The following is a 72,089-nucleotide window of genomic DNA, read 5'->3' on the forward strand; positions in this document are numbered from 1 at the left end:
GGACTCAGGGCTGTTGGCTGAGCAACCAGGGCCAACAGCTGCAGGACTACTGGAAGAAAAGTTTATTCATCGCAAATATATGAAGACTGAAAACAAAGAAATAATGCTCTGCTATTACAAATCAAGTCCAACAAGGAGAGGGTATCTGCCTTCTCCTCAGAAAGAACAAAGAAAGCAAAAATAGTACCAATAGTTATAGGCATCTTAGGTCCAATCCCAAAACATTTGGAGCACCACTTGAACACCACTAGCATCAGTCAATTGCAAAAGGCAGCTTTACTTGGAACAGCTTACATTCTGCAACCATCTCCTACCTCCTATCGCAGGTCCTTGAGAAGGACTCCATAGGTAGAGAAAAATGCCAAATTCAGTCTAAACATCTGGCTGAGTGTATGACCAGCAACAACAATAATAATGGTTATCTGATGTTAGCTTCACAACACCCTTATAAAGTGGTTTCAATCAATCAATCAATCAATATTTTATTATGGTCACAGACCAGACTTTATAAAGTGGCTTAGGCAGGTCATACAGAGAAAATCACAGATGGTCAAAGACTGCAATAACGTTCAGCAAAACAAACCAAGCCAAAGTCACAGCCAAACTGAAATTTGGACTCCGGATCCTTACCCAAGTAAAGTTTTCTATACAGAAGCAAAACAAAACAAAACTGTGTTGTAGTTCAAATGGTAAAAATGATATTATTCTCAAATGGTCGGTAATCTTCCAGGAACAGGATAAGAACTGCCCTTCTAGGAAATGTGAAGCAGCTTTTCAAAATCTTGTTGTGCTGGTTTTCTGAATATACAGAAACATATAGTAAATATGGAAAATGAACTTGATGAGCAAATAGCAAATTGGTCTTTAAAGTGCTGTTTGAATCTGCAGTATCAATCTGTTTTCACAGAATTCCAGAAGTTTGCCATTTAATGTCACACTTAATACAGGTAGTCCTTGACTTATGACAGCAATAAAGACTGGAATTTCCTTCATTAAGCAATGTGATTGTAAAATGCAACCATATCACTTCGTGACAGCAATCCTTGCAGTCCCAGTTGTTGTCATTAACTGAATCCCATGGTCATTAGGCAAGGCAACTTCCTACCAGCTCCCCATGATTGTCAGTGGGGAAGCCAGGGAGAAGTTGCAAATCCCAGGCTGGCAGGCAGGTAGGTGGCTGCTGTCAGGTGGGGCAGGGAGCGAGGGAGGGAGGGAGTGCAGGGGAAGGTCAAGGAGGATATGTGAGGGTGCAAGGGGGGGTCAGGGAGTTTGTGAGGGGTGCATGGAAAGCCAGTGTGGTGCAAGCACAGAGGGGCTGGGGGAGGGTGTACAGGGTGGGGGAGACTTACCCCAGTGACTTGCGACCTTCCCTGCTGTCTTCCCCATTGGCAGGGAAGGTTGCAAATAGTGATCATGTGATTACAGGACACTGCAACCAGTTGTAAACGTGAACCAATTGCCAAGCACCCAGATCATGATCACGTGACTGTGGGGTGCTGGGACAGCTGGAACTCTAGGACCAGTCATAACCACCATTCATTCAGCACCATCGTAACTTTGAATGGTCACTGAATAAATGGTTGTAGGCCAAGGACTGCTTGTAAACACATACTTTATGCATATGAATGAGTCACTGTGTGCAGTGTTAAAGGAAAATATGTAATTTGGTTATTGATGATTAAACAAATGCATTCTTCTTTGTCCACTGGATTGTCTAGGAATGATTCTCATCCAGAAATGTATGTGGAATTTCAAAATCACGTGATTTCACCCCCAAGATCTCTGAGCAAGAGCGTGAAGAATGGAAGCCACATTTTTTCCTAGTTTGGGAACACTGGTTCACACCCTTCAGTGCATATTTAGCTTTATAATGTATCCCTGGATAACAAATAATTGTGGAAAAATTATGCCACGGTAGTACGGTAATGAACTTATTAGAGATCCTTAGGCTGATGATTCAGTCTGAATCCCCTGTCTGCAAGCTGGAGGTAATAATGCTTCCTGATTCTGTAAAAGCATGTGAGCTAATTTTATTTCTCTCTGTAAACCTTAACAGACAAATATATCCTACACACAAGAAATGCTGCTTTCACTGATTTGCCCCACTCAAAAAAATGGTACCAGTGCAATCATTTTAAAAGGGATTTGTAACACTTTCTCAGGCTGCTTGAAGAAGATAGTATATTAGATATAGAATAAGGAAAATGTTGATACCACTGAGAATTTGTACTATGCATCATGTAGTTCTAGAAACATTACATACACATGTGAACATACACATACACACACATGTAGACACATATCTATCTTGAAATGCATAAGGATGCTGAAGAATAGTATTTAGAAACAAGATTCCCAGTAAACTACTGCTCGTGCACAGTTTGATGTAGCTTTAACACATTTTAATTATAATTTGTTCCTGTATTTGTTTTAGAATAACCCCTCTTAAGATACATTTTCCTTTTAATAATCCATACATATACATACATACATACATACATACATACATACATATCCATCCATCCATCCATCCAAATGGAAATTTCTGTTTTCTGTAAAGTTCTTACAAAGACTGAGGAAAGACTGCCATCTTCTGTTAGAGCACCATTTCACTGTGATAGTTGTTCTGAGGAGGCTTGGATGTGTCTTAAAGGGTAATGTGACCCTTTTCAAAAAAGCATGTGTGAATTGAAAAGAACTCCATCCATCCACATTCCCACAACATCTGGACAGAGTTTCAGTCAGTTCGCTCTCAACCAATCACTACTGACCCCAGTCTGACATTTACAGAGAAGGCTACTGAGCTTGATCTTGAAGGAATGGAAGGTATAATGGTATTATCGCCAATGTTTCCCAAATGCCCAGGTAATATCACCCAATAGGTTCATGAGGAGTTAAAGTCTAATGGGAAATAAAACTGTATGGAATACCATAGAAATGTTTCACATCAGGAAGATCACCAGGACATCATTTCGTTCTAACTGGCTGATTTAGACAAAAGCTTCTTTCTTGTACAGTAGTCTAATCCAGTAAGTTGAGTTATTCCATTTGCCCTGCAAAGCAGCTTGAAAGTTCTCATTAAGCCATGATTTTATATATCTGGACCACGATGCCCACATGCTAGAATCTTAAGGTACATGAACAGCTTTGCCAAGATGAGGCCTCATCAAGAGACACTGTCCTTGGTAAACTCAGAGGATCTCCAGGGATTCATAAATATGTCTTGAATAAAACTGATGACTAAGAATCAGCTGTGGGTCACATACCAGTCTTATGTAGGAGGAGAGCTGTGGTAGTCTATTCTGGGAAAAAATCAGAAGGATGCTGGCAGCACCTTTTCCAACTTATGCCTCTTAATAAATGTGTTAGTTGGTGCTACTAGATTCCTTCTGATTTTATACCAGCCTCATGTAATTCAGGAAACTTTTCGTAGAGATTTGTGTTAAAATTAATATTTTAAAGTGGGGTTTATAATTAATCAAATAACCCTTTTTTTTACTTACAGATCTAATTTGCTGTTAAAATCCTCTACTCATTTGTGTAATTTAACCCTATGAATAGCCAGCTCCCAGAATGTAGATATTTACTTTCAGCAATAGCCTTTAAATTAGCTGTTTGTTTCAAACATTCAGTCTTTTTCCTCCTGATTTTTTACAGTCCCAGTAGAACATGATAAACAGTTGAGCTTACTAATGCAATCACAAATACTATAGGTATATTTCCTACCATGCCATCATTCTTTAAATTTTCTTTTTCCTTTTCATAATTTTAAGATTGATAATCAAGGGACTAATAATATGGAAAAATGCCTCCCCCCATATTTTAGGTTTATATCAAATTTATTGCTGAAAGCCTTCTTGATTTCTTTTTTCCTCTTGTTTTTAAATATCAGTTTTGCTTATTTCCCTCTTTCTAAAATTTCCAAATTTCTGTCAGGAAAATACACTTCAACATCCATTTAGTAGCAACCGGCATTTAAAAGAAAAATCCAAAATATTGCCAATGTACCATTGTTCCAGATCATTACTAGGGCAAAATGGCAGAACCTGACCGAATGATGTGACATCTCTAGTATCCCCCTGTGAAAACACTGAACAAGTCATTAGATGGAAAATAGCCAAATGAACTCAAAAACCATGTCCACATAGAGTAGTAAACCAGACTGCGGGTTGGCCTGTCAAATCATCCAAACCTGAACTCACGCTCAGATTGAGAGAAGGCAAAAGGGAAGAGAATAACTTTCTTACTGAACTTAAGCACCAGCTCTTATTTTTCTCTGAAGGAGTTCCTCTTTAAGAGAACTTTAGTGGAAATATTAGATGGGGTGGAGTGGAGACCTGGGTAGTGCTTATGGATAGGGATAATAATCATTATGGGATAATTCCCATAATAAGCCAGGAATTGATGACAGCAGTAGATTAAAAGTTCAGAGTCTAAGCAGCTGGCAAAAAGGTCAGAAGACAGGACTGGTGGTGTTCAAAAAAGCCATTGAATACCCCACATTGCGGGAGACAGCAGAGCAAGCATTTGGTAGATGCTGGATTGAAGGATACAAATTAATTATGACACTAAAGGAAGCTAAAATAAATTGTACGTGTCTGATGCTCCTTAACTAAGATTATCTATTAGAAAAACAACCCATTTCATGTACAGTTGCCAGCTTTTTAACTGGGTCATATCGCTTCATGTTTAAACAACAGCTAACCATACAGGTATGAACAGGTGATCATTCTTTGTTGCCATGCTGTGACAAGCTTCATATGCCAGTTTCTGTACACTTCTAGGGGTTCTATCTTCTTTTCCCGGTGACTTAGCAATGCTAATTCTTGGCCTTTTGATTGACATAATTAAATGCTGTATTTTTTCACTAGATGGATTTACATTAGGGCGACCAGATCTGACTTGCAAAAATCTGAATGATCACTAGATGGTATTCTCTCTCCCTTTGGTCTGATTCACATGACACAACATACTGAAGTATAATGTTTGGTTTGGTTTTATGTAGGCATGTTGTGTGAACCTACCCAGTTAATAAATCCTGGTTTATTAGCCTAGCCAGTTAATAAATAAATCCTTTTTCCTTCCTCTGGATAAGAACTTGGTAATTGTTAGGTTCAAATAAGACATGACATTTTAATGTCAGTTGGTCTTCTGTGCTTGGATATTTTAAAAAATAGACTGAAAGTGTTGCGGAGGGGACGGGGGGAGCCAAGCCAGGACTGTAGCGCATAGGCTGTGTTCTTTAGTCCTCAATCATCTTGCTTGCATAGATTTATGGGGAAGAGGAAGGAGGACTACACTCCTCCTATATGGACCTTCACAGCACACAGTCACATGAACACACACAATGCTTGCAGGGAGAATCAGAAAATAATGTTTTTGCAATTACAGTCCACAGCTGCTGCAGTTCCAGGATGCCTGCTATACACAGGTGCAGCCATTATGACAATGAATAGTAGACATTAAAGGTGCCATCATCTATAGCAGTAATAATAATACTAGGGTTGAAAAGGTATTTTCGTTCACAGCCGAATGTTAAGAGAGCAAGGGAAAAACAGCGTAAAATAAAAGAAGCAATTCACAGCCATCTCTGATGACTCAGATGCTGCTTAGAAACATTCAGATTTGAAAGAAATTTCAGGCACTAGGATATTAGCCCAGCGGGTGGAAACCAAAAGCAATGAATGGTTTTAGGTGAATCCTTTTTAACATCCAGGAGAAGATAACATAATAGTTCCTGCCAAAGAAGTGCCATATTGCAGAAGAGCTGGGCAAAAACCATACAATTCCTGCCCCCACCCAAAGGAAAATTAATGGAGAATGTGCAAGCTTGCTAAGATTCTACAAACTTTAAAAGCAAGGACTGAAATTATTATTTATGTACTCCATTTCTACTCTGCCAAGAAGAACTCAAAGCAGCTAACAAAACTTTGAATAGCATTAAACACATTAAAATGAATACTAAAATTAACCGTCAAAAGCCTGGCAAAGAGGTTGTTGAGCCCCTAACAGCATTTTACAGCCAAGAAAGTTAGATTGTCAGAGTCTCGTTAGTCAGGTTCCTTGCAAGGAAAAAAGGGTTAAGTTACAGATTATTGGAAACTGGATATGTGTAGTTTAAGTCTCATTTGTCAGCAAGTACATTAAAGCGGGGCCTCCATGATGCCCTTGATCCTCTTTCTAACTGTCTCTTGACTTAGGGGAAAGGTGAAGGAAATACAGAAAGAATGTCCATCTGTTCTTACTGAAGAATGTGGAGATAAGAAGAAGATACCCAGGAACAGGTCAGGGAAAATAAAAGGCAAGTCAGTCTTGGGAAAAGAGAAAGTGTGAGAAAGAAATTCAAAGTAACCCTGCCTTTGTCTATTTGGTATAAGACAGGGCAAGTTTTCAAGATTCTATTGTAATCCCCTACAACAGTAAAATAGCAAGCAATCACTGCGTTGTTTCTGAGCTGGCCTATCTCCCAGGGCTAACAGTTTTTTCTGAGGACTAGATGCAACTTTTGAGAGTAAGTGTGCTATTGCTTGGAGCAAAACAGTCCTTAAGTGCACACCTTCCCTCACCCAGCAGCAGCCACCCCCTGTCCTACTGCAGTCATGCCGCAGTAGCCACTAACCCCTCCTCTTCCAGGCAGCTTGCAAGCTGCCTGGGACTTGTGACTTCCTGCCAGCTTCCCCATTGACTTTGCTTGTTGGAAGCTGGCAGGAAGTTGTGAGGAGTTCCTTGCTTAATGACCTGCAATCCTCACTTAACAACAGCAATGGGGACTACCGGGATTGCCATCACTAAGCGATGTGGTCACATGATGTCACACTTTGTGACCGCATTGCTTAATGATCGAAATTTTGGTCCCAATTACTGTTGTTAAGCAAGGACTACCTGTATTTCAGAATAGGTATCATGTTACGATCCCTGTATCTTACACTGGTGGTCAGACTAGATGCTGCATTTTGTACCAGTTGCAAGCTTTAGACTCCATGCAGAGTAAATTTCAGCCAACTGAGGGCGCTCTTGGAAGCAACTAGGTCAAATGCTGGATTGTGTCCTGATTCTAGTAGTCCATGAAGCATTTAGTGGACTGCCTGCCAGATAGCTAGGAATCCATCAGACGTGGGTCTGCTCACTCTGCCATGGTTACAGGCAGCAACAAATTTCATCTCATATTATTAACCCTTTGAGGTAAGCAAGGTCAGGAAACAGGAGTCATTAGGCATCTTGGAATGTACTTTAATGTGGTTAGGGTATTGTAATAGAAAATGAAAAAGAAAATAGAAAAGCCTGTCAAAGCCCCTCTGTACTTCAACTTATACCTAACACAATCAAAGAAGAACTGTTTTGCGTTTATTTCTCATGCTTTCTATTTTCCCAGGTTTCAGATACCTTTTCTGTAATGACTTGACATCACCATCCCCCTTCTGTGAGTCAAACCCATATTTTATTACATGTATTGGGTTTACAATAGAGAAATATGGATTGTAACAGAAGGAAGGAAACCTATAGCAAGTTCTTTATTTTCTTTCTGTGGAGGTAAAAGGAGTAGGACAGTTTCTAATTTTTTTCTTCCAATTTTATTGTTTTTTATAGCAAGATTACAAAAATTAACAAAGATACAAAAATAAATGAAGCAAAGAAATACTAAAGACAATTAATAAACCATACACACACCAAAACAAACAGAATCAAGAAAAAAGAAAGAGAGAAAGAGAGAGCTGATAACCTGGAAGTATTCCTATCTTAAGATGCAAAGAAAATGTTTAGTAGGAGGTCTTGCTGACTCTTGGAATTTTCCAGTTTTCTCCCTTCCCCCCAAATTCAGATGAACATCAAATAAACTAGAATTCTCTTTTTTGTAAGCCACTTGTAAGTTATCTCAGAAAGCCAGAACCTCTGCCTGAGTTTATCACACACATACACACATTCATTCCTTTCTTTTGGGGGAAAATATATATGACACGTGTTGGTAACAAACATTATCTATCTATCTATCTATCTATCTATCTATCTATCTATCTATCTATCTATCTATCTATCTATCTATCTCTGTAACCAACATATAATATATATTTTTCCCCAAAAGAAAGGAATGAATGAATGTTGGTCCTGTGACCAACATATTTTCTATCTTTTTTCCCCTCTGCATATACATCGTTATCTTCTGAATGCAATATTTCTCCTCTCCAATAATTACATCATGACAGTAGATTAATTGGATTTACATTCCAAATGACTACAAAACCAGAGATATGAGTCACTAGTCCATCCTAATGGGATAGTTTATTAAGAATGTTTCTCTGATTGACATATTGAACAGGGTTATACATATTTATATTTAATTAATTGAATGTTGCCCTTTGTCTATAATGCTGCCCTGAAACATTAAGGTATTGGGAAATAAAAGTTAGGTAGGTAGGACGTTTTTTCATTCATTAGAAACAGGATGATTCTCCACCTCACCCCACTCCCTCTGCAGAATGCCTGAAACAGAAACCTTATTGTCAATTGGCACATAGTTTCCACAGAGGATGAATAAATGATTAAAATAATGGCTTTGTAAAAGAAATGTCTAGTTTAAAATAAGCATTTGAATCCTACCCGACACAAACAGACTTCTAGATAAGTTGCTGGTTGAACATGGCTTAATAGATAGCTTTATTTAACTGTATGAATCAAAGAATTCCACTCAATTGCTATGGTTGAGTTTTTACATGTGTCTCTTGACTTCTCTGAAAAGATCAGTTCAACCTTTCCAGATGTGTTAGGGAAGAGTCCTTGCTGGCTTAGAATTCAGAAAGTTGTAGTCCCATATTCTGGAAGGCACCAGACTGAGGAAAGCTGCATCATATACTGTTTGTTTATAGCCATCAAATATTTGTACCCAAATCTTTCCAAGAGGACAAAGAGACTGAGAATAGTGTATCTTCTGGGGAAAATACATTCGTGTTCTTTAATCTTTCCCATTCAAATATATAAAAGAGTTAAATAACACACAAATGATCAAATACTTGCTTTGTGAATATTATATGTGTTCAAAACATATATTTTCCCCCAATATAGCATTAGGAGGAAAAATATTATATGATTAGAAAAGCTAAATGCAATTCCATATATGCCCATATATAAATCAATCTGACTGAGTTGAACTGTTTGGTCTAGTGCAGTGTTGTCCAAACTTGGCCACTTTAAGATGAGTGGACTTCAACTCCCAGAATTCCCCAGCCAGCATCTTAGTGGCCAAGTTTGCACAACACTGCTGTACTGGATCAAGAATGTATAACGTAAGGCCGCTCACCTGCAGCACCAAAAGGCTTATATCCAGCTCTTCATCATACTTTTAATATCATCGAAGAGAAAAATGACTAAAAGCATGGAGAATAATTATGTTAATTGCATATTAGGAATTTAATTTTAATTACATTCAATCGTAAATATTAAATTAAATTAAATTAAATTAAATTAAATTAAATTAAATTAAATTAGGTTTTTATTCTAGCCTCACTACTTTTCCTCTCAAATGTAGTCTTTGGCCTAAAAATATTGCACATATTTGGCCTAAATGATCTAGTTATACTCATTCTACTAACTGAACTCTGAGACCAACATACCATGGTATATAGCAACATCACATGCTAAACATCTTGGATCTAAGGTTATTTGGAAGAGCATTTGTATCTCAATAAACCCCTTTAGAGGCCGTATATACATATTTGCATGCATACATGGCTATCATGGTATCCCTTCTTGTAGTAAGCATTATGCAAAACACCAAAAAAAGTATAAGGAACAATAAACCAAAGAAATTATGAGGTAAGAAACCAAGAAGGTAATATAGCTAAATCTAGTTGACCAAACCATTCACTGTACCTCTCTGTACCATTATAAACCATCCCTGCTCCCATGTCCATACCATGGCCTTTTTCCTTTAAATGTCTCACCTTTCCTTCTGAGAATCTCTTCAACTCCATCAAACCATGACTTTTCAGTCTTCCCTTTCTTCTAGACTCTTTCATTCTTCCAAAAAATTGTCTTGCAATTTGTCATTCATTTTCTCTGTGACCAAACCAGCTCAGTATACCATTGTTCACTCACTTTTGCGTTCAGTCTGCATTCATTCCATCACCCATGGCTTAGTGTTTATATCATCTTTCTGTCAGGGAACTGCCCAAAATCAAGAACAGGAAGAAAGGGTACAGGAAACGTGCCTTTTGTGGTTTTCCTCAAACCAACCTGAACGTAGGCCAGTTACATTTCTACATTTCTACTTCTTCCACAATTTGCTCAATAACAGTCATCATCTAAGCCTACCTTACTGTAATGGAACTACATCTCCATGGGACTGTCCCCAGGCTCTACCTTTTCAAAACCTTCCTGTTCAAGCAAATCTTTTGAACTGGTTGATGATTTTGGTTTCAGAGCCCTTCCAGGCCATCTGAACACGCACATACAGTGGTGCTTAAAAATTTGTGAACCCTTTTGAATGTTCAATATTTCTGCATAAATATGACCTAAAATGTAATCAGTTCTCCACACAAGTAGATAAGATAACCCAATTAAACAAGTGAGTCCAAAACATTATACTTCTGCATTGATTTATTGAGGAAAATGATCCAAAGCTACATATTTATATGTGGCAAAAGGATGTGAACCTCATTATCAGTTCATTTGAATGGGAAATTAGGGTCAGGTATTTCAGTCAATGGGATGATAATCAGGTGTGAGTGTGGGAGGTCCTTCCTTATTTGAAGAACAGAATTCTGGGTATTCACTATCAAAGTCAACAGGGATGTGGAAGTGTGTTATGGCTTGAACAAAAGAAATTTCTGAGGACCTCTGAAAAACAGTTGTTGATGCTCACCAGGTTGGAAAAGGTTACAAAACGATTTCCAAAGAACTTGGACTCCACCAGTCCCCTGTCAGGCAGATTGTGTACAAATGGAGGCAATTCAACACCATTGTTACCCTCCCCAGGAATGGTTGACCAACCAAGATCATACCAAGAGCAAGGTGTGTAATACTCTCAGAGGTCTCAAAGAATTCCAGGGTAATGTCTAAGGCAGGGTTCCTCAACCTTGGCAACTTTAAGACGGGTGGACTTCAACTCCCAGAATTCCCCAGCCAGCAAGGCTGGCTGGTGAATTCTGGGAGTTGAAGTCCACCCGTCTTAAAGTTGCCAAGGTTGAGGAACCCTGGTCTAAGGAAATAAAGGCCTCTCTTGTATTGGCAAATGTCAGTGTTCATGAGAACACCATCAGGAGAACACTGAACAATAATGGTGTGCATTGAGAGACAGGAGGAAGAGCCACAGCCTAGACAATGGTCTGATAAACAAAATCTGAATCCAAACCAGAAATGTAATTTGAGAAAGTGCCTCAGAATTGATCCTCCCTAGTTTTCTGGAATGTAAAGGAGAGGAAGAGAAGCACATTCAGACTTACAAGATTCTGTTACTATAGCCAATCTTAATAAAAGTAGTTTTAGACCTATGTGGATTGTGTTTCTTGGTCTTGTCTACCCTGTAAGGCTGACATATATGCATACGCACATGCTAATCTCTTTCCTGAAGTTTGAGGACATCAGCCTAAAGGTTAGGCTTTTAACCTGGGAACAATAGCCTGTCTTCATCTGGAACCAGATGAGGTATGTAGTACCTGATAAAACAATTATACCTGCAGTAATTAGTAAGTTTAGGAAAACAAGAGGATTTTCTCTTTGTCTCCTTTTTTTCTCCTGGTAAAAATATTACCAACTCCTACTCATAGCCTATCCAATCTTTTTTTTTCTTCTTCTGAAGTAAGAAAACAAAGATGGTAAAATGCAAACAGAGAAAAATGTGGAAACTGGAATGCCATCACTGAATTTGGATTACTTCTCTTATTTGGCAGGGCCTAGATCTAGCCCACCCTTCTCCCTGAAAAGTGCACAATACAGCCACATCCATTTCTAGTTCAAAGCTAAAAGAAAGGTTTAAGATGTGGCAAGAAAAAGTTCAGGCTTCTCTATTGCTTTTCAATCTTTTTTCTCAAAACTTCTGAGTGAACGCGAAGGAGTATTTTTGATAGTCATAATAAAATTAAATTACAAATAGCTAATGTATGTCTGTGACCACTAGATGTCACTACTGCTATATATCATTTATAAGCAGATACTTTTAAAAGTATTTTAAGGTATAAAGGTTTCTAGAAGGGGTAGAGAAACTACCATTCCAAAGATGTTACTAAAGTGCAACTCCCAGAATCCCTCACTATGGACTCACTCTGGCGGGGGCTGCTGGTTATTGATATACACAGTTTCCATCTCATTTTTCTATTCAAATTAGTTACTCAAGGTAGCTTATACCATAAAACAAGCAAAAATTTCTAAGTGCTCTCCCATGTGTTTGATAAACTAGTTTCCTAAAAAAAAAAAAAAAAAAGTATCATTAAGAGATAGAGATAGTCCTCACTTAACAAGCACAACTGGGACTGGAAAATTGGTCATTAAACAGTGCGGTCATTAAGCGAGTCACATGACCAGACCCAATTTTACAATCATTTTATGACAGTTGTAAAGTGAATCACCATTGTTAAGCAAATTACGCAGTTGTTAAGTGAATCATGTGGTTGTTAAGCGAATCCAGCTTCCCCAATGGATGTTTTTTTGGCCAAAAACCAGCAAAAAAGGTAGCAAATTGCGATCACATGACCACAGAACTGGTCATAAATGCAAGCTGGTTGCCAAGCGCCCGAATTGCGATCATGTAACCACTGGGGTGATGTGACAGTTTGCAATGGTTGTAAGTGCGAGTACAGGTCATAAAGCACTTTTTCTGAGGCCATTGTAACTTTAGACTGTCATTAAATGGTCATTAAGCGAGGACTACCTGTACTCCTTGACCTGACTGAAGAATCCTTATTTCTGATTCATTGTAACTTGGGAAGATATGAAATCACTGAAAATTTAAAGTTTATATATTTTTAAAAGAAAAATAATTATTATACCATAGGGAAGACCAAGGTGGGCTGTATAAGTTCCACTCTGGGCCACATGACAGAGGCAGAATGGAAGGGGCTTTAGAATCGAATATTCAGCAACACTTTGAGCTGCTGTGCAATTACATTGAGGACTTTTTTCTGGAATGTTTTTCTCCACAGTCTAAAGCCTGGTTTTGTAACCTGGTCTTCCTTTTGCCAATTTCTTGCACGACATCAACTATGATCCCATTCTGCTTGGTTTTCAGAGAGTTCTTGTCAGGCCCAGCCCAAGAACAGTCATGAAACAGTTGAGTACAGTTCCTTTATTTGCTTATACCTCATAGAGAGAATCTTGCCAAACTAAATCTGTACTACAACAAGTAGTGGATATACCCTGTGAAATTCTAGGGACTGGCTATCCTGAATCTCTGATTCTTCTCATGCTCCCCCTGCGGACTATGCTGCCTCTTGCCTCCTCCCCTCTCCCGGAATGTACCTTCTCCTTCCTGATAGCCTTGATCTCCCACATCACTCTCCTCCTCGTAGATACATTCCATCACAGTTCTCCTGGTTTTCAGAGAGTTCCAGGAGAGACAGATTGCAAACCTCTTTACATAATTTATTTCCAATATTCTGTTGTGCTGGAAAAAATAACCAGGTAGAGAAAGCATGCAGAAAATAGTTTCTGGAATTATTTCCAATCTATAAAATATTGAACTCTGGATCCCATAACCAGGAGGGAAGAAGGCGGCTGGCTAAAAATGGAGCAGCCAGCAATACTCTGAACCATTTTTGGATTTTTTTCCTCTGAGCCCATGACCAAATACAGCTGATTTTCAAATTTAATCCTTAGTTTCTCCTGCTATATATGTTAACCCTTCAAGGTAGGCGAGGCCTGAAAACACACTCCACAAGAAATATTGGAAATTCACTATACTGATATGGGCTATAGTAACAAAATCTTGAAAGCCTGACAGTGTTTCCCTCCTTCCCTCTTATACCAAAGAAAGTTAAGGTGGAGTCAGTCTCTTTCTTTCTTAATTCATATTTTGCTGCATTCCTTCTGCAAGGTCATTTTTGTGGTTCTCTACAATACCAGATCTGGTCTTTCTTTTCCTGTTTTCAGAGAGTTATCCTGTTGGTAGAGAGAATCCCAAGCCTTTACACATTTTTCCCAGCATTCCATTAGGTTGGATAGGATTAAAAGTGTTGGCTAACATCCTCATTATGTTAAAAGTGTAAAATTTGTGTTTGTTGGGAGCAGGGACACATATGACATTAGCTATTTTCATTACTTTAATACAGTATTACAAAGATCAATATAATTTAAAGCTGAGGATGTCATCATACATTATATAACCAAAAGTTCACATTTATCAGTAAAGGGAAAAATATGGATTGAGCAAGAAGGCGGAAAAGAAAGATATTATACTTCAATGTTGGAAAGACGGTAGAACCCCAAATCTGAAGTCTTGGCCTCCTGTCAATGTAATGGAAAGTCTGATCAATATCATTTCATATTTGATGTATTTAAAAATTAGGCTGAATTATTTTCTATTTGTAATATGTTTTTGTTGTTTCTCTTTTTTCTTTTTTCTTTGCCTTTCTCTTTTTTATTCTTTTTTCTTCTTGCTTCTTGGTTTTTCTCCTATTTTTGTTTATTAAAGCAAGAAAAAGAGGTAAAAACTACTGCAGGACTTGGATTGCTGGATGTGACTGATATCCTGATGTTGTTGACACACACACTCTTTCAAGCACCTCTGAGCCTCCCTAAGGGAGGTTGAAAAAATATTTTGAAGTAACTTTTTATTATATTTGTGCAGGCTAAGTCTATCAACAGCTTTTAGCCAAGAATATCCACATTTGAGTGTTTATACTTCTAGTAAGATTAGAAAATAAGCCTTATTTTCAGCTTTCCACAATTATAAATTAGAACGGATCACTTGTTATTTTACCATATTTTACCATATTTATACACTGCCATAATAAAAATCCAGCTTCTTACAGGTTGAAAGTTTTGGGTTTCACGCAGCAAGGAAATTCTTATGCCTAGGATTTAGCATTTTAGCACTGAAGATAATTTGAGTATGCTAACTTTGGAACAGCGCTTTTCAACCTGGACAACTTTGAGATGTGTGGACTTCAACTCTCAGAATTCTTAGCAATGGCCATGCTGGCTGGGGAATTTGGGAAGTTTAGTTCACACATCTCAAAGTTGCCCATGGTGGAAAACACTGTTGTAGAAAGGAGCAAAAAAACAAAACAAAAAAACAAAAAAACCCACACCTTTTGGGAGACCTGGTGGCAGAGGTGATGGAAATGTTCTTACAAGAAACCAGCAACAAAAAGTCTACATCAATCTTATTCCTCATTTTTAAGGCTGACCCAGAATGCTTTGTTTCCAGAGGAGCTAGGTAAGATGCTCACAGGATAGGCAGTTGTACCTTATTTCAATACTGGTTGAAGAATATTTCCCACAACACCTGAGAGTAGTAGGCTAGATTAGAGGGAATAATATCTGCTTCCTGCTAGGCAATAGCTGATGTGGCAGCCTTACTATGTGTAGTGACTCAGCAGTCTAAACAAGATGTCCTGTTCTTTTGAATATTTAAAGCCTAGGTCCTCAGATCAGGACTGGGCCTCTTTTATTTAAATGGCTCTTTGAATATAATTTAGTGAAATCCATCCCATGATATCTGGCAGGGTTGGCACACTTTGGATCCCTTCTATGAAACAATATCACCAAGCAGGACCCAAGAGGCTTGTCTTCTCTGTTGCAGTTCCTGCCCTGAGAAACAGCATTCCTCCCCCCGTCCCCCGCTCCATGGTTTGGACAGTCCTGACCTTTCTGTCCTTCTGTAAGGCCTTTAAAACCTGGATCTTCTCCTGGGTGTTGGGCCAGAACATGGGATAAACCCGTGAAGAATGAAAGAATGAATGAATCTTGATTGAGATAGATGTGGGTTAGCCTCAGTTAATTCTATTCTGATAGTTATTTCTGTTATTTTATTATTTTTTTCTGCTCCAAAGGTGTATTATATTGTATTTTTAATTCCCTGTTTTCATGTTTTTGTATTAATTGGGAGAAAAAAAAGCTCTTAACATTTAAAACATTTCCATCTTTCACATGGAAAATACCTCTGTGTATCTTTATGTGGCAATTTGTAATTGAGAAAACAGCACAGGAGTGAAAGAGTTAACATCCCCTTCATCTACTGCTGTAGTCCAAAACTTATTCCACAACTATTCATTTAAAACCATTCTTCCATAGTTACAGATATTCTAGATTGCGTCAACTGGTTGTTTGTCCTCAAGTGGGCAATTAAAAGGGTCTGTAGGAAAACATATTTTTAGTAAGCTATGAAAGAACATTCATTCTTATTCAGGACAGAGCAAATGAAGGAATAGGAAAACAAGATATACTGTATACCTTTTAAATGTTAATATTTCTGTTTTCTCAGGCTGCTGAAAGTGTCTTTCTGTGATCCAGAAGAAATTTAGCTTAATTTCTGTTTCATGTATTAAAATCATATATAGATAGCACAATTTTTAAACCATTAATCAGAATTTCATACAACTCAGATACTTCTGGCAAAACTAAAAATCAGAATACTGTACATTTAAAGAGAACCAGAAATTGTCAAAACTTATACTGTTGGTTCTAAAATGATCTTGCAGGTCTGAAACATGACAAATAGACTCTAGGATACTAAATAACAAGTGCTTCTCTCATGTTTCTTCTATAATATGAGCCTGTTGATACATTAAAATTAGATTTGGTAATTCTTTAATTGCCCAATCATACTCTTTTATCAATTATTTTATTACTGCATTTTTATTGGTATTTCTTGCATTTTAAACCTGAATAATAAAGAATTTGGAATACCACATAGAGAAATTGTCCAAAATGCATGCAGCCATAATGGTACAATTCATAAAAACATAGTAATGGACAGTGATCACATTAATTCCCAAAGCAGTATGTTCTGGGAAGAGCATTACATAGAAGTTATATAAACCAAATTTACATTAATTGTTCACACTGATTTTGAACAGTCCAGCTTATTAATTTAAAAAAAAAATTCTGCTTATTTTATAAAAGGAATTTGAATATATTCGTTTTTATTCCCTGATATGAATACACTGCTTTGATAGTTTCCATTCTTGATCTGAAAGTTTTTTCAGAAATGCAATTCTACAACAAGCAGCCAATGTAGACAAGCTGAAAGTTGTTAGAGAACTAGAATTGCTTAATTCTTATTAATTTATTGTGTTTCCTTACAGTACTTATCTTTTTTAGAAAAATGCAAAAATAGCTTCCTAAATTCTACTCGTTAAAAAGCATTATTTTTAAAATCAGAAAATTTCAAAGATGCATATCCTGTACAGTTCAAGTCAAATCATTAATATAAAGTGTCCCTGAGTTATTTCCAAGAAAATTTTGCTTGAATGTAGCAAATGCTATATAATAGAATGATGGTTCCATGATACCTAGTAGGTATCGTTCACTGTTCGGCCTAGAATAAAGACAAAACCATATATGGTGCAGGTCACACAGAATAAATACATCTAATTTTATATCTACAAGGGAAACCAGACCCACAATATTCCACAGTTCTTTATCATTATTCTCCAACCAAGCAGCATGTGCTTTTCCATTGTTCTAGATGAATAATTCTCAAACATTTTACTTAAGAAGATCTGAATATTCCTTTTTGCCAAGGAATATTGAGAAATCATAAACCCTAAGACCTTTTGATATATTATGAGCATCTGTTTATGAAATTCTACGGTCTACTCTTTCGGAATGACACAACCAGCTTTTTTTTTTTTTTTTTTTAACCAATTTGAAAGGATGATGGGAAAAAAGAAAACATTTTGAAATTAAGTGAACCAACATGCCTACCTCAATAGATAGTATATATTTTTAACAAATGAAATACAAGCATAAATATTTAAATGCAGTGAAACCCTTCATTAAAATAGTCTCTTTAATTTATAAAAATTATAAATCTTGCCCTTGAAGAATGTAAACATTACCACGTAAGACTTGTATTTGAATACACAATCCAGTTGTTATGTCATCTGAAAAGTATTTTAAATTAAGCCACCACAATGTGCCTTCTCTGTACCCTTTATTCCAGTATCCTGTAGAGGAAGATTTTTTCCAGTATCACTCTTGTTTCTTGTTCTTATTACAACTGTGCACCTCCATTTCAAAGGGCTGCTTCCTTCTGGTGAGTTTTTGAGATTTGTTTGGTAGCACCAGTAATACCAGTATACATAAAATATGCATATGGAAATACAGTGATCTGTAAGTGACAAGAGAGAATATAAACCAATGAAAGTCAAGTTACCATCTGCAATACAAAACCATAGCTTTATTATATCAGTTTAATAAGTTTCATATCTCAGCCAAAGCCCATCATGACAGCTGAAGTGATATTCTGAGCAGATCATTTAAGGGGCTTTTACATGGGGCATTTCCTGTTCATCTGTTCATACACCTGTTCACTCATTCTAATGCACAATTTGAAACTAACACAAATAACTTACTTGTATAATTTAATTGTCGGCTCAACTGCAAGAAGAACAAATGGTGCCACGGTATAGGAAACCGACAGCTGAGTTGCCAGCCAGGTGACCATGCCATAGCCCACCTTAAGTAGCTTTGGTGAGATGAAGATGTGTTGACAATTGTTTCTAACCTTATAAAAAAGACAAAAATGTTTTAAAAGAATTTTGAAATAGTGCTTCTCTCCCAGATTTCTAGTCTATGCATATGCATAGTTCTGATGAAGTTTTGCTATAATGAATGAAAATATTTGCTTTCTCCTTCTTATTAGTAAATTTAAAAAAAAACAACCTTTCAAAGTTATGAGGAAAAGTTAGTAAGATTAGCAACTGAATGGAATTGGTAGAAATATTGCCAATATTAACTGTATGGATAAGCCCCTCCATCTCAATTGAGTAAACGAATGCTATAAATTCAGTCAGAATTTTTTCCCCAAGGTCCAAATCTAGCATAATAATTACCATGTAAAGACTTATCTGAAATGGCACATATGGATCTATACAAATAATAATAATAATAAAAAAATACACCACTTGTTTGAACAGTTTTACATCTAAATCTCATTAAATAACAGGATCTAACTTACAAAAAGATCTTTAAACTAGTTACACAGTTATGTAAGTACAGGAATGTAATACATATTCATAATTATATTTATGTGTGATCAGAACATGCAATAAATTACAATAATATCCTTTTTCTGTGTCTATTATCCAAACTGCCTCAAGAAACCTGAATTCTGCAATCAAAGAAACAGACAAAACAGTATTGATTTCTAAACATAACAGGTCATAAACAAGTGCACACTAGGGTTTTCAAAAAGCTCAGGATACACTATCAAGTATTAGCTATCCAGATAAGCAATATGATTACTACACCCACAGACAGACAAGAAAAAAAAACAATTCTGACTTTTGTATGGGTAGTCCTCGACTTATGACAACAATGGGAACTGGAATTTCTGTTGTTAAGCAATGCGGTTGTAAAGTGAGATGTTACATGACTGCATTGCTTAGCGATGGCAATCCCAGCATTCCCCCTTGCCATCGTTAAGCGAATTTCACCGGTCATTAGCCGAGGACCTACCCCAATCTAAGCCATTCCAGACTTGTTCCCTCCCAGGCCCGAGCCTCAGTAATGTAAGGGACTGCCTCCAACTCCCCCCACCCACCTATCTCCTTCCCATCTCTGCCCTTTTGGCCACCCTGCACCCTGCCTTGTGGGGCGGCAAGCAGCCTCAGAACCGCGCAGCTCTGGGGCTGCTTGCCATGCTGCGGTTCAGGGGCTTCTTCTTGGTGCACTGAGGCTCCATAGCTACAAGAAGCCCCTGAGCCACAGCGCGATGCTGCAGCTGCCCCTGAAAGCTTCAGATGCCCCAACCCACCCCGGCAAGTACCAGCAAGCCGCAGCACCCGGGAAGCCCCAGCAAGGGCCAGCAAGCATTCATGCACCCAGCTGCCTTCTCTCCCAGTTCCCCATAGCAACTTTTCACCTTTTGCACCCAGCTACCATGGCTGAATAGAAGCACCTCACTGCCTTTACTGTCTCCTTTTTGGACCCAGCTTCTCCAACGAACGTTTCCTATACGTGGCCAGCCTGGCCTAGCAGTGCAGTGCAAATAAGAATGCCAGCCAACGGGGAAGTCTGGAAGTGGTTTTGCCCAATCAGAAAGCCTTTGGAAAGCTGTGCTTTTTCCAAAGGCAGCACAGATTTCTGAAGGCTCAGGGAGCCACGTGTAGGATATGTTCGCTGAAAAAGCTGGGTCCAAAAAGGGGACAGCAAAGGCAGCGAGGTGCTTCTGCTTTGGCCGTGGTGGCTGGGGACAAAAGGTGAAAAGCCAGTGTGGAAACTAGGAGAGAAGGCAGCTGGGAAAACAAATGTTTGTTGGCACTTGCTGGGGCTTCCTGGACGCTGTGGCTTGCTGGGGTGGCTGAGGCTTCCATGGGTGGCTGCAGCTTTGCTCTGCACCTCAGGGGCTTCTTGCAGACCCAGAACTGCAGGGTGCCAAGAAGCCCCTGAGCCGCAGCGTGGCAAGCAGTCCCAGGGTCGCACAGTTCTGGGCCTGCTTGCTGGCCTGCAAGGCAGGGTGCAGGGCAGCCAAAGGGGCAGAGATGGAGGATGAAATAGGTGGGTGGGGGGAGTTGAAGTACCCCTGTGGTCACAAATGTGGGTGGGGTACCAAGCGCCCAAATTTTGATCACGTGACCGTGGGGCACTACAATACTTGTAACTTCAGGGACCAGTCATAAGTCCATTTTTCCAGCACTGCCGTAACTTCAAACAGTTGCTGAATGAATGGTTGTAAGTCGAGGACTACCTGTTTACTGATTTCAATAGGAGAAACTGTTCCATGTACTAATTACTCTAATCTGAGATGGCTACTCAATGAAATGTATAGGAAACAAGTGTACATACTTCCAAAAAACATGATGTTTGAGATAGACAGAGTTTAATACAATGAAGAGAAAACTTGTTCTGCTTTGCAAATCAGTAGCCCTTATGGGACCTATGATTAACATATCTGAGGTTGTACCCACAGGAAAAAAAAAACAATGAACAGGAATACATACTCTTCTGGCTGCCAGTGTCATAAGGATGCCAGTGATAAATGTAAAATAATATCCAGGATAAACACCATGCCAAAGAGCTGAGAGAAGAAATGTTAAGGCTGTAGGATACCAAGAAGCCCGATCATAACATACACTGAGAAGAAAATTAGAAAAGTAAGATATATGCAGATTACATATAATTATATCTGACTTTATTGCTATATCATAGAATCAGAAACACATCTGACTCTCTGTCTGCTTCAATCAAAACTGGTCTTAGAAGAGATATTAAGGACTAGATACAATTTACAGACTATTCCCCTATTTCACGACACATAAAGAGAATGGCAAAAAAAAAATTCTGATTTTAAATACCATCATTAATGTAACTCAGATATTTCATACCTAGAGAAATCTGAAATCTTAAAAGAAGAATAAGCACCTAGAACATCCATTTGCAAGGCCCAGATTATTCTGATTCCTTTTATTCTGTGCCATTTACTAGAATGTTCTCATAATAGTAACACTTCAATATCATTTAATGCTTCAGCTGTTATACGTTTTCCATGGAAAAATAATTTAAGTATTTGTATGGCTTCTACAGTACATACCTTTATTTTTTATTAGAAACTTACATAATTTCTATTTATGCTTCAGATTAACAGTCATGGTTACAATTATTCGTAGAAATGTTGCTCAGGTGAGAAGTGCAAAGAATCTTATGTTTGAAGCATTTTTTTATTGCCTCTGTTAGTGCTTAGAAGCATCACTTTTTAAATTCCTAAACATATCTGGCAGTGATCTAATAGTTAAACTATTTTCTATGGAAAGGGATTCTCTTCCTCTTCTATCAACATGTGGAATTAAAGAAAGCATTGATTGTATGAAAAGCTTAATCCGCAATCATTTTAGAACATAGGAAATCAGTAGTGATAGTAACAGAACACATACATACACAAACACACACACAAATTAACTGAAGATACAGTGGTACAATACAAAAATTAAAACTAAATTATTTTGGTCTAAGGTTTTTGATCAATTGCCAGAAATGGATACGTAGGGTGGCATTATTAAGTAAACAGTATAATTTGCAGACTCCTGTTTTATCCTAGGGCCAGGAGCATACTGTGAAAATCTTCGTTTTCTTTCATCATTATAACATGAGAATTCCAGAAAGAAAACAGCTTTCATTTTCACTGAATGAACACTATATCTCTAAAATCGTATTTTTAAATAAACATTGAATCACTGTCGAAAAACCCACAAAACACTGAAGTATTTTACCGTTTAAGCCAGACAGTTGTTTGAATATTCCAGTTTTCTAAGTACATTTTAAAACTTGTTGCCATCTAAGAGTGAAAAAAAACCCCCCATGTATTATTAGGTTAACTTCATACTAAAAATGTCAGTTTCCACCCATATTTTAAGTTACATTAGTTCTGTAATGTTGCATTACAGCTATATTTTTTTCTTCTTTCTTTCATCAATAGATTGCAATTTGGCGTTCATTTATAAAAGTTTTTTTTTTTTTACTGGTAAAAACCAAGAAAAATATATCATTTCAGAGACCTGTCTTTAATCTCTTTATTTTCAAATATTTGGGCTTTCACAATGTTTAAGAAATGTTTGTGGAAAAATATCAGTTTTACTGTATTTGGATATGAATAAGCAGGTTTCTCCTTTTCAGAATGGACATAATCATGATGATGATGATGATAAAGTAAAAGTATCTGATCATTTAAAATCCAGAATGGCCTCTGCCTTTTGTCTGCATATTGTACTTGTGCAGCAAAAGCAACATCTTCCTGCAAGAAGTTATCTCATGAAGTTCGGACTTTCTTCTTATATCTTCTGGGCCTTTCTCAGAAGCTTGTGCAGAACGTTCATTTGGAACCCTCTGCCATTACTTCTCATGGCTTCTTTGTTTTACCTTTTCTTTTTTGCCTACTAATCCAGTCTCTGTAAACAGGAATGTGTGGGGAAACCCCAACTATTTCAATAATCCTTGGGATTATATTTTGTCTGATTAGGTTTACTATATTGAATGGCAAGAACTTATTCCTCTGATCAGTTCAAGTTGTGAAACATTCTTTCGATGGGTTCCTTTCCCTTTGGGTTCTGCAGCAATTTCTACCCCACTGTTGTCTCTAAAGAAGGCCCCATAACATTTCACCTTACCTCAACATTCCTGATATTCAAATTAGACAGTAGATCCCAGCGATAATTGCCTTTCTCATCCACACCATTGAATCCAAAACCAGCTGCATTATTAATTGCATCAGCTGCAAGAAAAGCAAAGCCTAGGCTGAAATATAAAAAGCCACTTGAATATGCGTAACAATTCTTAGTGTAATCCATTTCATGTCATGTCCTAATAGAACTGTCTTTCAATCCCCGCTTTAGTAGGTTTACCATGCAAGATATAAAATAGTTGTTTTAGAAATTATGAGTTAAACTCCCTTTGGATATATAAAAGGCATTGCTGGTTCTTTGTAAGTAGGCCTGACTTAGAAAGCAAGTTCAATGAAGCAGAAGCCAAATTTATGTAATATATTGTATAAATGTTAGTGTCCAATTAACAAAATGACTGCTTCTGAAGGAGTGTAACAGCATTTTATTTAGAATTTCAGTTCAGTTAAATTTATGTGCAGAGTTGAACGTTTTTAAAGTCATATATTGGAATATATAATTGTGAACCAAAAATAACTGAGTCTTACAATAGTATTTTTGCTTTCAAGGAAACAGCTTTGGAGCTTTTAGCACTTTGAAGACTGGTTTTTAGTTTGGCTTCTAAATAAAATTTATCAATTAATATTAGACCAGAATGACCTTTCAATTGTTTTGCGTTATTTTCTTCAATAGCAAATCCATGCTGATTTTCACATAAAAGGAGGCCTGTACTATTCTACAAGCAGGACTTGCTTAACAGCAGTCTTATTTGATCATCAAAATACTATGTTCTGATAGATATACTGTGTAGAGAAAGAAAAGAGGGAATTAATGTCATTCAGTGTTAAAAATAATGAGAAACCCTAGCATGAACAGGTTAGAATAGCACTTTGCTTTTCTCCTTTCCCAATACAGAAGGTTATTTATTATCCCAATTGTTCCACAAACTCAATTCTACATTTTGTTTCCAACTACAGGGGAAAAAATTCAAACTATCTAATGCATTTTTTTTCCTTCTTAACTTATGCGTTTCCATTTTTTCATACATATCAGAGTCACTTGGATTGAGATGGGCGGCTATAGGAATGAATGAATGAATGAATGACCATAAAATTTTTACTCAGCAGATTGCTGTGACCAGAACATTCACAATACATTGATAGCTCCTGCCTTCAAGGAACATTATAAAGTGAAAACACAAACTTAATTCTCTGAACTCTAATGTTATCCTCCATGGAAAGCAGAAGGGAAGTCAGCACTAGGTCTAATCTGAGAACTTCATACTCAAGGCACTGTAGAGCCTGAGTCACTCTGTGACTCATCTTTGCCTCACAGTTTCATTGCGGCCTGTCCACACACTGTATAACTGACTGGGTTTGCACAACACATTAAGCCAAAACCAAACAAACCATAATATGATTTAGCAGATTGTTCATATCCTTCACAGAGGATGATTTGACCCAGTATGTTTGTTCCATCCTGTTTCTGTCTGGATTGTTTTTAAGTCTTAAAATATCCACTGAACTTTAAGACAGCTGAGCTTGAAGGCAGCAGAAAACTACAATGGCTGCTCTGCTTTGGGACTTGCAAATACTTCTTAAAATACTATCTGGGAAGCAGCAGTACTTTGTGACGTGGTGATAGAACAGACGTCTTTCTTCTTGAAAATGTCCATCTGATCTTCTCAGAAACAATCTACTGGGGAGGGAGGGAGAAGCAGGCACAAGACACCCATCTTTCTTTCAAAAGGTCATCCAGGGATGGGAAGTAAATCATATCATTAAAATGCTTAGGGGTACAAGCATTCTCCAAAATAAGCTTCACTTTCTGGCAGTTGCATATAGAAGCAGCCTTTTCCCAGACCATCTCATATTTGATGAAGAATGTAAAGTGAACCACGTTCCAATATACAACTATGGATGCCATGAATTCCTAAAATTGGGCTTTCTGAATGGCTCCCATCCTGAGTATCTGCTAGCATTAAAATGAAGATCCTCTGCATATTGCAGTTTGTGGCAGGACCGGTGGTCTACTTTGCCTAAACTGTCCTGCTCCTGGAAAAGTTAGACCAGCCTTTCCTAACCTGATCCTATAATCTCCTAGCAAGCACAACCATTATAAGATTGTGGAATATGACCCAACGTATCAGGAAGATACCAAGACTTAAACTAGATGGATGATGCTATATTTAATAAGTAAAATGGACTGAACACTGTTGATGTCCTGGACTGTGTGCTTGACATCACAGTAAGAACTGTTATAGAATTGCAAGGACAGGGACAATGCAAAGAAAGTAAGTCTAACTAAAAATATTATCAGATAATTAATGCATATATGAATTTTACATTATCTGGTACCCTCTGACACTTATTCAGACTAGTAAAGAGATCTGTACCTCACATTAGAAAAGTCACAAATTTTAATTAAAAATAATGTGCTTAAAGTCAGGTGTATAATACAATAATATTCCTTTTTTTGCACAACATAAGACATTAATGTTGCCTTAATGGATCAAATGGATACATCGACCTTAAGTATAGACGTGCCCTGAAAAAGAACCTTAAATAAGCCTTACCAAGTGTCCAAGCAAAGTAGTATTTTGGCTTTGAGGCTTGCATGACAACATACAGAAAACCAAGTCTTGTCAAGAATGAAGATTGTTTTATAAATTGATTATCAACAATATAAGTTGCTGGGAAGGTCTTGGTAAGTGTCAGGAACAAAAGCAGAGATACAAGTGTGATACAAAGTTTGTGCAGGATGGCTCCCTACAAGGGAAATAGAATAAAATATTGCTGTGATCACATCAGAGAGAATAAAGCGTTTTTAAAAAAAGACTAACTAAAAGCATTTTAAGAAATGAACTGGTGAAAGTATGATTCATTGTCAGAACTTGTTAATTTTGAAAAAGGTACTTTCTTCTGGACTATTACTATCAGTGATGACATGGTCTCTAGTAGTGGAGGCAGCATGCCTCTAACAGCCATGGCTGGAGAGCATAAATATAAACATAAGCAAGTCTTCCTTGTGAGCTTCTCATGGGTCTCTCATCCCCTACTATAGGAACAGAATGCAGGACTTGAAGACTTTTCTTTTAAACCAGGAGAACTCGTTTTATGTTTTAATTTGCAATAGTAATTGATACTGTTTATTGTGAAAACAATTTCAGCATTTAAGAATAAAGACTTAGCTTACCAGTGGAGAAGGATCAGAAAGTCTATCACAGCTCCTCTGTTTCCAGTTGACCTCTAATAACTTCATTTGCACATGTCTCCCTTCAATGAAAGCGATGTAATCTTTAAAATTGCTGCATGGGCCAGCAATAATACTCATGAAGTTGAGCTGATAGCTCAGATACTCCAATAAGGAAGGTCTTCTCCTGTCAAAACAACCATGAATAAATGTGTATAAGTATATTTCAAATAAATTTTGAAAAAGAAGTAAATATTAAATGTTTAAGTAAATAACAACTTTATTTTAAACATAATTCAAGTCTGAGAAAGAAAAACTAGTGAAGCACACAATAAATTTGTAATTCACTATACAACTGTTTGAGGGACAACATCAAGATTGAAAATCCTCCTACAATTAAATTTGGAGATTGATTATTTTATTAATAAAACAATTGTATAGGCAAGAGAGACCACATAAAGAATTTATCCATGAGGTGATCTGATTATACAATTACTGTATTTATACATAGGTGTTTATGTAATGGTGTGTATTCAAATCTTTTCTACTACATGTGCAATTTCTGTTATCTTTGTCTAACATTTCACTTCTTCCTAGAGCAGACATGAAATTCTTACCTATAACTCTCTCTCTTTCAATTTGGGGTATTTGTTTAAATAAGGTACATGGTGTATATATAGAAAAGTAAAGCTAGAATTCAAAATCTCCTTTTGAGAATCTTACAAAAGTGACATTTAGTTTAAATATTTGTATGTGCATTGTAGTTTTAATGAGAAAAAATAAATTAAAAATCAATTCTATTCTTTATACATTTGGGCTATGGCAAAGAAACTTTATAAGAGGAAACTTGCTTTCAGAGAGAATAGATATCAAATACATAAATAATTCCAGAATTTAAAAGTGCATGGATAATTATTTACATTACATTAATTAACTCTAGATAGAAACTGCATAGCAGAAGTAAACATCCAAGATAACCCAGTAAATATCCAAAATAACCCAACTATTTTTTTTATTAGTTTAAAAAAAATCATAAGTGCTACTGTATTTTCTTACTTTATAGCATGCTGATTCTGTTCAGAAGTTAGATCTTCAGCTTTTTTACCTATTCCTATTAAAAAGACATAATTAAATCAAACTTTGCAAAATGAAGGCCTACTATAAAAGGATAATAATTAAATGCAATTCTAATGATAATTCATACATTACTGGATGCTGCATATAACCCACATTTATTTCCTGAGGGCTACAGAAAGGGGATTTGGGTTGCCCACAACTGCCTTAGATGATTCCAAACAATTATGCTGGTTTATGGCTAATGGAATGCTTAATATATACATCTATTATAAACTTACATTAATTGAACGTTCATAGTTCCTCAGATTAGGAACTGTAATTAGCAAGGAACTCCAGCTATCCCAGCAGTCTTCTTACCAGACTGAAATTTCACAATAGAGGAAGAAATATAGTTCAGGGTAGCAAGTGCATTTTTCTGCCAAAGGCGCCAGACACTGCCAGGGTCCTTTGTTTAAAAGAATAAAGTACTAGATAAATGGTAGCTAGAAAGCTACCAACAGTCCAGGTAGATAGTATTACACTAGATTAACAAACCACATTAGTTGATAAAAAGCAATTTTACTGTTCCTATAAAATGAGATGAGATGAAAGATTAATACAATGAGATGAGATTATAAAATGAGATATTAAATCCGTAGTTTTATATGAATGTATTATGAGGAAATCTCATTGAATGGACTTCTGAGCAGAAATAGGACTGGTACAAATGTGTGACGTAAACAGACTGTTTGATTCTTATCTGGACCTATATGGTCCAACAATGTCTTCAGGTACTCCTCCACTCAGGTGTTAAAACTGGCTGATTTCAAAAAAGTTTAAGCAGAGAACTAAGCCTATCAGGAAATCCCAGGTCTACAGAGTGGACTAGGAAGTTGAAAAAAGCATAATGGAAGTAGGGAATGGTAGGACCCTTCCATACAGTTACCAAGAAAACTGTATCAACATGATGATGTAGTCTCCAGGAGTCAATCTCGATCTGAGAGAAATTTTTATCTTTTTAAAAAATTACTTAGACACCACCTATTTTGATTAGATAATTTTGGATGGGCCAAAATTTCATATAATGTATCACTTACATGACATAATTGTTGAATAATGAAAATGATTAAAAAACAAAACAAAACCCAAACCGAGAATTTCAGGATTTAAATTTTCTCATTTATTCCAGTAATGCAGATAAGCCAGAACACAATGTTGCAAAACACTGTTAAGGGAATGTGAAACCTACAAATTTTCATTCTAAAAATAAATATTGATACTTCTGCTTTCAAAGGGAAAATGAAATTGATAATTATTATGTGAAAAGGGGTCTATGCAATTTCTATACTCTCCCATAACTAACAAAGTCATTTAATCAGTTAAGGAAACCTGGAGGATTTGTTTGTTTGTCTGTTTGATAATTTATATCTTTTCCTCCAGGAGTTACAGAGTGTGGGCCAGTCATTCTGAGAGCTTCCATGGCTGAGGATGGACTAGAACCTGGATCTCCTGAGTCCTAGTCTAAGACATTAGCCACCATACCTCATTCTTATTTTTTAATCCTTCTATAAATTTGACTCAGTCCATCAAAACAACTAAGGACGTAATTTCAGGCATGATTTATATAGCAGAATATTTATTATGTTTCAGTTCTATTCTAATTATAATAAAAACAGTAGAGCAAATAAGGGTTAAGAAAGTAAAATTGCTTATATACTTCAGGCTTTATTATTATTACCAAACCTTAATTATAACAAGATGACTTAAAATCTTGGCAGATGCAATGCATACTGTCTACTTTTTCCCCAAAGGCTGCCAATGTCTATTTAGAGAATTATGCACAAGATGGAATGGAAAATAGAAATGTAATTTTTCTTACCATCATGAATCTGGAATGCAAGAGTTGTGATCTTTTGGGTTACAATCATCAATGGACTGTAATACAATGCAGAAAGATAGCAGGTATCACATTTTGCATGCTTCAACGTGTTTATATTTTCCACCTTAATGCAAGTAATGGTTTGAAACAAGCTGCAAATCAAATATTTTTGTACCAGTTCCCATCAGCCCCAGATAAAATGGCAGGGACAAGGGATTATAGGAATTAGTAAAGTTCAGAGTATCCAGAAATTACCAGAATGTCTGCCTGTGGCAGTCAGTATGTATGTAGACTGTGCTCATACAGCACAGTAAGACATAGTTTGCTTAAGCATGGATTGATTAAACCACAATGGGTTGCATTCATATAACAATCATAAATCATGGTTAACAAACCACAACAGATGGATTAGCCCAGTGACCTAAACCAAAATTGACCCAACTCTATGGTTTAACAGGTTGTAGGAACTCAGCTGTACAGAGCTATTTTCACCATGACAATAATCCACGTTAGGCGATATCACATACTAGGCTTCACATGTGTCTGAAAAAGTGAACTTGCATCTTCCCTGTTCAGAACTGATACTTCATGTGCGTTTGAAATTCCACAGGCTGCAATCCTCATTAGAAGGCAATCGTTTTGTGGACATTAGTTTTACTTCCAAACAAACATACCAACAATTGCAGTGATGGTTCAATGTCAGGCAATAGCAACGGGACTTTATACATCAGGATTCACTTACTGAAATTGAAACCTTACAAGGCTACCCTGAGGACTGTTTAGCGATTACAGGCTGCATACAGTGCAGGCATTTGCTGCATGGCAAGGAGGGCAAAGTACAAAACAATATCTTATTGCTTTGTTGGTTGCATTTTAATACTTTATAAAACTTTTAAATGGTTATATTTTAATGCATGTTTATGGATCTTTCTTGCTTTAGGAAATTTGTTCTGAACAATAACATTCAATAGCAGTGGCAAGAATACAAGGCCACGCATCTGAGACAGCTGTTCCGTAATGGGTTGATTACATTCCCTTGTCAGCATATCCTCTTGATCAATTACTTCTGTGTTCAAACACACAGCTTACAAGTCAAGCCAATTTTGTAGCAAATTCATTACAAGTTGATCTCCAGGTACACATAGTTCAAATGACATTGTATCTTCCCAAATGTGCATGCATGTATAATTAACAAGTAGCTTGCTTTGCAGAGAAACATTGTAATGGACCCAATCTATGCTTTCAGCATTAGGCTGAAACACCAGAATCCAAACTACATCCAAGATATTAGCTTAATTTAGACAATTCACTATCTCAGTAATTCTTAACTTTAATTTTTCATCTATGAACTTGCTTTGAGAATGAAACTATTACACATACATTAAACAAAAGGCTACCCTAACAGCAGCCAACACTGTGAGTGGGACGATCATTTTCATTTGCTGTACTTATTCCACTGTTAGTAGCAGTGAGTTTCACAAAATTAGTAACAGAGTAATAAATACTAAATAATTCCAATTCAAACTGAGCAACTGAGGTTTGATGCAAAACTATAAAATATGGAATTAAAACTGCAATTATTTTTAGGAGACTACCCATCATACATACATGTATAGCTCTTCAAGATAAATTAAAATTAGGGTACTGTTAGTTTTCAGTCTTGTCATATTTCAATGGTTACAAGTTTGCCAGTACAGGTAGTCCTTGAGTTATGTCCGTTCATTCAGAGACTATTCAAAATTACAACAGTGTGAAAAAATGGACTTATGACCAGTCCTTGAAGTTCCAGCCATTGCAGTCCCCCTGCAGTCATGTGAAAAAAAATTGGGCCTGCCCACATTTACAATTGCCTCCCTGCTGCCACCCCACCGCCATCCCCAGGTGACCATCATCTTAGCCTGGGAAAAGGCAGGAGTCCCAGTCAAGGCTGGCAGGTGAGAGCAGTGGGCTGGGCAGCAGGTGCTGTAAGCGCATGCTAGGGAGTGCAGGGCTTGAAGTAATGTGGGGCTTGCTGTGGCGTGGGGCTTGCCACAGCACTGGGGCTTGTGGTTGGCCAGTGCTGCTGGGGCTTGAGGCTGGCCCAACCCATTTCTTATCTATAAACAAATCTATAAAGCATTGTCATTTCAGTCCTGGTGTCAGCAAAAGTCTATTAAGGGTTACCAAAGATAACAACATATCCATTTTAACCTTGATCAAATAAACCAACTTTATATTCCTTCCTTTTACTTCTAACAATCTTTAGTCCATTCAAATAATGTCATAGAACCTAGAAGAGTTGATGAACAAAACAGGTTTCAACACAGAGAAAAAGGTTAAATATTTGGGTGTTAATCTGACAGATATGAATTGTATATTGTTCCAAAATAATTACGTTAAGACATGGAATGAAATTAAAAAATATATGTTAAGATGGGAACAATTAATTAAGATGTTAAGATGGGAAAAATTGTTATTGTTGGGAAGAATTTCTGTGATTAAGATGAATGTTTTACCTAGAATGTTATTCTTGTTTCAAACAATACCTGTTGTGACAACTGATGCTCCATTTAAACAATGGCATAAAGATATATCTTAATTTGTGTGGCAAGGTAAAAAACCATGAAGTACAAAGTGTTAAAGATGCTAAAGAAAGAGGTGGTTTAGGTTTACCCAATTTGACATTGTACTTTGCAGCTTGTTGTTTAGTTTGGATGAAAGATTGGGTAACTCTGAGAAACAGGAGGTTATTAGAACTACAAGGGCATGATTTGAGATTTGGGTGGCACGGCTATTTATGGTTTGATAAAGTTAAGGTTAATGTAGATTTTAAAAATCAGTTTATTAGATGTGCCATATTGAGAATATGGAACAGATATAAAGCTGGGTTATCCCCAAAGATTCCTTTATGGTTTTCACTACAAGAAGCTTTTTATAGAAGGGAAATGATAATTAAGCATAAATGGTTAACTTATGGTGATGTACTAGAATTTTCTCAAGGGGACTTCAGAATAAAAACAAGAGAGGTTTTGACATCAGAAGGTTATATATGTCAATGATTTTCATATGTACAATTACAAGAAAGATTTAAAGAAGATAAAAGGACTTTTGGTTTTGAACATGGTAAGACTGAATTTGAAGTAGACTTATGTACTAATGATGAATATGTTATTGCTACGATGTATAAATTTTTATTGAAATTAGAAACAGAAGATGAACAAGTTAAAGAATGTATGATAAAATGGGCTAAAGTTTTGGGTATACTATACCAATGGAACAGTGGGAGAATATGTGGATGAAAGGACTGAAATTTACATTGTCTTACAATCTTAAAGAGAATTTTTATAAAATGATGTGTCATTGGTACTTGTCACCAGAAAAATTATCTAAAATGTATAAAAGTACATCAAATTTATGTTGGAAATGTGAGAAAGAGGGGACTTTCTATCATGTTTGGTGGACTTGTAAAGAAGCTAAAAAATTTTGGAATCAAATGCATACTTTAATTCAGGAGATTTTAAAGATTAATATACAATCGAAGCCAGATACTTTTCTTTTGGGATTAATTGACAAACAGCTGGAAAAACCTCATGGAACTGTTTCTATATATCGTAACAGCAGCAAGGCTTTTCTATGCACAAAAGTAGAAAGACTTGACATTACCTACAATGGACGAATGGATGGTGAAGTTGATGGAGTTGGCTGAGATGGCAAAACTGACAGCTTTGATTAGAGAAAAGACACTGAGTAATTTTAATGCCAGTTGGAAGCCTTTTTTGGACTTTTTGCAAGAAACAGAAAAAAAATGAAATGATGATATATTGATTTGACAACTAGAAATAATAGTGAACGATAGAAAAAATAAAAGTTATGTTGTAAACTTAGAGTAAGAGCTTAGTGTAAATTGATACTTATATCTGTTGTGAGGAAAGTTGGAAGGCGTTATTTTTTGTACTTTTTCTTTTTGCACTTTTGACTTTCTCTTCTTTTTCATTTTCTTTCCTTTCTCATTCTTTATCTTTAATATTAGTTTTTGTTAGTTGTTATTGTTCTTATCTTAACATCTAATAAAGTTATTTGAGACAAACAATGTTGTAGAACTTGATTTCTTTTCATTTTTTTCTTTGTCCCTTCTCATGAGAGTCTTCAAAGCTTTAACAAGCCTCTTTTGTAAATGTAAATCTAATATAGGAAAATTATCCATGTCACTCTCTTGGTTTGTTGTTTGTATATCCCTTTTAATTATTAAGACATTAGCCGGTGTCTTATGTATGTCCAATGTAACATCTTTTTCCATGTCATTTTTGTAGCCTGTCATTTTCAAATCCACTTTCAGCTCAGTCTTGATCTTGTCAGGTAGAACTTGTTCCTCTTCTATAACATCTTTTAGACAAAGTCTATCTATAGAGGGAGACACTCTTAAAATTAACTTCTGGGTCCATTGTTCAAAAACATCCTTCAATATGTCCAATGTTAAAATATTTTGCTTCATTCTGTAATTGTAAGTCAAGTTTGAGTGTTTTTCTCCTTTAATTATAACCTTTAATTCCCTCTAGTGTCCTATTTTTAAATTCAAAACAAAAGCATTTTCCTAAGGGAAGGATTCTTTATAATTAATTCCAAAATCTTATTTCAAATTTATCTGGACCCTTAGTTCATTTGTAACTTTCTAAAATCAAAGTTTTAAACACTCTTTTGCTGAATATTCCCTCCAATTTTTTTAAAGTTCTTAAACCTGTAAATCAAACTTCTTTCACTAAGGATTGAAGGAAACTCAACCAATGCTATAAAACTTGTTGATCCAAAGGTTCCTAATAGCTGAAAAGCAGTTAATAAGTTATTTCCAAAACTGATTGGAAAAGGAAGTATGCGAACTTAGTGTTCCTTTCAAAGGTGCCAACCACATTTTGAGCAAGATGGCTATTCCCTCATCTCCCAGAGCCCTAAACCTGCAAGATAGTGGTCTCCTTTTGAGGAGCAGCTGTCTGGAGTACTTGTGAGCAATCTCAAGTCCTCTCCTTGTCTGGAGAGGAATTATCAAGGAGCCGGTCTACTTGCCAGCTCTTCATTCCACCGTGGTCGTTAGCTCTGCTGTTTGTGGAGCCATCTTGACTCTGCCATTTCTTCCCTCCGATATATCTGAGTAAATTGTGATACTTTTCAATTATGTTTTCTGGAATTATTCCCAATAAAAGATATTTGTAGTTTCAGTTCAAATTTTATGTTTAAAAAATTATGAATGTTTGATGCATTTCCTTTCAATGCTATTGAATTTTCTTTGTGTGATTACCACATGTGGCAAAATCTTCCTTCTTTGTTGTAGCATTTCCAACATTTGTTGTTTTATGATTTGTCAGTCTTATTATCTTGGTTGATTTAAGGGCACTTTTCCCAGCCCAGTATTTTCAAATTGTGTTCACATATGCTGCTATTGAATTAAAGGATCTGTCATCTCAGAATACCTGAAGAATCACTGGCAACAGCATCTCCAAAAATACTATCCAAAATGTACTCAGATCTCCTGGCCCCCTGCAGAACAGGGTTTCTCAACCTTGGCAACTTTAAGACATGTGGACTTCAACTCCCAGAATTCCTGGTTGGGGAATTCTGGGAGTTGAAGTCCACATGTCTTAAAATTGCCAAGGTTGAGAAACACTGCTGTAGAAAGTCTATTTCCCACAACTCTCGATTAGGATATGTTTACCATAAATTTGCAACTGAAGCCACTGAAATGGCTAGATACAAAAGACAATGGGGCTGTAATCCTTTTGACAGTTCTGATAAAGATGCGTACTGAAATGCCATTTTTACTATACAACTATTAAAGTTGCAGCATTTCTGCTGTTAAGCATGACTTTGTATTTCTGAAACAATGGAAAAGGATGAAGTGCTCCAACTGGCTAAATATTAAACAAAGATCTCTTGACTGACCTCTTCCCAGTGTTTGAATTATAAGCAGTTGTTAAAACTGGAAAAAAAGAGAGAAAAACTTACCAAGATTATCCTCTTGTATAAAAGAGTAAGACATTACAAAATTATAAAAATTATAAAATTATAATTATAAAATTATAAAACTATAAAAATTACAAAATTACAAAATGAGTTTTTAAATGCAAGATCATCTGAATATTTTAATCTCTAAGCAAGTAGAAAAATTACTGAATGAAACTATATTTAAAAAAATATGTTTGAATACATTCAGACTGGCCATGGTTAGTTACCATGTATAAGTAATCATGCTATGCTTAAAACACCATTTCAACAAGAGGTTACTATTTCTACTATACCCAGGTGAGCACAATTAAATCTCATAGGTTTAAAAATGGACTAAATACACTTCAAGAAAAGAGTTGCAGTAAGAAAACAAGAACAAAGCAGCACAGTATTTATTCCTGCAATAGACCAATAGTTGAAATAAATTTGACACATTATGTAAATACATTTCTAATTTTTGAGACACATAGTTCCAATGTTCATCTTCCCACTTCTGGCCCTACTGACAGACATGATTCATTTGAAATGTAAATACACGTTAAAAGCTTAGAATGTTATTTCCGTCATCAACAGTTTAAAATTCATCTAGTCCCATCAACTTGAATGTGCACTTTGACATATTAAAAAATCCAATGAAATAAATCATAATGTCAAATGACATTGAATTCCTCTGATTTCTATTTATTATAGCGTGAAAACATGTATTATTACTACTTACCCTGAGAAATCTGTAGTGAGAATACCATACTGGAATATGAATATTCGGCTAATATGGCACAGCGTGAGGTATCCCATAGCTACCAAAAAAGAATACCTAGAATCATATGCATTGATAGCATGAAACACTTAGCCAAAACACTACAATCAAAACAGCTGTAAGGACAGTAAAACCTGGCTCCCAATCCAGCTATTTATTTTGCTTAGGCTTGCCTGCCTCTGTCTGATCCATTATCAAAAAGTTAGCCAGCCAATGTTCATAATTTCATAACATGTGGGTCTCTAAACTATAGCTAAAATCTTTTCCTGACATTTCAGTTCTCCATACCGTGGCATACTGCAGACAACTGTCCTTCCTCCCTCCCTCTTGGTAGTTGGGATGGGAGCAGAGTAAATATGGCTACATATTGTTCACATAAAAAAGCTGTCAGAGAAGGGGCAAAGCTAGACTTTTATTTGTCATAAATAAATAAATAAATAAATCCCCCCCCCCCGGCAAAAGCATTTCCTTCAGTCTTCCCAAACCACATTCTTCAGATGCAGAATCAGATCAATTCCAATTTTTATTAAGGTTATAGACCAGCATATGGAGGGTAGGGTATAGTTAATTAAAAAGCATCAAAGATACATTGGAGTTTATAAACAAAAGGTTCTGAAAAGCTAAAAGATATAAAACAAAGTATATGTAAGAAACAAAAATCTAAAAGAATCTATAAAGGGGAGGTAGGAGCATTAGATGGCTGTGGGGGAGCATAAAGGTTAGTATATGGCAGACTATATCAAATTATAGAGCACTCTAGTATGACAAACTAGATGCTCATTAAGTCTAGTTCATGGCACCTATCTGACAATTTTAATTGCTGCTGTGCAGAACCTGGCAACATTATATGTTGTAGCAGGGCTGGTATCTGAAAGCAGCAGGGAGATATAAAATTGTCCTGTGTGCCCTGGGTATTTATGCAGTAATGGTGAGAATTCAGATGCAGAAATACAGACTGGAATTCTAAGACTTATAGTTCAAGATACCAGACACCAAGCTGGAGAAGGCTATCCTGAAGTCTTTTACTTTCAGAAAAACTAGCACAGGGCAAAGTGGGGGCTGGCAAGCATGCCAGAGACACTCTCACAAAATGACTTGGCATGGCAAGTCTTAAAGCCTATTTGTCAGAAGGGAACTGGGGAGTTTTTCTCACTACTCCATCTAGCCCCATAGGGCTCGCCACAGATACTTATATTTACTAAGAAATCCTTCATAGGGTCCAGAGCAGTCTTGAAAATAAAGATGTTGCTAGAGACTAGCGCTACACACACACACACACACACACACCCTATTTATTTTTCTTTATTAAAATAATCTTAAATAAAAGTAAAATCAGGGGGGCAGAAAATATGGTAGGTGCAAATGCATTGGTGGTGATATGTACCTTCTTGCTTCTTCTTGAATGAACATACAGCATTGTGATAGATTATTAATTGGCACCCAATAAAGTAGTATAGAATAAAAGTAGATAATCTGTGGCACTACAGGCGTTTCTGAAGTACAATTTCCAGCATCTCTTATCACTTGTCTTGCTAATTACAGGGTTGCTGTGTGAGTTGTAATTCAAGTTGCAGCTCCCTACAGTTGGTTAAACTGAGTAACCTTGTATCAGCATTTTCTATTAATACAAATATTTCAAGTTTTTTCAAGGGCAGTTCCACTCAGAAAATATTGTATCTAAGCTGGACTAGTAAGGCATGTAAAAAGAAGAGCCAGCACACTTTAAAAACTTTAAAACAAGGGTGGACAACCTTTTGATGACATTAGACTACATTTAATGTTTTTGGAGGGCCACAGTGGGTGAAATAATTATGCATAGTGGATAGGGATATGCAAACATTTAGACTTTTCCAACCATACTAGAAGTGTTCTAAGAAAAAAAAGGTCCTTTTCAAGTTTTAAACACTTCTAGTGCCATTGAAACAAACTCCAAATGGTGAACAACAGTGTCATCATTTTGCATAAATCTCTGGTGACTTCAAAGATCAGGCCTGGGAGCTGCATAGTACTGGTTGCCTACTCTTGCTTTACAACAATCTTATAAAATCCATTATGCTGAAAGACAGTGATTTGCCTGCTTATCCCATGGTTGAGCAACAGGGCTCTGAAATGTATAGGTATAGAGTAAGGAAGATGACCTTGATGGAGATAAGCAAGATTCTGTTATTAATCTGTAGCCAATTGCAGTAAACTTAGTTTTAGCTTTCCTGTGGAACTGATGTCTTGGTTTGGTCTACCTAGTTGGGCTGACATCAATCTTGCAAGTCTGATTGTGCCGTACCTCTTCCTCCGCCTCCTTATGGCTCAGTGAATTAGGGAGGTATATGTCTGAGCCATTTCAGAATATTTTCTGTCTGTTGTAGTCTTAAAATATATTTCATCGCCCATTATCCTGGCAATGGATCTTGCATATCTCCATCAAGGCCATCTTCCTTGCTCTTTAAAATAGGTCCCTTTAATCACTACTCTCCACTGCCTTACAACGGCTGAAATATGAGATGCCACAAAAGAAGGCAAGGACATGATAATTAAAAGAAGGGAAAGAAACAATAACATTTTAAAATATTACAGTTTTTAACACTTACAGTAGATATACAACCTCACCTATGAACGTTGGGAATACTGGCCATGTTCATGATGCCATAGCTTATCATCACTAAAATAAAAATATGGATGGAGTACCTTGGAAAAGAAGAAAAAGAAGTTCAATTTTCCAAGGTCAGTGATAGGTAACAGAAGACAACACTTTTCTGAATTAACTAAAAATTATATAGAAAGAGTCCAATTATGAAAAACTCTTCAAATCAGTGTTTACTTTTTTTTAAAAAAAAGTTTGCTCTTAAACGACAGAGTGAATACATGCATCTTTCTTGAAAGAATCTACCTGCTGATAAAAGAACTTTTAAGTTTTGTTTCATAATGTTATAGTTGCCCAGTAAATGCTTTACAACTCCCAGAATACAAACTACTAAATTCGTAACATTGAATAGAAAGTTAGACAAAAATGACTCACCAACCAAAGCAGAAGACAGCAAAATATATTCCCAAAATTGTTGCAAATGCATGACGAACACCAGAGCTGGCCTGACTAGGCCTCAAGTACAAGCGAAACCAAAATGCAGCCAAGAGTGCAAAAAGCTGACAAGCAACAAAATTGACCTAAAGAAATATGAAAATAGATTGGAATCTCTCTGAAATTATTGTTATCACTAGCAAGAAAAAAAAATTGTCATAAAACCCTGGAGATGTTGTAGTAAGTTTCTCATCACAATAATCAGTCAGCTTGAAAGAAGTGGGGGGAAGAGTTCTGAGCAATTTGTTTACCTCTATTTAAAGCTTGGTAATACAATAAATGAGTAAATTGCCTTTGCTGTTTATTTCAAGCAAAAGAAGCCTAGATTTGATCTTAAAAATCCAGACCTTGGATTAAATCCAGATTCACAGTGCAGTTCTGCATATATTTATTTAGACATACATCCACTGAGTTCAGTGGGGTTTACAAGTTCTTTAGAAAGGAATGTTGCTTTCTGAAAGCATTTCTTTGAATTTGAAGGCAAACAAGAAAATTAGCCAAATTAATTCCAAAGATTTATTCAAAGTAAATTAATAGAAGCACACTGTGGCCTACTACTACAGGATCACAATTTGCAGGATTAAAGACTGGAATACAAACATTCATATTCCACTTGGGCAATTTCCCATGAGATTTTCATGTGCTAAAATAGTCATCACCAACAAACATATACACAAGCTGTTCTGTTCTGCAGAACTCTTCCCTGGAAAGATATAACAAGGCATCATGGCTTAAACTGTGCCCCCCCCCCTTTTTTTATTTCATTACTTCTTACTCTTCCTCTGTTTTTGCAATATCTTGCTTGATGAAAAGTTCTGAGAATTCAAAAGGCTATATATACTTCAACTGGCTCTAATTTGAATAGGATAGGCATTTCAAACCATATATAGCACAAAACTTTGCTAAAAACATAATTTTTTACTATTGCACATATAATGTGACAGAGCCTTATTTTAGAAAGTTACAAGCAGTTGCCTGATGAAGGCAAAGCAATCAGATGAATAAATTCTTTTGTAGAATGTATGTTATTCTGAAATGGAAAATCATAACCTCACAATAGTATTAAAACATGTATTTATTAATAGACATTTCATTTCATTTCATGTATGTGATCTGACTGTTTTGTACTGCAACACTGATTTTATCAGTAAATTCTACTCTTTTCCTATTTTAAATACTCTATAAAGCTTCTATGATTTAAACTTTACAACTGGAACATCTTCTCTTCATAGACTACCTACTGTGAAGCAGATGAAGGAGTAATTACTAGTCACCTGTAAGGAGAAGACTGGGCTGATTATGAAGTCCATAAGTCAGCACATACATGAAAAGGGAAAGTATTTCAATTAATCTTTTTCAAATTAAGAGTAGATTTGAAGAATCTTTTACACCAAGGTCAGAGATGTTATACTATTCTATTTAGTGGTTGAAGAAAAGGTGGCTTTGATCCAGATGAAATTTTCTCTATGTCTCAATATTACTAAGACATTCCTGATTATTCTGTTCTAAACAAGGAAACTCTACTTCTGATCCTTAAATCAACCTCCCCTGGGGGCACAAACATATGGGGAGAGTTCCTGGTGTGCATGGAGATGGCTACCTTAGATTATGGGGAGACTGGTTAATTGCCATCAGTTATAGAGATTACTTGGTCCATACAAACTTCCTGGGATATGTAGGTAAAAACTCATGTAGATTCACTCCAATCCCACGCATGACAACTATTTATACTGTGATAAACTAAGGAATTTTGAGGCCACTCTTAGTAAAAGAGTTGGCAAGAAATCAAGAAGACATGCTTGGCATGCTTTCCCCACCTTGTTTTAAAATAATTCAAGTAAGTTTCAGTTTTGTGAAGGCTGCCACACAGCTTGCCAGCTTCTCTAAGTGGAATTGTTGGTCTAAGCACAAAGAATAATTAATGGGAACATAATTGACCAAGGAAAGAAAATGTGTGGTTACCGTTGCTGTAAGCAGCCCAGATTTTTATTGCAAGCATTGTTTGCTGTATAACTAGAAAACTAATCTTTAGAACAATTTTATTTAATTTATGTTAAATATTTGTTCTTATGCATATATTTATGAACATACTTATTCATAAAATGTGAATACTTAATTTATATTATATCTCAGTTTATCAGTTAACATCAATATTAACAAGGAAATAACTCACCAGTTCTAAGTTTTGTTCTGGCAACAAGTACTAAAAAATAATTGTATATGCCATTAAAATAATACTACATCAAAATCAGATGGTGTGTTGTGGGAAAAAAATCCAAAATCTATTTTAAGGTAATACTTTTATTAGCCCAGCTGAAGATTTACCCATTATCATGCAACAGAAAAATACATCAGGAAAGAGCATAAACATTCCATCCAAAAAAATGTGTCATGGGAGAAATGTAACTGTTTTTTAAGTGTTTCATGAAGTTATGAAAACACATATTTAGAATTGGGTGGAAATAAAATTATTCTGTGCTAATTCTGATCCACTAACATGAATCTTGTAATCCTTTGTTTTCAGCTAATTAAAAATTGGAAGGACATTTAGTTTGATGCAATGATTTTCATAACCAACAAAACAACTGTATATGTAATTTTAGAGAAAACCATTTATAATTCAGAAGTATAACTTATAGTAAGAGATTCAGCACTTTCTGGAGCCTGCTATTCTCAGTTCCTTGGAAAGTTATACAGTAAAAGAAAAAAAAAACCCTATACTATGGTGATTAAGATAAACTAAATATGACATAAAAGAGGGAGAAGAGGCTAATTTACCAACCCCCCCCCCAAATCCATACATATCCACAGGTATCAATATAAAATTGATTCCATTCTTAAATTTAACATTAAATCTAGACCATGCAGAAACTTATTACTTCATCTACATAGCATAACTATCACATCTGAATGCATTATTTTCAATGTAAGGGGGAAAAACATTAGAAATGATATAATTTACACTCTAAAATTATGACACTTACTTCTCAAAATGACTTGGGCCTATATAATGCCAGTAAATCTGAATACAATTAATGCTTTGATATAGAATAATATCTAATAATCTGATTTATAACATACTACAATCTTGAAAAGGCAAGGCGTTATCTCAAATACTTTCCTCAAGATTTTGAAAATAAGAGTCTTGGATCAAGTGCTGGGCTTAAATGCTTTTTGTATTGATTTATTTATTTACAAATATTTGTATGCCCCCTAATCACATGACTCTATGCAGCTTACATTATCTGACTTCTAGCACACACCATCTCATCAGCATGGGGAAAAGACATTGAGTGAAGTAGAAGAATTCATATTACAGGTTATCCTTGAGTTACGATGGTAATTGGGACCAGAATTTCCATCGCTAAACAATGCGGTCACAAAGTGTGACACCACATGACCGCATCGCTTAGCGATGGCAACCCCTGCAGTCCCTGTTGCCATCATTAACCGAATACCACTGGTCATTAGGCTAGGACCTACCCCGATCCAGGCCGTTCCTGGCTTGGTCCCTCCCAGACCTGAGCCTTGGTAAGGTAAGAGACTGCCTCCTCTTCAACTTCCCCCATCTGCCTACCTCCCCCCCGCCACATCTCTACCCTTCCAGGCACCTGCACAGCAGCACTCCTTGGCAGCAGTGGTGGTGCTGGGGCTGAAGTAGAGGCCTGAGGGTGGTGGCGGCCAGCTGAGACTGCTGAAGGCACCAGGCCTCTACTTCAGCCCCAGCCCTGCCACTGCTGCCGAAGAGTGTCACTGTGCAGGGCAGCCAAAAGGTCAGAGATGGGGGGAGATAGGTGGGTGGGGGGAGTTGAAGTGCCCTGTGGTCGTAAGTGTGGGTGGGCTTCCAAGCATCAGAGTTTTGATCACGTGACTGTGGGGCGCTGCAACAGCTGTAATTTTGGGGACCAGGCATAAGTACCATTCGTTCAGCACTGCCATAACTTCAGTTACTGAATGAATGGTCATTAAGCAAGGATTACTTGTAGTTGAAACTTCTACTTAAAGCAAAAATGATTTCTATTTAAAGCAGCAGCAATATGTGATCCTACAGCTGCTGATGGATGGCAAATCCCATCATTTCTCACTACTTGCCATACCGGCTAAGGCTGATGGAAATTAGGATTCAGCAACATCTGCAATATTGCCATCTCTAAATCAAAGAATCAGAGAAAGGGAAGAAGAGGGAAATATTGCCAACATAGTATTTAGTGGTTTTGAGAGGCAGTTTGGTCTAGCGGTTAAGGTATCAAGCTAGAAACCAGAAAACTCTGAGTTCTAGTCCTGCCTTAGGCATGAAAGTCGGCTGGGTGACTTTGGGCCAGTCACTCTCTCTCAGACCATGACATCAGCCTCAGGCAACAAGCCGGTCAGTCAAGTCCTGTTGCAACTAATGGATCAACATTCAGTTGATCCGAAAAAAGCAGACCCTGCACCTGCGGGAAAACTCTAGGAAGAAAAAAAATAGCATTTAGTGACTATTTCTGCTACAGTGAAATAATTGTACATGCTATAGGAAGTGGTTGATTGATAAACTGTCAACCCATCTCTGGCAAGTTCACAAGTGCTTGTTTCTAGATTTAATAACAAATATAATGCAAATAATGCTGAATTACCATTTAAAAGAATTTTCACTGTCCTTAATAAATGCCCAGAATTATTAAAGACACACATTAACTACTATGAGATTCTATGTAACAATACACATTCATCAACATCTGGGACTCAGACAAGGAAAAAAGGACACTACTGTACACAGGGCTGAAATTCCTTGCAAGAATCACGTTTGCAGTAATTACTGAGCTTTAACATTTATTTATCAAAATAAGTTTAATGAAATTTTCCTTCTGTTAGAGATGATACAGTCTTGACATAAGATTATTTCACAATGAAGACCTGAGAAAAAAAATGTTATCAGCATCTGGAAAAATGCATTTCTTTTCAGCAAGTGAGGATGCAATACCTTCCGGCAAACCATTTTATATATAACTTTACACACAAATGTGTTTGCATTTTGTTCACGGTAAAAGTGTTGAACTAGATAGTGCCATTGCCTTCTTCAAAGAAAGGGGGGAATTGCCAAGTCCTTGCAGAGTACAACATATTCCTTCCTTCAATGAAGTCTGGAAACACCCAATTATGACAAACTGTGGTACATGCCCAAATACTTGACCTTCAGAAGCTGTGAAAATCTCTGTACAACAATCATGCTACAGAGATGGCTAACTGCAAAGAGTTTACTTCTAATAAGCCAAGGGGAAAAAAGTGGAAATTAGTTGGAGTGTGTCTCATAGAAATGAATAAAAATCCCTTCCAACTCCATCTACTTATTTTAAAATCTGACATGCAAAGGGAAATCCACATGAAATAAACTTTAAAAAATTTAAAACTGCCATATACTTTGGCCTATGTCCAAAATTCTTATAATTATCAGTTATCTAAACCAGCAAACATTAATCACAGGCAACACTGATTATTGATAAGGGTTTTAACATTTTTCCCAGTATAAAATATGGCAATGATTACCCCCTTCGCCCCCATTTTACAAATATCTTCAATAAATTTGTGAATACTGCAAGGATCTGATTTTTAAAGAGACAAATGGATAAACCTTTTTAACTTTCCCTCTCACAGTTTCCAAGCCTTCTCCTTCCTTCCTTCCTTCCTTCCTTCCTTCCTTCCTTCCTTCCTTCCTTCCTTCCTTCCTTCCTTCCTTCCTTCCTTCCTTCCTTCCCTTCCCTTCCCTTCCCTTCCCTTCCCTCTCTTCCAAGTAATGTGAAATTTGTTTTAGATTAGCTAATAAATTAGATGATAAGGGTGGCAAAGTGTACTTCTCCACCCTTATTGTGTGTGCAGATAGCCACCCAGTAGCCCTGTTTCAGGTAACCAGGTCCCTCCTGAGTAAAGAGGAACCAGGGGAACTCTTACAGGGCTGCTGTGAGGAATGTTCTCTTAGACAAAGTCACTCAACCACTCAGAGTTAGACTCTGGCTGGGCAGATCGTTTGGAAGTGACTGAGACACGTCTGAGCCCTGTTATCTGAGAGGAGTTCAAGCTGGTTGGTCCTGAGGAAGTGGATAGGTTCTTCATGGCTGTGAGTTCAGCCACCTGTGTTCTGGGCCCATGGTTGGTCAATGCCTCCTGGGAGGTGACATGTGGTTGTGTCCAAGTGGTGGTTAATGCCTCTCTGTGGGAGGGGCTGGTACCACCTGCCTTGAAGGAGGTGGTGGTGTGCCCCCTTCTCAAGATGCTATCCTTGGACGCAAGAGTTTTAGACAACTTTTATCCAGTCTCCAACACTCCTTTTTAGGGAAGGTTGTTGAGAGGGTGGTTGGTATTCAGCTACAGAGGGCCCTGGATAAAGCGGATTATCTAGATTCTTTTCAGTCTGGGTTCAGGCTAGGGGACAGTACTAAGATGACGCTAGTTGCACTTGCAGCTAACCTCTGGAGGGCTTGCCACAGGGGTGGTGTAACCATCCTGCCCCTCCTAGATCTCTCAGAGGCTTTTGATACCATCAACCATGGTACCTTTCTGAACTAGCTTTAGGGGCTGGGAGTGGGAGGCACTGTTTTTCAGTGGTTCTCCTTTCTCTGCTACTGGTTTCAGTTGGTGGTGTGGGATAGAGATCAAGCCCTAGGCCTCTGCAATGCAAGGTGCCTCATGGCTCTGGTCTCTCTCCTCTCCTTTAAAGTCTACATGAAACTGCTGGATGGGGTCATTCACTGGCATAGGGTATGGTATCTTCAGTATGCTGATCAAACCCAATGTTATGGGCTGTAACAGTAACCTTGAGGAAGAGCCACAACCAAGACAATAGTCAGACAAAAAAACCTGAGTCCAAGGCAGAAATGTACAAGTAGTCCTCAACTTATGACCACAGTGGAGACCGGAATTTCCATTGCTAAGTGATGCTGTTATAAAGCACGATGTCACATGACTGCATCACTTAAAAACGGCAATTCCGGCACTCCCCATTGCCATCATTAAGTGAATTCCACTGGTTGTTAGCTGAGGACCCACCCCAATCCAAGCCATTCCAAGCTTGGCCCCTCCCTGAATCTCAGTAAGATAAAGAACCACCTCAGACTCCCTCCATCCACCTATCTCCCCCCCACCTCTGCTCTTTCGGCTGCCCTGCACCCTGCCTCGTGTGGCAGCAAGCAAAAGTCCTTTGCAGCACAAAGCCCAGCCCAGTCTGGCCCAGCAGCACAGTGCAAAGCCGCAATCATCCCAGCTCAGTCCCAGCCACAGTTGCCCTCACCATCCTGCACTCTGAGGCCCCTGTCATCCTGTGCTCTGCCTCCCCAGCTGACCTTTGCCATCTTCTTGCTCCCGCCGTGTGCCCGCACTGGCCTTTCATGAGGCTGCTGCTGGCCACATGAGGCTACTTTCCCCAGGTCTTGCGAGGAAACTGCCAGGCACAACCTTGGGAAGAAGGCCTCATGCGATCAGTAGCTGCCTCGTGAAGGGCCAGGTCACGCATACTTGGTCAGGAGTGGGAGCAAGAAGATGGTGAAAGTCAGCTGGGGTGGTGGAGTGCAGGTCAGCAGTAGGCCAAAAGGGCATAGATGAGGGGGAGATAGGTGAAGAGCCCCTGCAGTTGTAGGTTTGGGCAGGCTGCCAAGCACCTGAAATTTGATCACGTGATTGCGGGGGCGCTGCAACAGCCAAAACTTTGGGGACTGGCCGTACGTCCCTTCATTTAACACCGCCGTAACTTTGAATGGTCGCTGAATGAATGGTCATAAGTCAAGGACTACCAGTAATTTGAGAAAGCATCTCAGGTTTGACCCTCCCTAGTTCTCTTGTAGATACAGGGAAGGAGGGGGGAGGCACATTCAGTCTTGCAAGATTCTGTTACTGTAACCTTATAATAAAAGTACTGCAGTATTCACATTCATAGCTTTGGTTTCCTAGTCTGGTCTACCTTGAAGGGCTACCAGTTATACATCTCTACCCATGGCTAAGCAGGTGATGCTGTAGCATTGCTGACCGAGAGCCTAGAGGTTGCAAGGGTTTAGATGGAGAAGATCCATGGCAAGACAGAGTGGCTTTGGGTTTTTGGCCTGCCAGGGTCTGGTGATATTCCATCTTTGACTCTGGACAGGACGGCTCTCCCCCAGATGGAGCTGATGCACAATTTGGGGGTCTTCCTAGAATCATGGCTACTGCTTGAAGAGCAGGTGGCAGCTGTAGCTAAAGGGGCCTTTGCACAGATTCACCTTGTGTGCCAATTGCACTCTTTCCAGGAAGCCTTGCTCATGGTCACTCATGTCTTGGTCACTTCCTGTTCAAATAACTGCAGTATGGTCCACATGAGGTTGCCCTTGAAGACCTGGAAATTACAACTGGTCCAGAATGCAGTGGGGCATGCAGTGAGGGCACCCCTAGGTTTGCCCATATTACACCCGTTGCATGAGTTGCACTGGCTCCCAGTTTCCTTCCAGGTGCAATTTAAGGTACTGATTATCACCTTTAAAGCCCTACATGGGACGAGACCAGATTACCTGCAAGACCACCTCTCCCTGAATGTATCTGCCTGTCGCACCAGAGTGGACAGGGTAGGCATGTTCCAGGTCCCTTCCCTTAAGCAGTGCCATCTTGTGCCTTGGAAGTGTGCCTTTTCCATTGGAGCCCCTGCCTTATGGAACACCCCACCCTTTTAACCTTCCCGAAAGCACTTCAGACCTGGCTGTTCTCCAAAGCACTGGGACGGGAGAGGTTGGAGCAGGATGAAAATGTTGTGGGTTACATCAGGGAAGTGTGGTTGTGGCACTAGGTTTTTCTGGTTTTGGTTTTATTGTCTTTTTATTTTTATGGTTGTATATATTGTTTCTATTGCTTGTAAGCAGCCCAAAGTATGGTTTTAAGATGGACAACTATACAAATGTTTAAGCAAGTAAATAAATAAATAATACTTCTGCACTGTTGCCAAGACAATGGACATGGTCATACGATCACCAGAAATCAAGTTTAACCTAAGGCAGTGTTGTCCAAACTTGGCCACTTTAAGATGAGTGGACTTCAACTCCCAGAATTCCCCAGCCAGCTGGCTGGGGAATTCTGGGAGTTGAAGTCCACTCATCTTAAAGTGGCCAAGTTTGGACAACACTGACCTAAGGAGTCTCTACAGTTTTTCTACACTATGCCCCTACTTTTAAATCTTTTTAAACGTGCCTCCCTCTAAACCTTTGGTAAAGATTTTCACAGGTCCCACAAGCTCTCCTATGTGTTTAAGCTGCAGACACTCCAGTTTTCTTACAAACCCCACTGCTGCAAAGTCAATAACCATGGGGGCCTCCTGTAAAAAAATCCAGCTATTTTTGTCTTAAAGGACTCTATGCTTGTTGGCTCTGACAGAAGCAGGACCTTTCAGAAAAATCAGGTCGAGCAGGAGGAGATATGGTAAGATTTAGCCTTCTTTCTCAAGTAAGCCAGCTGGGTGACTTTGGGCCAGTCACTCTCTCTCAGCTTAACCCACCTCACAGGGTTGTTGTTGAGGGGAAAATAGGAGGCAGGTGGTTTAGATATGTTCTCTGCCTTGAGTTTTTTTTTTTTTTATATATATTAGGATAAAAATCTAATCATCATCCTCATCCACATCCTCACCTCATCTGTACTGAAATTGAGGAAAGACTGAGGAGAGTCTTAATACATATCCATACAGTCTGAGATCTTTGCATCAGAATAATGCCCCAACCCACCACTGCACACCACATGTAATATATGGGCTATACAAATAAAATGTGTGGGTAGATAAATCTCTATATTAAAAAGAAAAGCATACCTTGGAATCAAATCCTATTTAAAAGAAACAGTAGTCAAGGTGGACTTTGGGCTGATCTACTACATTTCTTTTTCTTTTCAAGTAATACACATGTCCACTCAATACTGATGAGTTTGAAGATATCCTATGACCTGTTTACCAATTTAAAATACATTGGTAGGGCATACATTTAATGTTTGAATCAGTGTATAGATGGGGTCTAAACAATATGCTGTGATAAAAAGGTTTAGAGAAGTATAATGAATGGAATTGGTACAAACTAGATTTAGTTAGCCTTCCTCCCTTTTATTTCTTTAATTTATTTTGCTTACTGCTTACTTCTTTTCCATACTTCACAAAATACTTCTTTTATTTTGAAAACAGCATAATGGATATGTATTAAATTCTACTTTTTTAAAAAAAGATCTCTATAAGATTAAAGTCAGTTTTGTCAGTCCTAGATCGTCCTTGTTTATGATGTTTTAGACTCCTACAACAATCTACACTTCTGTCTGGTTTATCTCTCAGTACAATGTGGAGCCAAGCCCACTTTTTACTGTCAATACAGCACAGACTTCCTCATAGCTGAGGGAATGCAAACACACTTCCTCATTGGGGAGGGAAAGCAAAAAGGTCAACAGGTGCCTGAGAGAGAAAAAAAAATCTAACATCAGATGGCCAGCCTCCCTTGAGGCTGCTAGGATAAATGCAGTCTTCCGACGAGACTTGAAACAAAAATATTGAACAGAATTCCATCACATCTCATTTTACAACTATCTCATTCTCCTCCCAAATTTATCAGTCTGTACAAGACAGCTACAATGTAGTATACAATCAAATGCATTTCTCTGAAGAAATTTATTTCCTGCAAATGCACTTCTCTCATAGGAGTCAGGGACTTTTGGATCAAATAGCCAAAAAAAAAAAAAAAAAAATGTTCCAACTCCGAATATGCGTTTATTTTTATTTTAATTGTTTATTTATTAAATGTATATGCTGCCCATCTCCCCCAGAAATTTATAGCAGAACAACACATAAAACAAATCAGATTAAATGCTGCTGTTGAGCAAAACAGTAGCTTTGATCTAATAGTTTGAGATTAAGCATTATTCCAAGAGTTGCCAAAAAATTAGCATAACAATCTGAGACAATTTGATCATGAAGACATCCAAAATCTTGGTAGGTTTGATAAATTAAAAACTTGTAAGCACATAGTAAAGCTATTCAGTTAAATACTTGTAACCAAACTAAAAGCTTGTTTCTCAAGATCTTAAAAACTGTTGTAATGTCATTGTCACACAAACAATTGCATAATAAGCTTGACAAGTGTCAAAACCCTAGGCCAGACCATGATATGGTATATTGTGAGTGCGCATTATGACAAAACTGCAGGTATGTATCTTGAGTAGCTTTTTAAAACTAAGCACCTAGTAGGAGTATAATCAAGGTCACAACTTCTCCATTGTAAGAAGTAGTCATACAATATACTAAGCCAAAAAACTTGGGAGCACACTGTTATTTACTCAACCTCATCATGCACTGAATTTAAGCAAGATTGAGGCCTACTGTCCTGTCTGTACCTGAGATGGCTAACATATCGGTTTTGTACAAAGAAAACTTCATAGCCTACTAAAGTCTGATTACAAAGTCCAATTTTGCAAAAACAACAACAACAAAACCCCAGTGGCTATTTCAGATTTGGGTGTGGACAGTAAGGAAAATGACCTTGATGGAGCTATGCAGAAGCTGTTGCCTATGCTATGGGGGCTAAAGCATTTTTTAAGTCCAGAACAGTGAGATAACATTCAGAAGCGACTCAGCCTCCTTAATTCACTGAATTATAAGGAGGAGGAGGAGGAGGGGGCACAACACAATCAGACTTGCAAGATTCTGTTATTATAGCCAATATCAATAAAAGAAGTCTTAACCTTCTGGTGGAGTTGATTTCCTGGTGTGGTCTACCTAGTATGGCTGACACTGGATGACACAATAAGTCACAAAGCTTGGTTAAAGTACACCACGTACCACGATGTAAATGGCAGCCAACATATTAACCAAGATTTTTGGATTAGTGTAACATATGAACAGAGCCTAAAGATATCAAAAATTCCCTCTGCTGGCACTCATATAACACAGTGACACTGTGACACTGTAAATCATGACTTTCGGTAAGTACAGAATTGAAACTAAGAGCTTTAGAAAGGATATTAAATACAATACGTTAAGTGTCTTTGTAGCAAAACAAATGCAATTGAAGCAAAGCCTTGGCACTTTATAATCAAAAGTCAACTGCAGTCCCATGCACAACTATTTTGAAGCAAGCCTCATAATACTCAGTGGAACTGATAAGATTCCCACCTGCCCAAAGCAATACAGATATATATTTGCATATAGTAATTTACACTTCAGTCTGGAAAGACAGGATAAAAATATTTTATATGAATAAACCTATGCACTCTTATCAGGGGACTTCATTAAAAGTAACAAGACTTTTAATGAAGTCCCTCTTTCCCCTGAGTTTTGCCTATCTTCACCTCAGAGCAGCAGAGACCTGTCTGAGTATGGATGGTTTTGCCACGAAGAAGGAAAAAAGAATTTATATTTACAGCACTGCCAGTTTTTTTGTTTTTTTAACATTGCCGTATTCTTTTACAATGCAAAATCAAGGCAGATTGTGGATAAAGAGGTTGGATATGTGATTAATAAAGAAAAAATATATATCTTCAGCAGGGTGCTGTGCCAACACAACATCTCCCTCCCCCCTTTTGTCACTATTTCCTGCACTTCATTCGGGAACCCAATGTTTCCTCATTCACTGTTTCCCCTTCTGTCCACCGAGTAGTTCTTAGACTCAAATTAAATCACATCCTATCCTATTACTAGGTTTCAACCTTTGCAAATGGGAGCCCATCTTTAACCCACCCTGCAGGCTTAAGATTGCAAGTCAGGACTTACTTCTGAGTAAACATATGTGGATTATTTTTTTTTTTTTTTGCCACAACCGATCCCAAAAAAAGCGACGACCCCAACCTCCTGCCAGGTGCCTCCCACCAAGAGCCGGGAAAGAAACATACAGAGTCGAGAGAAACATTGCCTTACCCTAAAACCTGTGGCCACTGAGCGCTACTCTCCCTTTCTAGCAGAAGGGAGAGCGACGCAGATGACCAACAGCTATTACCTCGTGCCGGCAATCACCGAAATGTCGCTTTCTGCTGCCCCCTCGCACGCCCTTGACCATTCATTGCAAAGTGAAGGCGAGACGAGTTACCTCACCTGGTCGAGGGGGATGCCAAACTGGTCGCTAAGCGGATGCAAGAAGGTGGAACCCGTAGTCCTACGGGGAATTCTGGCTGCTTCGGTCATACTGCATTCCGGCCGGGCGTAACTTACCCTTCTCGCCCCTACGGGACCCAACCCAGCACTAGCTCAGCCGATAGTTACACAGCCCAGCGCAACCGCGCTGCCCCTCGCCGCCCTCTGATTGGTTGACTGAAGCTCCCGCCTTGCTTTTCCCCATTCAGCGCAAAAAGAAAGAGAGAGAGAGAGAGAGAGAGAGAGTCCCAGTGGCTTTCAGCCGAAAAGGGAAGCCAGCGCCTTGAAAGCGGGTGGGGTCCGGGCCGCCGTCCAGATTCTCGAGTGAGCAAACGCCCGAGGAAGGAGGAATGTGCTCTGTAGCGGTGTCGTTTGTCGGTCTGCGCGCCGGCGGCTAGAATTGCCTGGGGAAGGCCCTCTTTCTCGACTTTGCTTTCGAGCAAGCTTCACTTTCTGGCAGGCATTTAGAGCCCCATCGCGCAGAGCCAGCAGGGCTGGAGCATTTGGGCGCTCGCGTTTTTTCGCGAGCATTCACCACGCGTATTCAAAAACGGGTCGTGGGGAGGTATGCACATACACAGAACCGTGGCCTCTGAGAACAGATTGAGGCCTGGAGCGGTCCAGCCGAGTCCTAGGTTTCCGCGCACACGCGTCGCGGTGGCCCAGAGGATGTCCTCTTGCGACCAAACGCCCTTCGTTCTTTTCCCCGGCTGGGGTCTCGTGGCATTTAGACATGCTGGAATTCCGGCGTTTCTTTCTTTAGTTTAGACCAGTGTTTCTCAACCTTAGCAACTTTAAGACGTGTGGACTTCAACTCCCAGAATTCCCCAGCCAGCCTGGCTGGGGAATTCTGGGAGTTGAAGTCCACACATCTTAAAGTTGCTAAGGTTGAGAAACACTGGTTTAGACGCTAATTTCAAAGTTCTGTGGAAAGGCTGTGTGTAGGACTACCATATCTGGCCTGCAGATATCTGGAAGGCCGCCGGACGAAGCAGGGGGATACGGAAAACGAACACTCTCCGACGTCCTCTAGTTATCATCTGGAATTTTGAAAGTCTGGTGCTTGGCATTTCTTTGAATTTGGTGTCCCACTAAGTATTTTACGAGAGCCAGTATGGTGCAGTGGTTTTAGGCATCAAGCTAGAAACCGGGAGACCTAGTCCTGCCCTTAGGCACAAAGCCAGCTGAATGACTTTGGGCCAGTCACTCTCCCTCAGCTGTAGGAAGGAGGCAATGGCAAACCATTTCTGAAAACCCTTGCCAAGAAAACTGCAGAGGGTAGTCCAGGGACTCAGCAGGAGTAAAAAAACTGGCTCAAAAGCACACACACACACTTCAGAAAGGAAATGCTATCCAAGGCCAGTTCTCCATAAAGATCCTTTGACTGCTGCTGCATTTATTTATGGATCATTTCCCACAGGCTAGGCAGTTGTAACACAAGTTTCGGTGATTCTAGCATGCAGATGACAACGGTACATGCAAATGACAAGCTTGCTAAGCAGGTGAAAGGCAAAATAGGCTGTTGTTAATTTAGCAGCTGTTTTAGTCATGGGGATTGTAGCAGCTTTTGGAGGCAAGTCATGGGCCCATCTAGCCCTAGATACTGGCTATCCAGCATTTCAGGCACCCCCTGAAGATGCTGGGGACTGAATTTAGAATTTTCTGCATAAAGGGTATGTTGGAATTTTCTGAGGCTGGAAACAAAAATGGGCATTTTCAAAATATTGCAGAAAAGTAGAAATCAACATTTTTGTAGTAACAAAAAAGTAATTAGCATCTTCCTCACTAAACCAAGATTGATTGATTATATGCCATCAAGTTGTCAATTCTTAGCAACCACCTAGATAGATTTTCTCCATCACAATCTGTCCCTAACCTGGTCCTTCAGGTCTTCCAATGGTGTACCCATTGCCACTATAACTGAGTCCATCCACTTTGCTGCTGGTCGTCGTCTTCTCTTCCATCTTTCCCAGCATTAGAGCCTTTTCCAGAGAATTCCACATTCCCATAATGTGTCTGAATCGGATAATTTGAGCCTGGTTATTTGTGCCTCAACTGAGAACTTTGGGTTGGTTTGTTCAATCAGTCATATAGAAGATCAAAGCAATAAGGAAGTATTGTCTTAATGAACTCATTGATAAATGAGGGCAAAGCAACACATTGAGTTTCCAAGATTTGATAACCTTTTTCCTTTCAAAGAACCTGGCTCTCAATGAATTAGGGGTCTTGCTTTCTTGGTTGTAAGTCACCGTGGGGCTTAACAGAGGACCATTGAGCTCTTTAGTTATTTATGGTATGTAATTTATGTATCACCAAAAGCTATATAAACTCCTAGCAATTTAGCCAGGGCTGACTCTAGACATTTTGGTGCCCTAGGGAGTCATATTCCGGTACCCTCTATAGTTTGGCTCATTTTCTGATTTTCTTAGGAATTTCAAAAAGGCATCCTCTTGTTTCTTTTTTCTTCAACTTTTTGAGCTTTACGTTTACGATTTTCAGCCCCTGTCATATTTTTTTTCTTTTCTGACATTTTCACCCTATTTACGTGAATCACAGTATATAGTTTTCATTTCATCAGTACCCATTTTTGACATGTGGCAACCATTCTGAGAAATTATATTTAACCCTCCAGTGGGCACACTGGCATACAGAGTGCACCATTACCACTTTTTGGGGTGTAACTTTGATATGCTGATAGTCACGTGACTTGCTCACTCAGTACCTTTCTATCAGACCTTTGTCTTGCTTCAGTAATATTATCAGCTTCCTGAGGTCCATAGCTGTAATAATGTAATAATTTGTTTTTTGTGACTTGCAACGTCTGGTTAGTGTGCTGTTCATTACCACTCAACTGACTTTGTGGGTGTTTTTGAAAAGTGTAGAAAGAAAGAATTCTAAAGCAATGAGGAAAGATGATCAAATTTTATATGCATATTGTGTATTTCAGAGGTCTTTTCAATTTTGGCACCCCATAAAATTTGGTGCCCTAGGCAACTGTCTAGGTTGCCTAGGCCTAGAACCGGCCCTGATTGTGAGCACACACTTATGACAACAAGGTAACAGCTTAGTAATATGGATGGTGCACACTTTTCATCCCCCAGATTCTCTATAGAAAAACTTTGCTTTTCCTGGTTTGCAGAAGGCCATTGTGTGGGCTGATCTGACTTGGGAAATGGTTGTTCCATTGCATAAGGGCTTTAACAGTGAAACATTGTCCTTTGCTTCTTGGTAGCGGGGGAGCATTAGCAGATTTTATTGGGGAGTGTGTACTGGATGAGTCAACCCCATCTATGACCCCTTTCGTGAATAGCCAGCTTGCATTCATAATACTATAATCTCCCTGCCAGTCTGAATGACAGTGTTCTGAGTCTGAATGCATAACTTCTCTCAGACTGCAGTTGTTAGTACATACACCCAGGAGAATGTATGACTTTGCTGTGTCTGAGCTAAGAAAAGAAGAGGGAGTGTACCACCTCACCCAAAGCTCTGATAAATGGCTCAGTTAACCCAAGTGGCTAATTTGGTCCAGATAAGACTGTGTTCCCTTAAGGCCAGCATTTTTATATATTTCAATACAAGCTCAGTAACTCTGTTTTATGACAGCCTTGAATCTACCTCAGATACATTTCAGATGATCTCCGTTTTCTCTTTAATATCTTATAGTAGATCAGTGCCATCTTATGGTCTATTCAGAACATTACACTGGCAGCTAAAAATTCTTTTTTCTTTTAACCAAGCAATGTCTATCTCATTTGACATGTAAGGTTTACATCTGATGTATTTACATTTAAAACATTTAAAAATATTTTTATAGTTTACTATAAATTACTATAGTTTACCCTTTTTAAAAACAATGTTTTGATTGTGTTTTGTCAGATTGGTCTGTCTGACAAAAGGAAGCTCTGAAACTTCTAGTCACACAACTTCAGGCTACAAGGCAAGGAAATTGAAATTATAGGAATTATTTCATTTTTTTCTCATTTTTACTTTTTCATTGGCATGGGTAGATAATACAGATGGTGAAGGCTGTATCTCTCTTACACACCAAGTTTAGGGCAAGGATGCCAGATGTGGGGCTCCCTGCCTTGGCTTCTGCAGGGGAGCAAGGAGGGGAAGCAAATGACAAAATGTGCACTGTGATGCCTCACATAAGAGGTGGAACTTTTACTGCTGGTACATAATACCATATTGATTGCTAAAAGGGACAGTTCACTTTCTAAAAATTGTTGGAAATGTAATGATCAGGTTGGATCATTTTTCCATATTTGGTAGCAATGCTGCAAAGCTCAATAATGGTGGAAAATAGTCTATAATAGAAAGAAACAAATACTAAAAATTGAATTGCCTTTCCAACCTATCTTTTTCATAAATATTACTAAATTATAATCAGTCAACGTTTCCATGTCTGCATTTTGCAGAAAGTGTGATTCCGAGATCCACATTTGGGACTGCCCAATATAGACAAAGTGCTAGAACAGTGTTTGTCAGCCTTGGCAACTTTAAGATATGTGAATTTCAACTCCCAGAATTCCCCAGCCAGCCATGATGGGAGTTGAAGTTGACATATCTTAAAGTTGCCAGGGTTGACAAACACTGTGCTAGAAGGTTACTAGAGCCTGGATTACTGTAGACAGGCCATTTTGAGGTGACTAAAGCTGACAAGTACCTGAAGATGGAAATAAAGAATCTGGCCAGTTGGGTGAAATAGGGACTCAGGAGACCTCTAGTTGTTCCGAAATGGATGATCCCATTCTACGGAGGCCCCTCATCATTTCTGAGATTGAATGCTAGTTTATTCATCTTCATCCAATTTTCTACTGCGTATGATCTAATTTTTAAATTACACAAGGAAAAAATGATTTGGTTACTGGATGACTGTTTGAACTTTGGGAAAGGGAGAAATCAAAGTCAAAGACAAGAATTCATGCTCATCTGTTGGGCAAGTTATACACTGAACCTTACTGGTGTGCTTAGCAACACTTATGAACCAGAAAACCTTTTGCTCTAGGAGTCCCTCTGGGTCAATTACAGTGGGGCAAAAAAGTATTTAGTCAGCCACCAATTGTGCATGTTCTCCCACTTAAAAAGTTGAGAGAGGCCTGTAATTTTCATCATAGGTATACCTCAACTATGAGAGACAAAATGGGGAAAAAAATCCAGAAAATCACATTGTCTGATTTTTAAAGAATTTATTTGCAAATCATGGTGGAAAATAAGTATTTGGTCACCTACAAACAAGCAAGATGTCTGGCTCTCACAGACCTGTAACTACTTCTTTAAGAGGCTCCTCTGTCCTCCACTCGTTACCTGTAGTAATGGCACCTGTTTGACCTTGTTATCAGTATAAAAGACACCTGTCCACAACCTCAAACAGTCACACTCCAAACTCCACTATGGCCAAGACCAAAGAGCTGTTGAAGGACACCAAAAACAAAATTGTAGACCTGCACCAGGCTGGGAAGACTGAATCTGCAATAGGCAAGCAGCTTGGTGTGAAGAAATCAACTGTGGGAGCAATAATTAGAAAATGGAAGACATACAAGACCACTGATAATCTCCCTTGATCTGGGGCTCCATGCAAGATCTCACCCTGTGGGGTCAAAATGATCACAAGAATGGTGAGCAAAAATCCCAGAACCACATGGGGGGACCTAGTGAAGGACCTGCAGAGAGCTGGGACCAAAGTAACAAAGGCTACCATCAGTAACACACTATGCTGCCAGGGACTCAAATCCTGCAGTGCCAGATGTGTCCCCCTGCTTAAGCCAGTACATGTCCAGGCCAGTCTGAAGTTTGCTAGAGAGCATTTGGATGATCCAGAAGAGGATTGGGAGAATGTCATGGTCAGATGAAACCAAAGTAGAACGTTTTGGTCTAAACTCAACTCATTGTGTTTGGAGGAGAGAGAATGCTGAGTTGCATCCAAAGAACACCATACCTACTATGAATCTTGGGGGTGGAAACATCATGCTTTGGGGCTGTTTTTCTGCAAAGGGACCAGGACGACTGATCCGTGTAAAGGAAAGAATGAATGGGGCCATGTATCGTGAGATTTTGAGTGAACACCTCCTTCCATCAGCAAGGGCATTAAAGATGAAACGTGGCTGGGTCTTTCAGCATGACAATGATCCCAAACACACTATCCGGGCAACGAAGGAGTGGCTTCGTAAGAAGCATTTCAAGGTCCTGGAGTGGCCTAGCCAGTCTCCAGATCTCAACCCCATGGAAAACCTTTGGAGGGAGTTGAAAGTCCGTGTTGCCCAGCGACAGCCCCAAAACATCACTGCTCTAGAGGAGATCTGCATGGAGGAATGGGCCAAAATACCAGTAACAGTGTGTGAAAACCTTGTGAAGACTTACAGAAAACGTTTGACCTCTGTCATTGCCAACAAAGGATATATAGCAAAGTATTGAGATGAACTTTTGATATTGACCAAATACTTATTTTCCACCATGATTTGCAAATAAATTCTTTAAAAATCAGACAATGTGATTTTCTGGATTTTTTCCCCCATTTTGTCTCTCATAGTTGAGGTATACCTATGATGAAAATTACAGGCCTCTCTCATCTTTTTAAGTGGGAGAACTTGCACAATTGGTGGCTGACTAAATACTTTTTTGCCCCACTGTGGAAACAACCTGATTAAGAGACTGTGGCACATCTTACAGTAGGCTGTTAGTTTGACAGCGCTGGATATATTGTTTTCATTGGCAATGAAATGAGGCAATTACTGTACTGTAGCATGAAGGCTAAAACTGGAATATAAAAAGGGACTTGGGTGCAGTTCCTGTAGCACTTTAAACCAAAAAGGCCCATTAAGGGGGCCGTGCAAACCAACCTTTCCCTTTCCACTGCATCCAACTTACTCTCAGCCCAATCAGAGGCTCCTGATCTTGTGAACTTGATGTAGCTGCAATAATTGCTTTGCAAGGGCCAAACTTTGGTTAAGGTATTAGATTAGAAATTGGGAGATCATGAGTTCTAATCCTCCCTTAGACAAATTAGCATCTGGCTGACTATGGTCAGTCATTCTCTCAGACCCAACCCACCTCACAGGATTGCCTAAAATCAAAAATTAAAATAGTAATCCTTCTGGTAGTTAAAAAAAAATATGATGCAAATTGAATTATTCATAGTTTGCTACCCTTCACCGGTAGCCCAAACTCTGCCTCAGCAAGTGGGCTGCCTCCACGCCCAATATAGTAACCATCCTTGAATGAATAGGAGGTGTGGGAGGATGACAAGGAATCAGAATGAGAAGGGTCTGGAAAGGGAATTCTTGCAGTTGCTGAGAGAGGCTATAAACACAATATTCACAGCTAGTGCGTATTCAGATCACTCTCTCATAGAATGCCTTCTCCCAAGTTAATCAAGAAGCTCAGATGTACCATATTATCACTGATGTCTAAAACAACAAAGCTTATGCATTGTCTTTGTTTTTATTTAATCTTAGATGACAGCCTCTGTTGGCAAATTCCCTTCAGAATGTTGTCTTCAGTGTCATCTAATACTTTTTTCCTACCTAAGGAGCCAATGGAAAGATACCGGGGAGGAAAAGACATGATTTGTTGAAAAATGAACACAATGAACACAAGAGATTGATGAAAGTCTATTTAGTTAAGGTGTTGGATGAGGAGCAGGGAGATCCAGATGTCCCCCCCTTCAGCCATGGAAACTGACTGGATGACTTTGGGCCAGTCATTATTTCAGCCCAACCATCCTCATACGATTGTTGTTTGGGGGGGGGGGGGAATGGGAAGAGAGGGTACCAGATATGTCACCTGGATCCCCTGAAGGAAAGATGAATCTAACAATACATTAAAATAATAAATTATTGATGTTAGCTGAGAAAAGAAAACCAAAATTTTAAAATGGCCTTTAAATAAAATTAACTTATTTAAAATATAATCACTGGTTGAATTGGTATCTGCCTTAGATTAATAATTGCATATCTCTTTATAGCAACAATGGTAACAATCACTCCCAGTTTTCATTAATGATATGAAGCAAGGGTAGGATATTTCTTGATAGAGAGGAAGCTTCATTTAATATTTGGAAGAAAAAGGGCTGCAGTAGGTCCGCTGAGTCATGTTATGCACATATGAAGTACAGTATTGGGGTTATCTATTTTCTCTTGTTTACAGGCAGTGGCAGCTCAGGGGTATATGGTGCCCCTAGGCCACAGTGACTGATGGCCCCACCTCTGGCTGGTGCAAAGATTTGCATTTTTAGAATGTTTTGGAAGGAACCTACTCAGTACCTACTCAGCCTTAGCCTAAAGCCGGCCCTATTTGGGGGAAAGAATTGGTGTGGGTATCTTTCATTTGCTCTTTTAGGAATGCTACATTTACATAGGTTTCCTGCCTTATAATAGCAGAACATAATAGCTCTGCTGGATCAGGCCAAGGCACAGCAAATTCCATAAGTTTGTTTCTCAAACCGGCCAAACCAGATGTCTCCAGGGTGCTTGCAAACAGCAGATGGAAGCATGTGCTTCTCCTCTGCAACTGGTATTTGGAGGCATGACTCTCAGACTAATAGCTCTTGACACAGCTGCCCTCTATAAGTTTATCCACCCTTTTCAAATCCCCCCATTACTGGCTATCAACATTTCTGTGGCAATGAATTCCACAGGCTAACTATGCACTGTGTGAAGAAATACCTTCATTTGTCTGATCTGAATTTCCTTCCAATCAGCTTCACTGGATGATCCCTGATCCATGGAGGGAGAAGAAAAACTGTCATCATTCTATGTCCACATCTGCATTTTCATGCCATTTTCTAATGATCTCTAGCATACAATTTGTTTTTTCACAGCTACCAGACACTGAGTTGACATATAAATTGAGCTATCCATTATGACCCTAAGAACTTTTTTCCTGATTAGCTGCAGATAGCTCAGATTCCATTACCGTATAAATAAAGGTGGAGGGGGGAGTGTGCACCATGTTATACATGCTGAACTGCACATAACTGACATATACAATTTGAAGAGATCCTTCCGGAGCTCTTCACAATTGCTTTTGGTTTTCACCACTCTGAATAGTTTGATATCAAGCTGAAGAAAGCTTCAAAGGAAAGGCACCAAAAAAAAAAAAAAATGGTTGGGGTCACTTATATCGATTGGAACTTGAATTGCCATATCTGCTACAAACCATGGTAAACAATCTGGGCTTGTGGGAACTGCTTTGTCTATTTTTCACTCTAATCCAGAGATCTATCAAATACAGCTTGGTGCAAATTGCCATCAGTATTAAATTTCTGAGCCCAGCAACCTATTGAATGCCAGAAAGCAATTGGGCCACAGTTCTTCCAACAAAATGAGTTTTATTAATTTTAATGCGTATTCACTTGAGCAATACAATTTATATGTTTATTTATTTATTTATTAACTTTGTACGTCGCCCATCTCGGGGATAATTTTGCTTCTGCTATTAGCAGCCGAAAATTGTTGGCGATCTATCGACATTAGTCAGAGACCTATCAGTTGACCAACGGAAAGGGAGGGGATTATTGTGAGTCATTAAAAAATTAATTATGGCATAAATTACGATATTCTTCACGCAGCAGATCCAGTTGCTGCATTTCATCTATTCTCTTCTCTGTAAAGCAGAAAAGGAGTTCTTGGATGCACTATCTTAATGTGAGAGGAGTAAAAGAACGCGAAGTGGCAGGCTCGGCGTTAAAAGTCCGGAATCCCGGCGTCTCGAAAGGGAATCCCCGAACTAGTCAACCAATAGGCAAGGACAATGCAAAACAGGGCAACCCCGTGCCTCTATGGCCCAATGAGAAGCTGGCAAAGTGTCCAAGACTCTGGCGATTGGAAGGCCTGGCAGAAGGAATAGGCCAATGAGTTAACGATCCAGGCTTGGCATGCTGAAGGGGCTAGGCTATGCAAATCTCGTTTGAAAAGCGAGCGGGAAATCTGAGTTTCGCGGGAGGCTCTTGGCGCGTAACCCTTCTCCCTTCCTTTTATTCATTGTCAGCGGCAGCTGCCGCTGCTTCCTGGAGCCATTTTCCAGCTAGCCCCACACAGCGGGAGTGGCCGCAGTCCATCCGCTGCATCTGCCCACAATGCGGGCTCATTCCCTTTAGCAACGTCGCCTCCTGAAGCTGGACCCTCCCCCGGTATCCGCAGCCTGGACCATTTTGAGCCGGGCTCGGGCCTTAAGTAGCTAAAGATCGTGGAAGGCCCGGGGGAAGGGGTGGCGAGCGAAAGGGGTGGGAGGAGACTCGGCTCCGGGTGCAGATCCTTAAAAGAAGGATGCGGAGGGGACTCCAGCCGCACGGCCTCCCTGCTCGGCCGGCTTCGCCTCCCATGGATTCCGGAGTGACCTCCGCGGTCACCGTCAGCCTCCCGGCTCGTTTCGCTCCTGCCGCCGCCAGTGCTTTCGTTCAGCTCCACAGCAGTTCCGGGGCATCCGCGTTGGGGGCGACTTGGGTCTCCAGCTTTCCCGGGGCTGTTTGTGGCGCGGCGGAGGGCGCTCGGCCTAGTCTCGTGGGCGGCGGAGGCACCTTCTTGTGCTGCACCCCGCACGGGCCCGCCGGACGGGTCGTGCTGGTGCATCCCGCCAGTGAAAGCGGAGGCCGATCCTTGGTAATTTCTCCTTCCCCGTCTGTGTAGGTCTCGGGGGCTGAGTTTCCTTTCTGCACCGCGGGACAGGGTTGCTCCCTGAAAGAGGGACGCCGTGGAGGCTTTTGTATGTGATGTCGTTGCCAGTGCCACAAACTTTTCTACCCTTCCTTTCCTTTGCCTCTGGCGGGAAGCCACTTTGTCCCGGCAACGGGAGAATCGGGGGATGGGGGCAAGTAGGGCGTCCCCAGCTGACTGAAAGAAATCTTGGGGGGGTTGTCCTCCAATTTGGGGGGGCTATTGGGGGCCAGTTTCCTCCCCTTTCCTTAATTTCTGAAGGAAGGAACAAAGAGGCCGGCGTTGCAAGCAGCGCGCTGGCATGGGAGAACTAATGATTGGGGGTGGCTCGCGGCGTGTGCGTGTGAATGCGCGACAGGGCCGGCCGATCCGAGCCTTCCCTCCCCGGCAATGGGGTTCAGGGTCTGAACAGGCAGCATGGCCGTGGGGAAGAGGAAGGCTCTCTGTCCCGCTGGTCGCTTTTTCGCTTCACCCCCGGACTCGGCGGTGACGTTTCGCACACGTGCGCCGAGGCCGCGTTTGTGACTGGGAGCCGGGCGAAGGAGGGAGAGAGGGAAGGAGGGGGCGCTGATCCGAGCGGGGGGAGGGGGGACACACCAGATCCTTCCTCTGGCCTGAGCAACCACACAGAACTGCACACATACACAACAGGGTGCGCGCCTGTGCTCGTCTCGCCTTCTCTCTTTCACACAGACACGCGGCCCTTCCCGATTCTCAACTCTTGGAGCTGTCGGGGGGGGCATTGTTAAGCTTGGAAATGCCCCTGCAGCAGGTAGGTTAGGGAAGCGTGGGGGCGCGTGGGGGGGGGCGGCGTGGGGGCAGTTAAGGTGCTAGCTGCAACAGCCGCCCCCGAAGTGAGCATAGTCCACTCTTCCAACAGAAATTCCCCCAAGGAAAGAATCGCTCTTCTTTCTTGGGGGAGGGGATATGAAGTTGGGGTACTAAGTTACCCCCCCCAAAGTGTCCCCTGGCTTCCCTATGCGGTCCTTCTGCTAAAATTACCGTTATGGGACCCCCCCCACACCATGTTTTCCTCTGGAGTTGAGTTCTGGCGTTTGTGCTGTCACTGGAGATGGCTCCCTCAAAGTTGGACGGTTCAAGTAACTGCTTCAGGCCACCGTTGTCTGTCTGCTTATACTTTATATTTGAAATTACTTCGTGATTTGGGTGGGGTTAGGGTGGGTAGGCTTCGAAGTGAAACCTTCCCCTTCTTGTTGCTCACCTTTCACCTCCTCCTGCTAAGTATAATTTGATTATAATGTCTTTACTGTTTCCCTGAGGAGAGCAAGGGGAGTGGGGGGGGGGGGTTGGGGGGGGGTTAGGTTTTTTTAGTTGGAAAGCCCTGCTGGGTTAGACTAAGAACTGTGAGAATGTTTGGATGTTTTGGAATAATTAACTCCTTGTGCCCTCCCTGCTGTTTTCTGAAATTGTTCCTGGAGGCTTTTTCATACCTGCTTGTTACAACAAATACACTTGTCATCAGACTTGGTAGTTCAGAAGTTGAAATGAAATTTCGATAAAAGCATGGAAAGGAGATATGGGGGAAGACCGAAGGAAAATAATGTTTCCCCTTTTGGCTGTGTGAGGCAATACAGGTAAGCAAAAGAAAATGAGGGGAATAGGTGTGGTCTTGAATTCTAGGCCACCCCATCTTGGGCCTTGCTCAGAAACCTTTTTTTGATGAGGCATTATTAGATTTCAAGGCCTTACAGATTTATTCTGAAAAGGTTCTTGGCAGCAAGCGCTGGTGGTCATGGGCCTTTGCATTCCTTTTTCTCTTTCCCCATAATGTATTTTTAGATGATCGGCTATTTCATATGGTTTACCTTTTGAGCCAATCTTTGAAGCTAAAAGGCCACTGTCTATGCCCCCATATGGCTGATTTTTTTTATCATATCTTGTTTTGTTTGCCTTGGCTAGGGAAATTCACTCTGGGGAAGGCTGTAGCCAGACTAGAGTGTAGAGCAAGAGCAAAAACAAATCATATACTGTTTGTGTCATAGATAATCAGAGTTGACATTTGATTGAAATTGTCATATTACTTACAAACCAATTAAAGTAATTAGGGTTATACTAGTATCTTTTTTTAAAAAAAGGAGTATACATTCAGTTTTACAGTTTTGTAATAAGAATAAAAATATGAAGCAGTAAAAATAGCACAATGAGCTTATTATGAAAACAAGAGAGGAGTGATTTAAATTTCTTTCCTAAATAGTATATTGTGTACTTCGGTATATGGGTTGGAGGTATGAAATGAAAGAAAAACTCAGGCCATGATGTCAATCAAAGTAGTGTCAATAAATAATTCTAAACATTTATATCTAAATTGTGTTGAATTCTGGAAAGTTGTTTGCCCAACTCTATTTCTGAATAATATTTATTGGTTCAGTAAAAGTACTTTGTACTAACTCATGTTCCACTCTTACAGTAAACTGTGTTGCATGGGTTCCTAACATGGAACTCTGCAGATGTTACTAAATCAAAACTCCTAGCATTCCTTTCTACTGGCTATGCTAGTTAGGGCAGCATTTGGAAGGATGTACATTATGCATCCATGGATGGTTTAGTGTGAAATATTCACTTGTGTATTCACAAATCATGATTAAAACAAACGATGATATAGTGGATGTATGAACTTATTCTGTTGCGTAACAGATGACAATCTGCTTGTTTAGAATATCTGTTTCTAATAATGGAGTTTGTGTATGTCTTTTTTAATTTAAATAACAGCCAGTTTATATTCATATAACAGTGTCCTAAAGTGTAATGATTAAAATTACAGTATTTAGCAGGTGTACAATCCATGTTGCAATGCTCCTTCTATTCAGATACACTGTGTACTGCTAATCACTATGTCTGCCATGATAATCTAGGTCCTGTAATGAAGAGTAAGGCATCTTTGTCCAACTTGATGTTTCCCATATATGTTGGGATTTCTATACCCAGAATCCCATTAGCCATTATAGTTCCAGTGTCTTTAGAATGTTTAGTGTTTAGAAGCATTAATACTAGAAATTATTTACAGGACCACCTTTCTCCCCATCTCTGCTCATCCCACCAGATCTAGTAGAGGGGGCATGTTCCAGTTCCCTTCCATCAAACAATATCTTGTTGGACCCTGAAGTCATGCCTTCTCAGCGGCAGCACCTGTCCTATGGAACAGCACCCTCTCCAGAGATTCAGATGGCCCCAACCCTGTTAGTCTTGCATAAGGCATTGAAGACCTGGCTGTTTCCCCAGACCTTTGGGTCTAGAATTTAGATGAGCCGTGCTACTGCTGATGTGTGGTTTTTTTGGGGGGGGGGTATCCTTGGGCACCAGGGATTATATATGGTGGTTTTTTTGTGTTCTTAATCTTTGTACACTGCCCAGAGTCACCTGTGTGAGATGAGTGGCCATAGAAATCATACAGATAAATAAACAAAACAGTTTGAGTCATAGTTTATAGTAGCACCTTTCAAGGTACCCTTGAAGGATCCCTCTCAGTGTCAAGGAAAATCTGTATCACAGCTGATTTTGAATTGTATATATACCAAGAAACAAAGAACAACTTCACTAAAATGAAGTATATTAACTAGGGCATTATTTTTCTATCTTGCTATATGTTGTATGTATTTACATACACTAAGAAAAATAATTGAATATCTGATCTTTCTATATTTTTAGAGACTTTCAGGTTGACTTTCTGCTCTACCGATGAGTAGATGCTGGAAAAATATATGTGAACTTAAATGCCAAAACACATTCCCATGTAAAAATGGGATTGTACAACTTGACAGTTGTATGATAGTTTCAAATTTTAAACTTGAAGTATCTAGCTTATATTCCCTCAGATCAAGAACAGTGCTAATTACAATCTCACAATATGCATTTTTCTATCTTAAATGTTGATATATGGTGGGAAAATGATTATTGGCATCAATCTATGAATGCTGCTTAAGATTTTAAAATATCAGGATTGCAGACAATTGCACAATACATAGATACAAGCTGATCAGTAATATCAAAATTAGTCATCTGTGATACATCACTGACCTAAAAGTGGATGAAGAGAAGAACTACTGTACATTTTGCAGAAGCTTCCTTCTTTGGCTATCTAAAGCACATACTTGCAGATCATCAGGCAGATGGTTATGTTCATGCTTGCAATAAATTGGTGCAAATGCCTATGAAATAGGCTTTTGATGCTGCCAATACTTCCCATAGAAATTATAGAAGGAACAGGATTTTTGCCCATCTCTAATCTTGATGTACAGATATAGATAGATCTACATTTTCTGACTGAATGATTAAGAGCTGAGAGTCAAGTATTTAAAAGTACCACTGGAACAATTCAGTCTAATTACCCAAGTAAAAGCAGTTTCAGCATCCAGTGGATATGCTTACTTGTCATATGAATACCTTAACCATGGTTTACTCAAACTTATTTTCTATTTTCTCATGAACATAACCATAAACTAATCCCAAAGTCTGTATTTGCATAACACTACGCTAAAATGTGATTGCCTAGTTTGCAAGTACAGTTACATTCTACTACCTCTGCAAAAGTTAGTTAGCTAGGTGCCATCAAAGCAAGGTTGACTCCTGATGACTGCATGGATAAATATTGTTTGATCTACCTCAAGTTATAACCTGAACCATGAACAGTTCTATACATTTTTTGGTTCTGTCTATCACCTTATCCACTGTATTACCCCTCTTCTACTCCCCTTATCCCTATCAAGCATAGTCATTTTCTAGCCCATCATCTGCTAGCATAACATACCCAAAGTAGGTAAGGTGCTGCTTGCTGGTTGTTGCCTTCAGGAAGCAGTAAGACTTTATTTGTTGCAGGATGAACCGACTGGTTCTTCTGGTGGTATCTCTGGATCCATAATTTAAGATCGACGACTACCTTCCATTCTTTCTCAGTGTTAAGATTTTACAGACATACATTGCCACTGGGAAGACCATTGTTTAAACTATTATGATCTTTATTGTCACCGAAATGCCCTTATCCTTCATGATCTTATTTAAACTGGTATTTCCCTTCCTCCTTACAATTATTCTCCTTTTACTTCACTGAAACACGGTCTGTTCATAAGCTACCCCCCCATTACTGTCTTCACGTTGCCATTGTTAGTACACTGAGTATGTTGGTTGACATTATTTTTTATCTTAATATTCATATTAAGAATATAAAGTCAAAAGGGAATTTCATAATGAATTCTCTTAAGTTCTTTTGGTTAACAAAATGGTATCATACACATATCTCAAATTGTCTGTGTTTCAGCCTTCCGTTTTGATTTCAGCTGTCATCTCTTTCAGTCCTACCATTCATATAACATTTGATGTATGAGTTAAACAGCTATAGGAACATTATACATTCTTTTCTCACACTTTTGCTATTCTGAACCACTGTTTTTCCAACCTCAGTCCTCATGGTAGCTTTTTGTTCATTTGTAAAGATTCCTTAGAAGAATTACCTGGACTACAGCCATGAGTCTTAATATATTTCATATTGGGCATGACTAATACAGTCAAAGGCATTGCTATAGTCAATAAAGCAAAAATAAACCACCTATATTTGTTTTCTTCATTATGTATCTTACTTTAAGATTTATCTGATTTCATGTATTTTCTGAGACCTGCTTATTAATTTGGTGTTTTTCTTTCCATGTATGGCTCAATTGCTCAATTCTTCTTTGTAATGTCTTAAGCAAAAATGTGTCTATATGAAGAATTAGTCAATTGTCTTTTCCATCTTTTTTCTTTGGTATTTGTCTATATACCAATGGCTATTAGTTGACACAGAGGTATTAGCACTTTGATTGCCTTTTCTTCTGCAGTGTTTCATCTGCATCCAATGCTTTCCTATTGGATAACCAATCTACTCCCAGGCATATCTCACTTTCTCATAGAGAGAATTCCTGAATATACTCTCTCTCCACAAATGTTTCTCCCATTCTTAGTTTGGTTTAATTTACAGTTGCAGACAAGAGCAATTTAAAAATAAATTAATAAAAATAGATATATCAAATTCTATGTTAGCTGCCCAGAGTCATATTGTGAGATGGGTGGCCATACAAATATATTTAGATAGATAGATAGATAGATAGATAGATAGATAGATAGATAGATAGATACATACATACATACATACATACATACATACATAATATAACTAAGAATATGTGTCAGAACACATATAAAATTATATTTAAATAATACTTATTCCACTTGAAGCTGTAGTTTACATTCCATCATAGGTAGCATAGAGGATCTGTATAACTTCAATCTGTAATCTCATTTAGAGGTCATTTTAATATAGTCTTTCCATCTTTCTTCAACCTCATTTGTATCTGGTCTCTTTTGTGATCATTAATATTATTCCTGTGTTAGGTATAAATTTCCTTGTGATTTCTCCAAACTTAAAAACATACTTCATTTTCTTTTCCTTCTTTTTCTCTGTTGACATTCTTGATTCTGGTGTATTTCCTTGTACTCCTACTTGAAGTTGGAAGGCTGTCTTAAGTCATCATTTGTCCTTTTTATTGTCCAATACTTTCATCCTCCATCTTTCATTGGCTGACATGATAGCTTATTTTGAAGCTGATGTAGATGTCTTCCTGTTTGAAATTTTGGGAATTTTTTTCCCACTTTAACAGGATCTTTTTTCTCACTCCATAGCTCATCATGTTGTGTTTTGCATAAAATGAAACTGTTCCACAAACTGATCTTACATTCTGACTGCATATCCCCAAGATTAATTCTTATTGGCATATCTTCAGTCTTTAGTTTTCTTAACTTTGTTCTGTATATTTAACATCAATAATTCATGGTCTATATTTTCCAGCTAACTGATTGCACTTCTCCATTTTTTTTCTTGTTATGTAGTTGATTTTGATGTTGTCCATCAAGTGATATAGAGTCCATGTTTAAGTTGCTTGAAACAGTGTTAGCAATGAACAGTTCTGTTGACCTATTTCTTGTATTATCACATTTGCCCAGATTAAATATTTCTGTAATTCCAGGTTTCACCATTTCTCCAAATTCGGCATTTCAGTTACCTATTACTACATCCTTTCTTGATGTTGTATTTAGCACTTCTTACAGTATGCCATAGAATTGCTCGGTGTCTTCCATATTATAACTGTAGTGAGTGTATACACTAGTATTATGCTAATCATAACTATTGTTCACTAATTCTAGTAGCTATGATCCAATCATTTATTGGGTTATAATTAAATGTATATTTAGCATTTTTTTTATTACTAACACTTCATTCCTTTATATGCTCTTATGCCACCATTAGGATCCATCTGTTTACTTTTTCCTAAAACATCCAGTTTACTATACTTCTTTCCTGTTTTGACAATTTCAAGATTTCCCTTGTTGGTCCTTCTCACACTGAATTTTCTGATTGTATATATCTCTGTAAAATAATGAATTCTTCTTTTACTATAGGCACTATTAACACTTCCTTGTGGCTTTGATTTGGTCATGTCAAGACCAGATCTACTTGTGAATGGTCTACATACTTTGTAGTAACTAGAGGATTGCCATCCAATTTGAGAGGCTAAACGTTTAGCACACAACCTTGTGTAATTGTTTCTGCCACGTCCATACAGTTTTCTTGGCAGCAGTGTAGAAATGGTTTGCCATTGGCTTCTTTCAGATTTAATTCTGGAATTCCTTCTCCTAGGTAGGTTGGCCTTTCTCATGCCTGTAGAGCCCAACTTGCTCTTACTGTGAAGAACTCACATCAATGTTACTTTCAGGGTCACTGAAGTTTCTGAGTCATCCCACCATGTCAAGATCCCCTGAGAAGATCTATAGTGGTAGAGAATATTTTTATTTTTAATAGTTTGATTCTCTGGCAGTAATTGGAATGGAAATGCAAAAGAATAGCAGAATATATTGTGGTTTCGTATTAATCTGCACTCTAAAATATATCAGAGAATGATAGACTGGTATTATAGTGCCAAAAATTACAACTCAAATGAGGCTTCTGGTGGAATTGTTTTTGCGTCAATAGTCGAAATGGAAATGAGGTACAATCCAATTTTTAAAAAGCTGACCTAGGATTGGGAGCAATATATTTGGCAAAAGCTCATTAGATAGCACCCCCAAAAGTGATCTAGAATAAATTGAGAAAAATGGTTATAATACAACCTGCAACTTACATTAAAACCTGACTTCTGTTCAGAGAAAATTGTGTTTATTCCTGATGTAACTCTTAAATTATTTAGGATTAATTTAACTCAGTTTAAGTGAGACTTATATTTGGATTTGGGTACATAATCTACTTCTTACAATTCTCTCTTTTCAGTGTTATAAATGAAGCACAATTAGTAGGATTACCCTGAAATAACCAAATACCATTTTTAAAAATTAACTCCTTGTAGAAGTCAATCTGAAGTACTGTGGGGAAAATGAATACTGAAATAATACCATACAAACAATGCAGTATTGCTTTAAATTAATACTTTTATTTTATCTTGATGAGATGCTTAAGAAAGAAAACAGAGTGGGTGTGGGGAATGAGGAAAGGTACAAATTCTGCAGTGTTGTACATAAGGAATGAAACTTGAGTAATGACATTATGATGCACATTTTATCATTTTGAAATCTTGAGGATGCCCCTGAGTGTATACCACAATAGTATAATCATTGATTGCCAGATTATGTAAACTGGCAGCTGCCGTGTGCCACATCACAGGAAGGCTGTTAGAAAGAAAATCAGAAAATCTTTGCTATAATGAATACAGGGATATATTGATTCTAAATGGAACTAATTCAGTTTTTGGAATTGTAGCGCCTTTCCATTCACTTCAATAAATCTTGCTAAAGATAAGTCTATAAGAATTGGCTGGAAGAGAATTACTTTAAACCAAGGCAGCTGCTGGAAGTAGCATCAGTGCAAGGAAGAGAGTAAAGTTCTGAAGCTCCTGAGACTTTTCCTATTTTAAGATATCCAGAAGGTGCTCTACATTAAGAAAATGTAATGAGACTAGGATTTATTACTACAATTTTAGTGTGTTTCTCTCTTCAAAATGTTATATAGGAGAATGGTAGGCTATCATGAAACTGTATCACTAATTTTTGGTAGTTGTGTTTGGGGGGGTGCTCCCCAGACCACAAAAAAGGATTGAGAGGCAGTCCTAGACTACAAAAAAGTAGTCAGATTTCCTACTTCTAGTA

General features: G+C 38.6%; 2 protein-coding genes across 5 annotated transcripts in view; one reads left to right on the top strand and one right to left on the bottom strand.

Annotated features, from left to right (window-relative positions):
* Positions 1-11,439: 11,439 nt before the first annotated feature.
* MBOAT1 (membrane bound glycerophospholipid O-acyltransferase 1) lies at positions 11,440-52,487 on the bottom strand. Of its 2 annotated transcripts, none has more exons than XM_025169998.2 (13): positions 52,216-52,487; positions 39,117-39,262; positions 38,708-38,785; positions 36,065-36,160; positions 29,374-29,429; positions 27,495-27,549; positions 26,442-26,625; positions 25,822-26,014; positions 23,256-23,377; positions 22,362-22,426; positions 21,096-21,228; positions 18,507-18,658; positions 11,440-18,262 (listed from the first exon to the last, which is right to left on the bottom strand). In XM_025169998.2, the coding sequence occupies exons 1-13, from the start codon at positions 52,303-52,305 to the stop codon at positions 18,124-18,126; spliced, it is 1,509 nt and encodes a 502-aa protein (XP_025025766.1). In that variant the 5' UTR covers positions 52,306-52,487; the 3' UTR covers positions 11,440-18,123. The 2 variants fall into 2 exon arrangements, with proteins under 2 accessions (XP_025025766.1, XP_007433489.1); XM_007433427.4 differs by having other exon boundaries at positions 11,441-18,262; positions 23,256-23,359; positions 52,216-52,484.
* A 10,032-nt stretch (positions 52,488-62,519) lies between these two features.
* E2F3 (E2F transcription factor 3) overlaps positions 62,520-72,089 on the top strand; it is a 40,246-nt gene continuing 30,676 nt past the window's right edge. For 2 of the 3 annotated variants that reach the window (XM_088130860.1, XM_088130861.1), the window contains exon 1: positions 63,501-63,678. In XM_088130860.1, coding sequence (XP_087986986.1) covers positions 63,664-63,678 — 15 coding nt within the window. In that variant the 5' untranslated portion in view covers positions 63,501-63,663. Of the gene's footprint in view, positions 62,853-63,500; positions 63,679-72,089 lie in introns of those variants that run through there. The other variant, XM_088130859.1, reaches the window with a different exon arrangement.

Source organism: Python bivittatus, unplaced genomic scaffold (genome assembly GCF_059951505.1).
Source record: "Python bivittatus isolate LINGU-HERP-01145 unplaced genomic scaffold, Pbiv_v1 ctg000840_np1212, whole genome shotgun sequence".
Classification (NCBI taxonomy): Eukaryota; Metazoa; Chordata; class Lepidosauria; order Squamata; family Pythonidae; genus Python; species Python bivittatus.

Coding starts and splice junctions, on each gene's coding strand:
- MBOAT1 (XM_025169998.2), bottom strand. CDS start 52,305: ATGACCGAAGCAGCCAGAATTCCCCGTAGGACTACGGGTTCCACCTTC. Junction 39,263..52,215: donor TTGGCATCCCCCTCGACCAG/GTGAGGTAACTC, acceptor ATATTTCTTTAG/GTCAATTTTGTTGCTTGTCA. Junction 36,161..38,707: donor AGTATTCCCAACGTTCATAG/GTGAGGTTGTAT, acceptor ATATGATTCTAG/GTATTCTTTTTTGGTAGCTA.